This window comes from Cetorhinus maximus, unplaced genomic scaffold (genome assembly GCF_964194155.1).
Source record: "Cetorhinus maximus unplaced genomic scaffold, sCetMax3.hap1.1 HAP1_SCAFFOLD_834, whole genome shotgun sequence".
Taxonomy (NCBI): Eukaryota; Metazoa; Chordata; class Chondrichthyes; order Lamniformes; family Cetorhinidae; genus Cetorhinus; species Cetorhinus maximus.
Window position 1 is genome coordinate 90,870 of NW_027596776.1, and position 69,953 is coordinate 160,822.

General features: G+C 49.2%; 1 protein-coding gene across 1 annotated transcript; it reads right to left on the reverse strand.

Moving 5' to 3' along the window:
* Positions 1 to 5,194: 5,194 nt before the first annotated feature.
* Positions 5,195 to 58,792, reverse strand: LOC144674858 (CD209 antigen-like protein 2). The gene is made up of 8 exons (XM_078536028.1): positions 58,653 to 58,792; positions 57,728 to 57,799; positions 56,848 to 56,925; positions 55,668 to 55,787; positions 11,594 to 11,713; positions 8,616 to 8,758; positions 7,516 to 7,622; positions 5,195 to 6,144 (listed from the first exon to the last, which is right to left on the reverse strand). Exons 1-8 carry the CDS (start codon positions 58,717 to 58,719, stop codon positions 5,970 to 5,972), a joined length of 882 nt encoding a protein of 293 aa, XP_078392154.1. The 5' UTR covers positions 58,720 to 58,792; the 3' UTR covers positions 5,195 to 5,969.
* Positions 58,793 to 69,953: the final 11,161 nt, after the last annotated feature.

Here is a 69,953-nt window from a genome sequence, read left to right on the forward strand (position 1 = left end):
TTTTTGAAGGTAGCGTCATCAGAACAGATGCGACGGAGGCGAAGGAACTGAGAGAATGGGATGGAGTCTTTACAGGAAGCGGGGTGTGAGGAGCTGTAGTCGAGGTAGCTGTGGGAGTCGGTAGGCTTGTAATGGATATTGGTGGACAGTCTATCATCAGAAATTGAGACAGAGAGGTCAAGGAAGGGAAGAGAAGTGTCAGAGATGGACCATGTGAAGATGATGGAGGGGTGGAGATTGGAAGCAAAATTAATAAATTTTTCCAGGTCCCGACGAGAGCATGAAGCAGCACCGAAGTAATCATCGATGTACCGGAGAAAGAGTTGTGGGAGGGGGCCGGAGTAGGACTGGAACAAGGAATGTTCCACATACCCCATAAAGAGACAGGCATAGCTGGGGCCCATGCGGGTACCCATAGCCACACCTTTTATTTGGAGGAAGTGAGAGAAGTTAAAGGAGAAATTGTTCAGTGTGAGAACAAGTTCAGCCAGACGGAGGAGAGTAGTGGTGGATGGGGATTGTTGGGGCCTCTGTTCAAGGAAGAAGCTAAGGGCCCTCAGACCATCCTGGTGGGGGATGGAGGTGTAGAGGGATTGGACATCCATGGTGAAGAGGAAGCGGTTGGGGCCAGGGAACTGGAAATTGTTGATGTGACGTAAGGTGTCAGAGGAATCACGGATGTAGGTGGGAAGGGACTGGACAAGGGGAGAGAGAAGGGAGTCAAGATAACGAGAAATGAGTTCCGTGGGGCAGGAACAGGCTGACACGATCGGTCTGCCAGGACAGTTCTGTTTGTGGATTTTGGGTAGGAGGTAGAAGCGGGCCGTCCGAGGTTGGGCGACTATCAAGTTGGAAGCTGTGGGAGGAAGATCTCCAGAGGAGATGAGGTCAGTGACAGTCCTGGAAACAATGGCTTGATGTTCTGTGGTGGGGTCATGGACCCCACCACAGAACATCAAGCCATTGTTTCCAGGACTATCACTGACCTCATCTCCTCTGGAGATCTTCCTCCCACAGCTTCCAACTTGATAGTCGCCCAACCTCGGACGGCCCGCTTCTACCTCCTACCCAAAATCCACAAACAGAACTGTCCTGGCAGACCGATCGTGTCAGCCTGTTCCTGCCCCACGGAACTCATTTCTCGTTATCTTGACTCCCTTCTCTCTCCCCTTGTCCAGTCCCTTCCCACCTACATCCGTGATTCCTCTGACACCTTACGTCACATCAACAATTTCCAGTTCCCTGGCCCCAACCGCTTCCTCTTCACCATGGATGTCCAATCCCTCTACACCTCCATCCCCCACCAGGATGGTCTGAGGGCCCTTAGCTTCTTCCTTGAACAGAGGCCCCAACAATCCCCATCCACCACTACTCTCCTCCGTCTGGCTGAACTTGTTCTCACACTGAACAATTTCTCCTTTAACTCCTCTCACTTCCTCCAAATAAAAGGTGTGGCTATGGGTACCCGCATGGGCCCCAGCTATGCCTGTCTCTTTATGGGGTATGTGGAACATTCCTTGTTCCAGTCCTACTCCGGCCCCCTCCCACAACTCTTTCTCCGGTACATCGATGATTACTTCGGTGCTGCTTCATGCTCTCGTCGGGACCTGGAAAAATTTATTAATTTTGCTTCCAATCTCCACCCCTCCATCATCTTCACATGGTCCATCTCTGACACTTCTCTTCCCTTCCTTGACCTCTCTGTCTCAATTTCTGATGATAGACTGTCCACCAATATCCATTACAAGCCTACCGACTCCCACAGCTACCTCGACTACAGCTCCTCACACCCCGCTTCCTGTAAAGACTCCATCCCATTCTCTCAGTTCCTTCGCCTCCGTCGCATCTGTTCTGATGACGCTACCTTCAAAAACAGCTCCTCGGACATGTCCTCCTTCTTCCTTAACCGAGGTTTTCCATCCACGGTCGTTGACAGGGCCCTCAACCGTGTCCGGCCCATATCCCGCGCATCCTCCCTCACGCCTTCTCCTCCTTCCCAGAAACATGATAGGGTCCCCCTTGTCCTCACTTATCACCCCACCAGCCTCCGCATTCAAAGGATCATCCTCCGCCATTTCCGCCAACTCCAGCATGATGCCACCACCAAACACATCTTCCCTTCACCCCCCTTGACAGCATTCCGTAGGGATCGTTCCCTCCGGGACACCCTGGTCCACTCCTCCATCACCCCCTACTCCTCAACCCCCACTTATGGCACCTCCCCATGCCCACGCAGAAGATGCAACACCTGCCCCTTCACTTCCTCTCTCCTCACCGTCCAAGGGCCCAAACACTCCTTTCAAGTGAAGCAGCATTTCACTTGCATTTCCCCTAACTTAGTCTACTGCATTCGTTGCTCCCAATGCGGTCTCCTCTACATTGGAGAGACCAAACGCAAACTGGGCGACCGTTTTGCGGAACACCTGCGGTCTGTCCGCAAGAAAGACCCAAACCTCCCTGTCGCTTGCCATTTTAACACTCCACCCTGTTCTCTTGCCCACATGTCTGTCCTTGGCTTGCTGCATTGTTCCAGTGAAGCCCAACGCAAACTGGAGGAACAGCACCTCATCTTCCGACTAGGCACTTTACAGCCTTCTGGGCTGAATATTGAATTCAACAACTTTAGATCTTAAACTCCCCCTCCCCCCATCCCCACCCCGTTTCTTTCCCTCCCCCACCCGCCCTTTTTTTTCAATAATTTATATAGATTCTTCTTTCCCCACCTATTTCCATTATTTTTAAATCTAAAACTAAAACCTTCAGTCTTTCCACCCCACCCCCACTAGAGCTGTACTTTGAATATCCTGTCTTGCATTCTTAATTAGCACTTTTCTCAGACAAAGACCACCACCTTCAACACCTCTTTGACCCTTTTGTCTCTGACATCTTTTGATTATCTGCTCACACCACACCCTCAATGTGTCTCTTCCCCCCCACCCACCTTAAACCAATTTATATTTCTCCCTTGTTGAAACTATGCTTCAGTTCTGCTGAAGGGCCATGAGGGCTCGAAACGTTGACTGATTTCTTCTCCGCCGATGCTGCCAGACTTGCTGAGTTTTTCCAGGTAATTCTGTTTTTAACTTGTATTATGTATTGAAACAGAAGGTTTGAGTAATTTTTATAAAAAAGATTCTTGGTGGTCTGTAATACTAGGTTGGTTCTCCGGTTGGGGAAGTTGGTTGCTATACGTTTTAATTGGGTTGGCCTGATAATCTACATCCCAGAGTACTTAAGGATGTGGCCCTAGAAATAGCGGCTGCATTGGTGGTCATCTTCCGAGATTCAATAGACTCTGGAACAGTTCCTACAGATTGGAGGATAGCTAATGTAACCCCACTATTTAAAAAGGGAGTCAGAGAGAAAACAGGGAATTATAGACCAGTCAGCCTGACATCGGTAGTGGGGAAAATTCTAGAGTCCATTATAAAAGACTTAATAGCTGAGCACGTGGAAAACAGTGGCAGAATCGGACAGAGTCAGCATGGATTTATGAAAGGTAAATCATGCTTGACAAATCTACTGGAATTTTTCGAGGATGTAACTAGCAGAGTTGATGAGGGGGAGCCAGTGGATGTGGTTCATTTGGACTTTCAGAAGGCTTTCGACAAAGTCCCACAGAAGAGATTGGGGTGTAAAATTAAAGCACGTAGGATTAGGGGTAGTGTATTGAGATGGATAGAAAACTGGTTGGCAGACGGGAAACAAAGAGAAGGAAGAAACGGGTCTTTTTCCGAATGGCAGGCAGTGACTAGTGGGGTACCGCAGGGATCGGTGCTGGGATCCCAGTTATTCACATTATATATTAATGATTTAGATGAGGGAATTAATGTAATATCTCCAGGTTTGCAGATGACACAAAGCTGGGTGAGCTGTGAGGAGGATTCAGAGATCCTTCAGTGTGATTTGGACAAGCTGAGTGAGTGGGCAAATGCTTGGCAGATGCAGTATAATGTGGGTAAATGTGAGGTTATCCATTTTGGTAGCAAAAACAGGAAGGCAGATTATTATCTGAATGGCTATAAATTGAGAGAGGGGAATGTGCAACGAGACCTGGGTGTCCTTGTACACCAGTCGCTGAAGGTAAGCATGCAGGTGCAGCAGGCGGTAAAGAAGGCAAGTGGTACGTTGGCCTTCATAGCCAGAGGATTTGAGTACAGGAACAGGGATGTCTTGCTACAATTGTGCAGGGCCTTGGTGAGACCGCACCTGTAATATTGTGGTCAGTTTTGGTCTCCTTATCTGAGGAAGGATGTACTTGCTATAGAGGGAGTGCAGCGATGGTTTACCCGACTGATTCCTGGGATGGCGGGACTGACATATGTTGATAGATTGATTCGATTAGGATTATATTCGCTGGAGTTCAGAAGAATGATGGAGGGAATCTCATAGAAACCTATAAAATTCTAACAGGACTAGACGGGGTAGATGCAGGAAGGATGTTCCCAATGGTGGGGGAGTCCAGAACCAGGGGTCACAGTCTGATGATATGGGGTCAACCATTTAGGACTGAGATGAGGAGAAATTTCTTCATCCAGAGAGTGGTGAGCCTGTGGAATTCATTACCACAGAAAGTAGTTGAGACCAAAACATTGTATGTTTTCAAGGAGGAGTTAGATATAGCTCTTGGGGCGAAAGGGATCAAAGGGTATGGGGAGAAAGCGGGAGCAGGCTATTGAGTTGGATGATCAGCCATGATCATAATGAATGGCGGAACAGGCTCGAAGGGCCGAATGGCCTACTCTTGCTCTGAGTTTCTATGTTTCTATGAAAGGGATAGCAACATCGTGGATAGATCGGGAGAAACTGTCTCGTTGGGGGGAGGAGCGAGGACGAGAGGGACACAGATTTCAGTTAATCGGTAAAAGAAGCAATTGTGTTTTCCTGCTCATCAGGACACCGAACATGCCTAAGGGATTGGTTACAGCAAAAGTACGTAGGTTAGTGTATGAAGGAATTGAAAAGTTGGGAGCAGTATTACAAAGTTGGAGATCTTGTACACATGTCTGAGTTGGTAGGTTCCTCAGAACAAACTGTTCTGGACAGGAGAGACAGGCAAACTGTACTTCTGTCTCTCACCAGCTGTCCATACGCAGAAGGTGTTTTGAATTCTTTGTGAAGTGTGTTGTGGTGTGTTTTCCCAAACCCTCAGTGTGTCTGATCCACTTTACTAATCACTCACAGCAAACTCACATTATGATCAACTCGGGTTAGTTTATTTACATTTAAAACCCGGGGCAGGAATGTTCACAATGTCAACCTCCACATTCACACCCACACACACTCACACACACACACACATTCACGCTCACACACTCACATAAAAACAGCTCACACTCTCACATTCAAACACTCACACACATAGACGTTTACAAACACATACACACACACGCACACACACGTACACAAATGCAGAGACACAGTAATGGAGGATAGAAAAAGGAAACTTTTACAACTATGGATAGTAACAGTACAAGAACCAGGGAGATTGAAATGAGTTGACGTGATTTACAGAGTTCAAGAAGAAAAAGTCCAAAGGGTATTTCAGATGTGACCGAGTTTAATCCTGAGTCCAGTGGGAGCTTACTGCACGCAAATTGAAAGCCTTGTTTCTGACAAGACAACTATGAAAGCACTGTAAGGAGTTGCTTCATTGGCTGCAAAAGCAGGCTGGTGATCATCTGAATTAGTGAAAGTTGCTAGAGAAATGCAGGACTTCTGTCCTGTTCCATGTCGCCGGACTCCTGCCTGGATTTATAATGGCGTTTTCCAATGTCAACCGTCACACTGTCATTCCCGCCTCCCACCACTGGTGGCGTTGTAGGGGGCTCCTCCTGGGGGAGAAGGGGAACAGATGAACTTTCACCTTTTGGACGTGGCCTCCGGCAGTCGGGGATTGTGGGGAAGGGAGGAGGGGCTGGGGATCTTTGGACAATCCTGACATTCTCGTTCTGTGTCCCAGTCTCTCTTCAGGAACAATATTTCTCAATGTCAGCTGCCTCGACGCAGGGCAGTGCCCTTTTCTCACAGATGAAAGGGAACTGATCGGTACAACTGTAATCATTCCAGCCGTTCATTCTGATAATGGCGCAGTTTTCATTACCACTCCAATTATTCGGTTCACCCTGATACCATTGAGTAAAACTAGGAATTGGGGAAATAAAAAATACCAATAAAAATCCGACACATTCCTGCACAGAATCAACAAGATTCCAACAGCCCTGTACAAATCCCAAACTAATCCCACTGTCCCGGCTCTCTCCCCATAGCCCTGTACAAATCCCCAACTAATCCCACTCTCCCGCTCTCTCCCCATTGCCCTGTATCAATCCCAAACTAATCCCACTGTCCCACTCTCTCCCCATAGCCCTGTATCAATCCCCAAACTAATACCACTGTCCCGCTCTCTCCCCATAGCCCTGTATCAATCCCAAACTAATCCCACTGTCCCGCTCTCTCCCCATAGCCCTGTATCAATCCCCAAACTAATCCCACTGCCCCACTCTCTCCCCATAGCCCTGTATCAATCCCCAAACTAATCCCACTGCCCCGCTCTCTCCCCATAGCCCTGTATCAATCCCCAAACTAATCCCACTGCCCCACTCTCTCCCCATAGCCCTGTACAAATCCCAAACTAATCCCACTGTCCCGGCTCTCTCCCCATAGCCCTGTACAAATCCCCAACTAATCCCACTGTCCCGCTCTCTCCCCATTGCCCTGTATCAATCCCAAACTAATCCCACTGTCCCACTCTCTCCCCATAGCCCTGTATCAATCCCCAAAGTAATACCACTGTCCCACTCTCTCCCCATAGCCCTGTATCAATCCCAAACTAATCCCACTGTCCCACTCTCCCCATAGCCCTGTATCAATCCCAAACTAATCCCACTGTCCCGCTCTCTCCCCATAGCCCTGTATCAATCCCCAAACTAATCCCACTGCCCCACTCTCTCCCCATAGCCCTGTATCAATCCCCAAACTAAACCCACTCTCCCGCTCTCTCCCCATAGCCCTGTATCAATCCCAAACTAACCCCACTGCCCCGCTCTCCCCATAGCCCTGTATCTATCCCAAACTAATCCCACTGCCTCACTCTCTCCCCATAGCCCTGTATCAATCCCCAACTAATCCCACTGTCCCACTCTCTCCCCATGGCCCTGTATCAATCCCAAACTAATCCCACTGTCCCGCTCTCTCCCCATATCCCTGTATCAATCCCAAACTAATCCCACTGTCCCGCTCGCTCCCCATAGCCCTGTATCAATCCCAAACTAATCCCACTGTCCCGCTCTCTCCCCATAGCCCTGTATCAATCCCAAACTAATCCCACTGCCCCACTCTCTCCCCATAGCCCTGTATCAATCCCAATCTAATCCCACTGTCCCGCTCTCTCCCCATAGCCCTGTATCAATCCCAAACTAATCCCACTGTCCCGCTCTCTCCCCATAACCCTGTATCAATCCCAAACTAATCCCACTGTCCTGCTCTTTCTCTCCATGCGAAGCTGGGACTCACCTCACTGGGGTCCCATCCACCCATTTCCAGTTTCCTTCACTCTCTCGATCTGTTAGTCCGATCCAGTAATCCCCAGGATTATTCTCGATAGATTTCTTTATGAAATTCTGCAGCAGATACAATGATGGAATGTGTTCAGTTAGTATGACTGCCTTAACTCACATAAACACGCACACTCAACTGATCCCCAAAATACACCAAACCCTTCCTCAGGAAATTCTCCCTCATTCCCTCTGATTCAATATCGGGAAGACTGAAGCTGTTGTTTTCCGTCTCTGTTCCAAACTCCATTCCCGAGTTACCGACTCCATCCTGGGAACTATCTGAGTCTGAACCAGACTGTTCACAACCCTGGGGTTGTGTTTAACCTGGAGATGGGATTCCCACCTCATATCCACATCGTCACCAAGACGGCCTCTTCCCAACTCCGTAACATCGCCCAGAACCACCCCGGGCTCAGCTCATCGACTGCTGAAACCCTCGTCCATGTAGTGTAGAGGGAGCTTTACTCTGTATCTAACCCCGTGCTGTACCTGTCCTGGGAGTGTTTGATGGGGACGGTGTAGAGGGAGCTTTACTCTGTATCTAACCCCGTGCTGTACCTGTCCTGGGAGTGTTTGCTGGGGACGGTGTAGAGGGAGCTTTACTCTGTATCTAACCCCGTGCTGTACCTGTCCTGGGAGTGTTTGATGGGGACAGTGTAGAGGGAGCTTTATTCTGTATCTAACCCCGTGCTGTACCTGTCCTGGGAGTGTTTGAGGGGGACCGTGTAGAGGGAGCTTCACTCTGTATCTAACCCCGTGCTGTACCTGTCCTGGGAGTGTTTGATGGGGACAGTGTAGAGGGAGCTTTACTCTGTATCTACCCCCGTGCTTTACCTATCCTGGGAGTGTTTGATGGGGACGGTGTAGAGGGAGCTTTACTCTGTATCTACCCCCGTGCTGTTCCTGTCCTGGGAGTGTTTGATGGGGACGGTGTAGAGGGAGCTTTACTCTGTATCTAACCCCGTGCTGTACCTGTCCTGGGAGTGTTTGATGGGGACAGTGTAGAGCGATATTCTCTCTCCATCTCATTCTGACAGATGCTTCTGTTATTCTCACCTGTTCCTGTTCTGTATTTATGATGATGAAGTGTGAATTTTGGGATTCACATTGTTGTTTTGCCGAGTCCCATTCCTTGCTCTTCGTTGAGAATCTATAGCAATGATGATTATGATCTTTCCAGCCGTTCGGACAGGGAAACTCTGCAAAATTATACAGACTTAATTCAGGGAAATATATCGGGGCATAAGGAACAGGAGGAGGCCATTCAGCCCCTCTCGAGCCTGTTACACAGGAACAGGAGGAGGCCATTCAGCGCCTCTCGAGCCTGTTACACAGGAACAGGAGGAGGCCATTCAGCCCCTCTCGAGCATTTTACACCATTCTATTGGATCTGCTCTGTACCTTAACCCCCTCGGTTCCGTGTCCCTCCATCCCCAACAACAATCCCTCAATCTCAGTTTTGACGTTTCCCTTTGACCTCCGGCCCCCACAGTTTATTGCGGGGGTGGGGGGAGAGTTCCTGATTTCCGCTCCCCTTTCTGTGAAGAGGTGTTTCCTGATGTCCCCCCTGAATGTCCTGGCTCGAATTTTAACCTCCTTCCCGCTTGTTCTCGACTCCCCCTCCCCGGCTCCCCCACAACCCACCGGATCAGAGGAAATAGTTTCTCCCCATCGACCCAATCGAATCTCTTTATTGCTTTCAACGCCTCGGGTGCAGTCGCCGTGGTTTCACCTGTAGGCCTCAGGCTTCAAGTTTGGATCGACCGCCTGCACCTTATCCAATCCCCTCAATCTGTCAGACAGACCCCCCCCGATCGATTTATCCCCTCGCCTGTCCCAAACTCCGGGAGGCAGAGGCCGGGATAGTGCGGCCTTCACCCGCTTGGAGATTGAGGCCTTGACTGAAGGATGGGGAGGGTGGGGGTGGGGAGAAAGGGGGTGGGGGTGTGGAGACAGGGGGTGGGAGTGGGGAGACTGGGGGTGGGGGTGGGGGCGGGGAGACTGGGGGTGGGGGTGGGGGCGGGGACACTGGGGGTGGGGGTGGGGGCGGGGAGACTGGGGGTGGGGGTGGGGGTGGGGGCGGTGAGACTGGGGTTCGTGGTGGGGGCGGGGAGACTGGGGTTCGTGGTGGGGGCGGGGAGACTGGGGTGGGGGCGGGGAGACTGGGGGTGGGGGCGGGGAGACTGGGGGTGGGGGCGGGGAGACTGGGGGTGGGGGCGGGGAGACTGGGGTTGGGAGTGGGGAGACTGGGGTTGGGGAGGGGACACTAGGGCAGGGGGCGTGAGACGGGGTGGGGGCGGGTAGACGGGGTGGGGGAGGGGAGACGGGGTGGGGGCGGGGAGACGGGGTGGGGGCAGGGAGATTGGGGTTGGGGGTGAGGAGACAGGGGGTGGGGATGGGGGAGGGGGCGGGGAGACTGGGGTAGGGGGTGGGGGCGGGGAGACGGGTGGGGGTGGGGATGTGGAGACGGGGTGAGGGTGGGGAGACAGGGGGTGGGGGCGGGGAGACTGGGGGTGGGGCGGGGAGACGGGGTGGGGGCGGGGAGACGGGGTGGGGGTGGGGGAGTGAAGACAGGGGGTGGGGGCGGGGAGACAGGGGGTGGGGGCGGGAGACAGGGGGTGGGGGTGGGGGAGTGGAGACAGGGTGGGGGTGGGGGTGTGGAGACAGGGGGTGGGGGAGTGGAGACAGGGGGTGGGGAGACAGGGGGTGGGGGTGGGGAGACAGGGGGTGGGGGCGATCCCAATGGGACAGAGTGTGGGAGGATGGGAGAGTGGGGGAGGGGGTGGGGTTGTGGAGACAGGGGGTGGGGGTGGGGAGACAGGGAGTGGGGGTGGGGAGACAGGGGGTGGGGGTAAGCCCAATGGGACAGAGCATGGGAGGATGGGAGAGTGGGGGAGGGGGTGGGGTTGGGGAGACAGGGGGTGGGGGCGGGGAGACAGGGGGTGGGGTTGGGGGTGGGGAGACAGGGGGTGGGGGCGGGGAGACAGGGGGTGGGGGTGGGGAGACAGGGGGTGGGGGCGATCCCAATGGGACAGAGTGTGGGAGGATGGGAGAGTGGGGGAGGGGGTGGGGTTGGGGAGACAGGGGGTGGGGTTGGGGAGACAGGGGGTGGGGTTGGGGGTGGGGAGACAGGGAGTGGGGGTGGGGAGACAGGGGGTGGGGGTAAGCCCAATGGGACAGAGCATGGGAGGATGGGAGAGTGGGGGAGGGGGTGGGGTTGGGGAGACAGGGGGTGGGGGCGGGGAGACAGGGGGTGGGGTTGGGGAGACAGGGGGTGGGGTTGGGGAGACAGGGAGTGGGGGTGGGGAGACAGGGGGTGGGGGTAAGCCCAATGGGACAGAGCATGGGAGGATGGGAGAGTGGGGGAGGGGGTGGGGTTGGGGAGACAGGGGGTGGGGGCGGGGAGACAGGGGGTGGGGGTGGGGAGACAGGGGGTGGGGGCGATCCCAATGGGACATAGTGTGGGATGATGGGAGAGTGGGGGATGGGTGGGGTTGGGGAGACAGGGGGTGGGGGTGGGGAGACAGGGGGTGGGGGTGGGGAGACAGAGGGTGGGGGTAAGCCCAATGGGACAGAGCATGGGAAGATGGGAGAGTGGGGGAGGGGGTGGGTTTGGGAAGACAGGGGGTGGGGGCGATCCCAATGGGACAAATTGTGGGATGGTGGGAGAGTGGGGGAGGGGGTGGGGTTGGAGAGACAGGGGGTGGGGGTGGGGAGACAGGGGGTGGGGAGACAGGGGATGGGGGCGGGGAGACAGGGGGTAGGGGTGGGGAGACAGGGGATGGGGGCAATCCCAATGGGACAGAATGTGGGAGGATGGGAGAGTGGGGGATGGGGTGGGGTTGGGGAGACAGGGGGTGGGGGTGGGGAGACAGGGGGTGGGGGTAAGCCCAATGGGACAGAGCATGGGAGGATGGGAGAGTGGGGGAGGGGGTGGGGTTGGGGAGACAGGGGGTGGGGGCGATCCCAATGGGACAAATTGTGGGATGATGGGAGAGTGGGGGAGGGGGTGGGGGCCGTCAGCACCAACTCACCCGAGCGATTCCGGAGGATGTTGCAGAAAGATCTTCGGTCCCGGAGCATCTGTTCAATGGTCTCGGACATATTCCGGATCTTTCCATTCAGCCCCGTCTTGTTCTTGTTCATCTGTACGACTGAGAGAATCACAGGGTCAAAGAACCACAGGGTCTGAAGTGCACAGAAGGAGGCCATTTGGTCCATCGTGTCCGCACCGGTTCTCCGAATGAGCGTTAGGACCCAGTGCCATTGCCCTGCCTTTTCCCCCCTGTACCCCTGCACATTGTATCTGTTCAAATAACCATCTAATGCCCCCTTGAATGCCTCGATTGAACCTGACTCCCCCACATGACCAGGCAGCGCATCCCAGAGCCGAACCCAGTGTTACAGTGAGGGGTGTGGGATATATCAGAGTGTTACAGTGAGGGGTGTGGGATATATCAGAGTGTTACAGTGAGGGGTGTGGGATATATCAGAATGTTACAGTGAGGGGTGTGGGATATATCAGAGTGTTACAGTGAGGGGTGTGGGATATATCAGAGTGTTACAGTGAGGGGTGTGGGATATATCAGAGTGTTACAGTGAGGGGTGTGGGATATATCAGAGTGTTACAGTGAGGGGTGTGGGATATATCAGAGTGTTACAGTGAGGGGTGTGGGATATATCAGAGTGTTACAGTGAGGGGTGTGGGATATATCAGAATGTTACAGTGAGGGGTGTGGGATATATCAGAGTGTTACAGTGAGGGGTGTGGGATATATCAGGGTGTTACAGTGAGGGGTGTGGGATCTATCAGAGTGTTAGAGTGAGGGTTGTGGGACATATCACATTGTTACTTTGAGGGTTATTGGATATAACTGTGTGTTAAAGTGAGGGTTGTGGGATATATCATAGTGTTACAGTGAGGGGTGTGGGATATATCAGAGCGTTACAGTGAGGGGTCTGCGAAATATCAGAATGTTACAGTGAGTGGTGTGGGATATATCAGAGCGTTACAGTGAGTGGTGTGGGATATATCAGAGCGTTACAGTGAGGGGTGTGGGATATATCAGAGGTTTACAGTGAGGGGTGTGGGATATATCAGAGTGTTACAGTGAGGGGTGTGGGATATATCAGAGCGTTACAATGAGGTATGTGGGATATATCAGTGTTACTGTGAGGGGTGTGGATATATCAGAGTGTTACAATGAGGGGTGTGGGATATATCAGTGTTACAGTGAGGGGTGTGGGATAAATCAGAGTGTTGCAATGAGGAGTGTGGGATCTATCAGTGTGTTAGAATGAGGGGTGTGGGATCTATCAGAGTGTTACAGTGAGGTGTGTGGGATATATCAGAGTGTTACGGTGAGGGGTGTGGGATCTATCAGAGTGTTACAGTGAGGTGTGTGGGATATATCAGAGTGTTACGGTGAGGGGTGTGGGATCTATCAGAGTGTTGGAGTGAGGGTTGTGGGACATATCACATTGTTACATTGAGGGTTATGGGATATATCTGTGTGTTAAAGTGAGTGGTGTGGGATATATCAGAGTGTTACAGTGAGGGGTGTGGGACATATCAGAGTGTTACAGTGAGGGGTGTGGGATATATCAGAGTGTTACAGTGAGGGGTGTGCGATATATCAGAGTGTTACATTAAGGTGTGTGGGATATATCAGAGTGTTACAGTGAGGAGTGTGGGATCTATCAGGGTGTCAGAGTGAGGGGAGTGGGATGGATCAGGGTGTTACAGTGAGGAGTGTGGGATGGATCAGGGTGTTATAGTGAGGGGTGTGGGATATATCAGGGTGTTACAGTGAGTGTGTGGGATCGATCAGAGTGTTAGAGTGAGGGGTGTGGGATATATCAGAGTGTTACAGTGCGGTGTGTGGGATGTATCAGGGTGTTACAGTGAGGGGTGTGGGATATATCAGAGAATTACAGTGAGGGGTGTGGGATGTATCAGGGTGTTACAGTGAGGGGTGTGGGATATATCAGAGTGTGACAGTGAGGGGTGTGGGATATGTGAGTGTGTTACCGTGAAGGGTGTGGGATATATCATAGTGTTACAGTGAGGTTTGTGGTATATATCGTAGTGTTACAATGAGGGGTGTGGGATATATCAGAGCGTTACAGTGAGGGGTATGGGATAGATCAGAGTGTTACAGTGAGGGGTGTGGGATATATCATAGTGTTATAGTGAGGGGTGTGGGATATGTGAGAGTGTTACAGTGAGGGGTGTGGGATATATCAGATTGTTACAGTGAGGGGTGTGAATATATCAGTGTTATGGTGAGGGGAGTGTATTTATCAGAGTGTTACAGTGAGGGGTGTGGGATATATCATAGTGTTAAAATGAGGGGTGTGGGATATATCTGTGTGTCACAGTGGGGGGTGTGGGATATGTCACAGTGTTACAGTGAGTGCTGTGGGATCTATCAGAGTGTTACAGTGAGGGGTGTGGGATATATCACAGTGTTACAGTGAGGGGTGTGGGATATATCAGAGTGTTACAGTGAGGGGTGTAGGATATCTCATAGTGTTACAGTGAGGGGTGTGGGATATGTGAGAGTGTTACAGAGACGGGTGTGGGATATATAAGAGTGCTACAGTGAGGGGTGTGGGATATATGAGAGCATTTCAGTTAGGGGTGTGGGATATATCAGAGCATTACAGTGAGGGGTGTGGGATATATCAGTGCGTTACAGTGAAGGGTGTAGGACATATCAGAGCGTTACAGTGAGGGGTGTGCAATATATCAGAGTGTTACAGTGAGGGGTGTGGGATATATCAGAGTGTTATCGTGAAGTGTGTAGGATGTATCAGTGTTACAATGAGGGGTGTGGGATATATCAGAGCGTTACAGTGAGGGGTGTGGGATATATCAGAGCGTTACAGTGAGGGGTGTGGGATATATCAGAGTGTTACAGTGAGGGATGTGGGACATATCAGAGTGTTACAGTGAAGGGTGTGGGATCTATCAGAGTGTTACAGTGAGGGGTGTGGGATATATCCGATTGTTACAGTGAGGGTTGTGGGATCTATCATAGTGTTACAGTGAGGGGTGTGGGATATGTGAGAGTGTTACAGTGCGGGGTGTGGGGTATATCAGAGTGTTACAGTGCGGGGTGTTGGGTATATCAGAGTGTTACAGTGCAGGGTATGGGGTATATCAGAGTGTTACAGTGCGGGGTGTGGGGTATATCAGAGTGTTATAGTGAGGGGTGTGGGGTATATCAGAGTGTTATAGTGAGGGGTGTGGGATATATCTGAGTGTTACAGTGAGGGGTGTGGGATATATCTGAGTGTTCCAGTGAGGGGCGTGGGATATATCAGAATGTTACAGTGAGGGGAGTGGGATATATAAGAGTGCTACAGTGAGGGGTGTGGGATATATGAGAGCATTTCAGTTAGGGGTGTGGGATATATCAGAGCATTACAGTGAGGGGTGTGGGATATATCAGTGCGTTACAGTGAAGGGTGTAGGACATATCAGAGCGTTACAGTGAGGGGTGTGCAATATATCAGAGTGTTACAGTGAGGGGTGTGGGATATATCAGAGTGTTATCGTGAAGTGTGTAGGATGTATCAGTGTTACAATGAGGGGTGTGGGATATATCAGAGCGTTACAGTGAGGGGTGTGGGATATATCAGAGCGTTACAGTGAGGGGTGTGGGATATATCAGAGTGTTACAGTGAGGGATGTGGGATATATCCGATTGTTACAGTGAGGGTTGTGGGATCTATCATAGTGTTACAGTGAGGGGTGTGGGATATGTGAGAGTGTTACAGTGCGGGTTGTGGGGTATATCAGAGTGTTACAGTGCGGGGTGTTGGGTATATCAGAGTGTTACAGTGCAGGGTATGGGGTATATCAGAGTGTTACAGTGCGGGGTGTGGGGTATATCAGAGTGTTACAGTGAGGGGTGTGGGGTATATCAGAGTGTTATAGTGAGGGGTGTGGGGTATATCAGAGTGTTACAGTGAGGGGTGTGGGATATATCAGAGTGTTACAGTGAGGGGTGTGGGATATAGCAGAGTGTTACATTAAGGTGTGTGGGATATATCAGAGTGTTACAGTGAGGAGTGTGGGATCTATCAGGGTGTCAGAGTGAGGGGAGTGGGATGGATCAGGGTGTTACAGTGAGGGGTGTGGGATGGATCAGGGTGTTATAGTGAGGGGTGTGGGATATATCAGGGTGTTACAGTGAGTGTGTGGGATCGATCAGAGTGTTAGAGTGAGGGGTGTGGGATATATCAGAGTGTTACAGTGAGGGGTGTGGGATATATCAGGGTGTTACAGTGAGGGGTGTGGGATATATCAGAGAATTACAGTGAGGGGTGTGGGATGTATCAGGGTGTTACAGTGAGGGGTGTGGGATATATCAGAGTGTTACAGTGAGGGGTGTGGGATATGTGAGTGTGTTACAGTGAGGGGTGTGGGATATATCATAGTGTTACAGTGAGGTTTGTGGTATATATCGTAGTGTTACAATGAGGGGTGTGGGATATATCAGAGCGTTACAGTGAGGGGTATGGGATAGATCAGAGTGTTACAGTGAGGGGTGAAGGATATATCATAGTGTTATAGTGAGGGGTGTGGGATATGTGAGAGTGTTACAGTGAGGGGTGTGGGATATATCAGAGTGTTACAGTGAGGGGTGTTGGGTATATCAGAGTGTTACAGTGCAGGGTATGGGGTATATCAGAGTGTTACAGTGCGGGGTGTGGGGTATGTCAGAGTGTTGCAGTGAGGGGTGTGGGGTATATCAGAGTGTTATAGTGAGGGGTGTGGGGTATATCAGAGTGTTACAGTGAGGGGTGTGGGAAATATCAGAGTGTTACAGTGAGGGGTGTGGGATATATCAGAGCATTACATTGAGGGGTGTGGGATATATCAGAGTGTTGTAGTGAGGTGTGTGGGGTATATCAGAGTGTTACAGTGAGGAGTGTGGGATCTATCAGAGTGTTAGAGTGAGGGGTGTGGGATATATCAGAGTGTTACAGTGAGGGGTGTGTGATATGTGAGATTGGTACATTGAGGGGTGTGGGATATATCAGAGTGTTACAGTGAGGGTTTTGGGATATATCATAGTGTTACAGTGAGGGGTGTGGGATATATCATAGCGTTACAGTGAGGGGTGTGGGATATATCAGAGGTTTACAGTGAGGGGTGTGGGATATATCAGAGCGTTATAGTGAGGGGTGTGGGACATATCAGAGCGTTACAATGAGGTATGTGGGATATATCAGTGTTACAGTGAGGGGTGTGGATATATCAGAGTGTTACAATGAGGGGTGTGGGATATATCAGTGTTACAGTGAGGGGTGTGGGATATATCAGAGCGTTACATTGAGGGGTGTGGGATGGATCAGGGTGTTACAGTGAGAGGAGTGGGATACATCAGAATGTTGTAGTGTGTGGTGTGGGATATATCAGAGTGTTTCATTAAGGTGTGTGGGATAAATCAGAGTGTTGCAGTGAGGAGTGTGGGATCCATCAGTGTGTTAGAATGAGGGGTGTGCGATCTGTCAGAGTGTTACAGTGAGGTGTGTGGGATATATCAGAGTGTTACGGTGAGGGGTGAGGGATCTATCAGAGTGCTGGAGTGAGGGATGTGGGACATATCACATTGTTACATTGAGGGTTATGGGATATATCAGGGTATTATAGGGAGGTGTGTGGGATATATCAGATTGTTACAGTGAGGGGTGTGCGATATATCAGAGTGTTACAGTGAGGGGTGTGGGATATATCGGAGGTTTACAGTGATGGGTGTGGGATATATCAGTGTTACAGTGAGGGGTGTGGATATATCAGTGTTACAGTGAGGGGTGTGGATATATCAGAGTGTTACAATGAGGGGTGTGGGATATATCAGTGTTACATTGAGGGGTGTGGGATGGATCAGGGTGTTACAGTGAGAGGAGTGGGATACATCAGAATGTTATCGTGTGTGGTGTGGGATATATCAGAGTGTTACATTAAGGTGTGTGGGATATATCAGAGTGTTACAGTGAGGAGTATGGGATCTATCAGAGTGTTACAGTGAGGAGTGTGGGATCTATCGGGGTGTCAGAGTGAGGGGAGTGGGATGGATCAGGGTGTTACAGTGAGGGGTGTGGGATATATCGGAGTGTTACGGTGAGGGGTGTAGGCTCTATCATAGTGTTACAGTGAATGGTGTGGGATCTATCAGAGTGTTACTGTGAGGGGTGTGGGATATATCAGTGTTACAGTGAGGGGTGTAGGATATCTCATAATGTTACAGTGAGGGATGTGGGATATGTGAGAGTCTTACAGTGAGGGGTGTGGGATATATCAGAGTGTTACAGTCAGGGATGTAGGATATCTCACACTGTTACAGTGAGGGATGTGGGATATGTGAGAGTCTTACAGTGAGGGGTGTGGGATATATCATAGTGTTAAAGTGAGGGGTGTGGGATATATCAAAGTGATACTGTGAGGGGTGTGGGATATATCAGAGGATTACAGTGAAGGGTGTGGGATATATCATAGTGTTAAAGTGAGGGGTGTGGGATATATCAGAGTGTTACTGTGAGGGGTGTGGGATATATCTGTGTGTTACAGTGAGGGTTGTGGGATATATCATAGTGTTAAAGTGAGAGGTGTGGGATATATCAGAGTGTTACAGTGAGGGGTCTGGAATATGTGAGAGTGTTACAGTGAGGGGTGTGGGATATATCATAGTGTTACAGTGAGGTTTGTGGTATATATCATAGTGTTACAGTGAGGGGTGTGGGATATATCAGAGCGTTACAGTGAGGGATGTGGGATATATCAGTGTTGCAGTGAGCGTTGTAGCATATATCATAGCGTTACATTGAGGGGTGTGGGATGTATCAGGGTGTTACAGTGAGGGATGTGTGGTATATCGGAGTGTTACAGTGAGGGGTGTGGGATCAAACAGAGTGTTACAGTGAGCGGTGTGAGATATATCAGAGTGTTACAGTGAGGGGTGTGGGATATATCAGAGTTTTACAGTGAGGGATGTGGGATATATCATGGTGTTACAGTGAGGGGTGTAGGATATATCAGAGTGTTACAGTGAGGTGCCTGGGATATATCAGTGTTACAATGAGGGCTGTGGGATATATCAGAGGGTTACAGTGAGGGGTATGGGACATATCAGAGTGTTACAGTGAGGGGTGTGGGACATATCAGAGTGTTACAGTGAGGGGTGTGGGATATATCAGAGTGTTACAGTGAGGGGTGTGGGATATATCGGAATGTTACAGTGAGATGTGTGGGATATATCAGAGTGTTACAGTGAGGTGTGTGGGATATATCAGAGTGTTACAGTGTGTGGTGTGGGATATATCCGAGTGTTACATTGAGGGGTGTGGGATAAATCAGTGTTACAGTGAGGGATGTGTGGTATATCAGAGTGTTACGGTGAGGGGTGTGGGATATGTCAGAGTGTTACAGTGAAGGTTGTGGGATCTATCATAGTGTTACAATGAGGGGTGTGGGATATGTGAGAGTGTTACAGTGAGGGGTGTGGGATATATCAGCGTGTTACAGTGCGGGTTTGTGGGGTATATCAGAGTGTTACAGTGAGGGGTGTGGGATATATCAGAGTGTTACAGTCAGGGGTGTGGGATCTATCAGAGTGGTAGATTGAGGTGAGTGGGCTGGATCAGGGTGTTATAGTGAGGGATGTGGGATGGATCAGGGTGTTACAGTGAGGGGTGTGGGATGGATCAGGGTGTTACATTGAGTGGTGTGGGATCTATCAGAGTGTTACAGTGAGGGGTGTGGGGTATATCAGAGTGTTACAGTGAGGGGCGTGGGGTATATCAGAGTGTTACAGTGAGGGGTGTGGGATAGATCAGAGTGTTACAGTGAGTGGTGTGTGATATGTGAGATTGGTACATTTATGGGGTGCGATATATCAGAGTTTTACAGTGGGTGGTGTGAGGTATATCAGAGTGTTAGAGTGAGGGGTGTGGGATATATCAGAGTGTTACAGTGGGGGGTGTGGGATATATCAGAGCGTTACAGTGAAGGGTGTAGGACATATCAGTGATTTACAGTGAGGGGTGTGCGATATATCAGAGTGTTACAGTGAGGGGTGTGGGATATATCAGTGTTGCAGTGAGCGGTGTGGGATATATCATAGCGTTACATTGAGGGGTATGGGATGTATCAGGGTGTTACAGTGAAGGATGTGTGGTATGTCAGAGTGTTACAGTGATGGGCCTGGGATATATCAGAGTGTTACAGTGAGGGGTGTGGGATATATCAGAGTGTTACAGTGAGGTGTGTGGGATATATCAAAGTGTTACTGTGAGGTTGGTGGTATATATCATAGTGTTACAGTGAGGGGTGTGGGTTCTATCAGAGTGTTAGAGTGAGGGTTGTGGGATATATCAGAGTGTTACAGTGAGGGGTGTGGGATATATCAGGTTGTCAGAGTGAGGGGAGATGAATGGATCCGGGTGTTACAGTGAAGGGTGTGGGATGGATCAGGGTGTTAGATTGAGGGGTGTGGGATGTATCAGTGTGTTACAGTGAGGGTTGTGGGATATATCATAGTGTTACAGTGACGGGTGTTGGATATATCAGAGTGTTACAGTGAGGAGTGAGGGATCTATCATAGTGTTACAGTGAGGGGTGTGGCATATGTGAGAGTGTTACAGTGAGGGGCGTGGGATATATCAGAGCGTTACAGTTTGGGGTGTTGGATATATCAGAGCATTACAGTGAGGGGTGTGGGATATATCAGAGCGTTACAGTGAAGTGTGTAGGACATATCAGAGCGTTACAGTGAGGGGTGTGCGATATATCAGAGTGTTACAGTGAGGGGTGTGGGATATATCAGAGTGTTACAGTGAGGGATGTAGGATATCTCATAGTGTTACAGTGAGGGATGTGGGATATGTGAGAGTCTTACAGTGAGGGGTGTGGGATATGTGAGAGTGTTACAGTGAAGGGTGTCGGATATATCATAGTGTTAAAGTGAGGGGTGTGGCATATATCAGAGGGATACAGTGAGGGGTGTGGGATATATCAGAGGATTACAGTGAAGGGTTTGGGATATATCATAGTATTAAAGTGAGGGGTGTGGGATATATCAGAGTGTTACAGTGAGGGGTGTGGGATATATCAGAGTGTTACTGTGAGGGGTGTGGGATATATCTGTGTGTTACAGTGAGGGTTGTGGGATATATCATAGTGTTAAAGTGAGGGGTCTGGGATGTGTGAGAGTGTTACAGTGAGGGGTGTGGGATATATCATAGTGTTACAGTGAGGTTTGTCGTATATATCATAGTGTTACAGTGAGGGGTGTGGGATATATCAGAGCGTTACAGTGAGGGGTGTGGGATATATCAGTGTTGCAGTGAGTGGTGTGCAATATATCAGAGTGTTACAGTGAGGGGTGTGGGATATATCAGTGTTACAGTGAGGGGTGTGGGATATATCAGAGTGTTATAGTGAGGCGTGTGGGATATATCAGTGTTACAATGAGGGCTGTGGGACATATCAGAGTGTTACAGTGAGGGGTGTGGGACATATCAGAGTGTTACAGTGAGGGGTGTGGGACATATCAGAGTGTTACAGTGAGGGGTGTGGGATATGACAGAGTGTTACAGTGAAGGTTGTGGGATCTAGCATAGTGTTACAGTGAGGGGTGTGGGATATGTGAGAGTATTACAGTGAGGGGTGTGGGATATATCAGAGTGTTACAGTGCGGTTTTGTGGGGTATATCGGAGTGTTACAGTGAGGGGTGTGGGATATATCAGAGTGTTACAGTGAGGGGTGTGGGATCTATCAGAGTGGTAGATTGAGGTGAGTGGGATGGATCAGGGTGCTACAGTGAGGGGTGTGGGATGGATCAGGGTGTTACATTGAGTGGCGTGGGACCTATCAGAGTGTTACAGTGAGGGCTGTGGTGTATATCAGAGTGTTACAGTGAGGGGCGTGGGGTATATCAGAGTGTTACAGTGAGGGGTGTGGGATAGATCAGAGTGTTACAGTGAGTGGTGTGGGGTATATCAGAGCATTACAGTGGGGGGTGTGGGATATATCAGAGCGTTACATTGAAGGGTGTAGGACATATCAGAGCGTTACAGTGAGGGGCGTGCGATATATCAGAGTGTTACAGTGAGGGGTGTGGGATATATCAGAGTGTTATAGTGAGGGGTGTGGGATATATCAGTGTTTCAATGAGGGGTGTGGGATATATCAGAGTGTTACAGTGAGGGGTGTAGGATGGATCAGGGTGTTACAGTGAGTGGTGTCGGATCTATCTGAGTGTTACAATGAGTGGTGTGGGATCTATCAGAGTGTTACAGTGAGGGGTGTGGGATAGATCAGAGTGTTACAGTGAGGGGAGTGGGATTTATCAGAGTGTTGCAGTGAGTGGTGTGTGATATGTGAGATTGGTACATTGAGGAGTGTGCGATATATCAGACATTTACAGTAGGAGGTGTGAGGTATATCAGAGTGTTACAGTGAGGGTTGTGGGATCTATCAAAGTGTTAGAGTGAGGGGTGTGGGATAAATCAGTGTTACAATGAGGGATGTGTGGTATATCAGTGTTACAGTGAGGTGCGTGGGATATATCAGAGTGTTACAGTGAGGGGCCTGGGGTCCATCAGAGTTTTAGATTGAGGTGAGTGGGATGGATCAGGGTGTTACAGTGAGGGGTATAGGATGGATCAGGGTGTTACAGTGAGTGGTGTGGGATCTATCAGAGTGTTACATTGAAGGGTTTGGGATCTATCAGAGAGTTACAATGAGGGGTGTGAGATATATCAGAGTCTTACAGTGAGCGGTGTGGGATATGTGAGAGTGTTACAGTGAGGGGTGTGGGATATATCATAGTGTTAAAGTGAGGGTTGTGGGATGTTTCAGAGTGTTACTGTGAGGGATGTGGGATATATCTGTATGTTACAGTGAGGGTGTGCGATATATCATAGCGTTAAAGTGAGGGGTGTGGGATATATCAGAGTGTTGCAGTGAGGGGTGGGGATATGTGGGAGTGTTACAGTGAGGTGTGTGGGATATATCAGGGTGTTACAGTGAGGGGAGTGGAATGGATCGGGGTGTTACAGTGAGGGGTTTTGGATGGATCAGGGTGTTACAGTGATGGGTGTGGGATATATCAGGGTGTTACAGTGAGGGGAGTGGGATAGATCAGGGTGTTACAGTGAGGTGTGTGGGATGGATCGGGGTGTTACAGTGAAGGTGTGTGGGGTATATCATTGTGTTACAGTGAGGGGTGTGGGATATATCAGAATGTTACAGTGAAGTGTGTGGGGTATATCAGAGTGTTACAGTGAGGGGTGTGGCATATGTGAGAGTGTTACAGTGAGGGGTGTGGGATATATCAGAGTGTTACAGTGAGGGGTGTGGGGTACAGCAGAGTGTTACAGTGACGGGTGTGGGATATATCAGAGTGTTACAGTGAGGGGTGTGGGGTATATCAGAATGTTACAGTGAAGTGTGTGGGGTATATCAGAGTGTTACAGTGAGGGGTGTGGCATATGTGAGAGTGTTACAGTGAGGGGTGTGGGATATATCAGATTGTTAAAGTGAAGTGTGTGGGGTATAACAGAGTGTTACAGTGAGGGGTGTGGGGTACAGCAGAGTGTTACAGTGACGAGTGTGGGATATATCAGAGGATTACAGTGAAGGGTTTGGGATATATCATAGTATTAAAGTGAGGGGTGTGGGATATATCAGAGTGTTACTGTGAGGGGTGTGGGATATATCTGTGTGTTACAGTGAGGGTTGTGGGATATATCATAGTGTTAAAGTGAGGGGTCTGGGATATGTGAGAGTGTTACAGTGAGTGGTGTGGGATATATCATAGTGTTACAGTGAGGTTTGTGGTATATATCATAGTGTTACAGTGAGGGGTGTGGGATATATCAGAGCGTTACAGTGAGGGGTGTGGGATATATCAGTGTTGAAGTGAGCGGTGTGTGATATATCAAAGCGTTACATTGAGGGGTATGGGATGTATCAGGGTGTTACAGTGAAGAATGTGTGGTATATCAGAGTGTTACAGTGATGGGCCTGGGACATATCAGAGAGTTACAGTGAGGGGTGTGGGATATATCAGAGTGTTACAGTGAGGTGTGTGGGATATATCAAAGTGTTACTGTGAGGTTGGTGGTGTATATCATAGTGTTACAGTGAGGGGTGTGGGATCTATCAGAGTGTTAGAGTGAGGGTTGTGGGATATATCAGGGTGTCAGAGTGAGGGGAGAGGAATGGATCAGGGTGTTACAGTGAAGGGTGTGGGATGGATCAGGTTGTTAGAGTGAGGGGTGTGGGATGTATCAGTGTGTTACAGTGAGGGTTGTGGGATATATCATAGTGTTACAGTGATGGGTGTTGAATATATCAGAGTGTTACAGTGAGGAGTGTGGGATCTATCATAATGTTACAGTGAGGGGTGTGGCATATGTGAGAGTGTTACAGTGAGGGGCGTGGGATATATCAGAGCGTTACAGTTAGGGGTGTTGGATATATCAGAGCATTACAGTGAGGGGTGTGGGATATATCAGAGCGTTACAGTGAAGTGTGTAGGACATATCAGAGCGTTACAGTGAGGGGTGTGCGATATATCAGAGTGTTACAGTGAGGGGTGTGGGATATATCAGAGTGTTACAGTGAGGGATGTAGGATATCTCATAGTGTTACAGTGAGGGATGTGGGATATGTGAGAGTCTTACAGTGAGGGGTGTGGGATATGTGAGAGTGTTACAGTGAAGGGTGTGGCATATATCATAGTGTTAAAGTGAGGGGTGTGGCATATATCAGAGTGATACAGTGAGGGGTGTGGGATATATCAGAGGATTACAGTGAAGGGTTTGGGATATATCATAGTATTAAAGTGAGGGGTGTGGGATATATCAGAGTGTTACAGTGAGGGGTGTGGGATATATCAGAGTGTTACAGTGAGGGGTGTGGGATATATCAGAGTGTTAATGTGATGGGTGTGGGATATATCAGAGTGTTACTGTGAGGGGTGTGGGATATATCTGTGTGTTACAGTGAGGGTTGTGGGATATATCATAGTGTTAAAGTGAGGGGTCTGGGATGTGTGAGAGTGTTACAGTGAGGGGTGTGGGATATATCATAGTGTTACAGTGAGGTTTGTGGTATATATCATAGTGTTACAGTGAGGGGTGTGGGATACATCAGAGCGTTACAGTGAGGGGTGTGGGATATATCAGAGTGTTACAGTGAGGGGTGTGGGATATATCAGAATGTTATAGTGAGGCGTGTGGGATATATCAGTGTTACAATGAAGGCTGTGGGACATATCAGAGTGTTACAGTGAGGGGTGTGGGATATATCAGAGTGTTACAGTGAGGGGTGTGGGACATATCAGAGTGTTACAGTGAGGGGTGTGGGATGTATCAGAGTGTTTCAGTGAGGGGTGTGGGATATATCGGAGTGTTACAGTGAGATGTGTGGGATATATCAGAGTGTTACAGTGAGGGTTGTGGGATATGACAGAGTGTTACAGTGAAGGTTGTGGGATCTATCATAGTGTTACAGTGAGGGGTGTGGGATATGTGAGAGTATTACAGTGAGGGGTGTGGGATATATCAGAGTGTTACAGTGCGGTTTTGTGGGGTATATCGGAGTGTTACAGTGAGGGGTGTGGGATATATCAGAGTGTTACAGTGAGGGGTGTGGGATCTATCAGAGTGGTAGATTGAGGTGAGTGGGATGGATCAGGGTGCTACAGTGAGGGGTGTGGGATGGATCAGGGTGTTACATTGAGTGGCGTGGGATCTATCAGAGTGTTACAGTGAGGGCTGTGGAGCATATCAGAGTGTTACAGTGAGGGGCGTGGGGTATATCAGAGTGTTACAGTGAGGGGTGTGTGATAGATCAGAGTGTTACAGTGAGTGGTGTGGGGTATATCAGAGCATTACAGTGGGGGGTGTGGGATATATCAGAGCGTTCCATTGAAGGGTGTAGGACATATCAGAGCGTTACAGTGAGGGGCGTGGGATATATCAGAGCGTTACAGTGAAGGGTGTAGGACATATCAGTGCGTTACAGTGAGGGGTGTGCGATATATCAGAGTGTTACAGTGAGGGGTGTGGGATATATCAGAGTGTTATAGTGAGGGGTGTGGGATATATCAGTGTTTCAATGAGGGGTGTGGGATATATCAGAGTGTTACAGTGAGGGGTGTAGGATGGATCAGGGTGTTACAGTGAGTTGTGTGGGATCTATCAGAGTGTTACATTGAGTGGTGTGGGATCTATCAGAGTGTTACAGTGAGGGGTGTGGGATATATCAGAGTGTTACAGTGAGGGTTGTTGGATAGATCAGAGTGTTACAGTGAGGGGAGTGGGATATATCAGAGTGTTGCAGTGAGGGGTGTGTGATATGTGAGATTGGTACATTGAGGAGTGTGCGATATATCAGACTTTTACAGTAGGAGGTGTGAGGTATATCAGAGCGTTACAGTGAGGGTTGTGGGATCTATCAGAGTGTTAGAGTGAGGGGTGTGGGACATATCAGAGTGTTACAGCGAGGGGTGTGGGATAAATCAGTGTTACAATGAGGGATGTGTGGTACATCAGTGTTACAGTGAGGTGCGTGGGATATATCAGAGTGTTACAGTGAGGGGCCTGGGGTCTATCAGAGTTTCAGATTGAGGTGAGTGGGATGGATCAGGGTGTTACAGTGAGGGGTATGGGATGGATCAGGGTGTTACAGTGAGTGGTGTGGGATCTATCAGAGTGTTACATTGAGGGGTTTGGGATCTATCAGAGAGTTACAATGAGGGGTGTGAGATATATCAGAGTCTTACAGTGAGCGGTGTGGGATATGTGAGAGTGTTACAGTGAGGGGTGTGGGATATATCATAGTGTTAAAGTGAGGGTTGTGGGATGTTTCAGAGTGTTACAGTGAGGGATGTAGGATATATCTGTATGTTACAGTGAGGGTGTGGGATATATCATAGCATTAAATTGAGGGGTGTGGGATATATCAGAGTGTTGCAGTGAGGGGTGGGGATATGTGGGAGTGTTACAGTGAGGTGTGTGGGATATATCAGGGTGTTACAGTGAGGGGGGAGGGATGGATCAGGGTGTTACAGTGAGGGGTGTTGGATGGATCAGGGTGTTACAGTGAGGGGTGTGGGATATATCAGGGTGTTACAGTGAGGGGAGTGGGATGGATCAGGGTGTTACTGTGAGGTGTGTGGGATGGATCAGGGTGTTACAGTGAAGGGTGTGGGGTATATCATTGTGTTACAGTGAGGGGTGTGCGTTATATCAGGGTGTTACAGTGAGGTGTGTGGGGTATATCAGAGTGTTACAGTGAGGGGTGTGGGATATATCAGAGTGTTACAGTGAGGGGTGTGGCATATGTGAGAGTGTTACAGTGAGGGGTGTGGGATATATCAGAATGTTACAGTGAGGGGTGTGGGATGTATCAGAATGTTACAGTGAAGTGTGTGGGGTATATCAGAGTGTTACAGTGAGGGGTGTGGGGTATATCAGAGTGTTACAGTGAGGACTGTGGGATCTATCATAGTGTTACAGTGAGGGGTGTGGGATATATCAGAGTGTTACAGTGAGGGGTGTGGGGTATATCAGAATGTTACAGTGAAGTTTGTGGGGTATATCAGAGTGTTACAGTGAAGTGTGTAGGACATATCAGAGCGTTACAGTGAGGGGTGTGCGATATATCAGAGTGTTACAGTGAGGGGTGTGGGATATATCTGAGTGTTCCAGTGAGGGATGTAGGATATCTCATAGTGTTACAGTGAGGGATGTGGGATATGTGAGAGTCTTACAGTGAGGGGTGTGGGATATGTGAGAGTGTTACAGTGAAGGGTGTGGCATATATCATAGTGTTAAAGTGAGGGGTGTGGCATATATCAGAGTGATACAGTGAGGGGTGTGGGATATATCAGAGGATTACAGTGAAGGGTTTGGGATATATCATAGTATTAAAGTGAGGGGTGTGGGATATATCAGAGTGTTACAGTGAGGGGTGTGGGATATATCAGAGTGTTATAGTGAGGCGTGTGGATATATCAGTGTTACAATGAGGGCTGTGGGACATATCAGAGTGTTACAGTGAGGGGTGTGGGACATATCAGAGTGTTACAGTGAGGGGTGTGGGACATATCAGAGTGTTACAGTGAGGGTTGTGGGATATGACAGAGTGTTACAGTGAAGGTTGTGGGATCTATCATAGTGTTACAGTGAGGGGTGTGGGATATGTGAGAGTATTACAGTGAGGGGTGTGGGATATATCAGAGTGTTACAGTGCGGTTTTGTGGGGTATATCGGAGTGTTACAGTGAGGGGTGTGGGATATATCAGAGTGTTACAGTGAGGGGTGTGGGATCTATCAGAGTGGTAGATTGAGGTGAGTGGGGTGGATCAGGGTGCTACAGTGAGGGGTGTGGGATGGATCAGGGTGTTACATTGAGTGGCGTGGGATCTATCAGAGTGTTGCAGTGAGGGCTGTGGTGTATATCAGAGTGTTACAGTGAGGGGCGTGCGGTATATCAGAGTGTTACAGTGAGGGGTGTGGGATAGATCAGAGTGTTACAGTGAGGGGTGTGGGATATATCAGAGCATTACAGTGGGGGGTGTGGGATATATCAGAGCGTTACATTGAAGGGCGTAGGACATATCAGAGCGTTACAGTGAGGGGTGTGAGATATATCAGGGTGTTACAGTGAGGGGAGTGGGATGGATCAGGGTGTTACTGTGAGGTGTGTGGGATGGATCAGGGTGTTACAGTGAAGTTTGTGGGGTATATCAGAGTGTTACAGTGAGGGGTGTGGCATATGTGAGAGTGATACAGTGAGGGGTGTGGGATATATCAGAGCGTTACATTGAAGGGCGTACGACATATCAGAGCGTTACAGTGAGGGGTGTGAGATATATCAGGGTGTTACAGTGAGGGGAGTGGGATGGATCAGGGTGTTACTGTGAGGTGTGTGGGATGGATCAGGGTGTTACAGTGAAGTTTGTGGGGTATATCAGAGTGTTACAGTGAGGGGTGTGGCATATGTGAGAGTGATACAGTGAGGGGTGTGGGATATATCAGAATGTTACAGTGAAGTGTGTGGGGTATATCAGAGTGTTACAGGGAGGGGTGTGGGGTACAGCAGAGTGTTACAGTGACGGGTGTGGGATATATCAGAGTGTTACAGTGAGGACTGTGGGATCTATCATAGTGTTACAGTGAGGGGTGTGGGATATATCAGAGTGTTACAGTGAGGGGTGTGGGGTATATTTGTGTGTTACAGTGAAGTGTGTGGGGTATATCAGAGTGTTACAGTGATGGGTGTGGAGTATATCAGAATGTTACAGTGAAGTGTGTGGGGTATATCACAGTGTTACAGTGAGGGGTGTGGGATACATCAGAGTGTTACAGTGACGGGTGTGGGATATATCAGAGTGTTACAGTGAGGACTGTGGGATCTATCATAGTGTTACAGTGAGGGGTGTGGGATATATCAGAGTGTTACAGTGAGGGCTGTGGGGTATATCAGAATGTTACAGTGAGGGGTGTGGGATATATCAGAGTGTTACAGTGAGGGGTGTGGGATATATCAGAGTGTTACAGTGAGGGGTGTGGGGTATATCAGAATGTTACAGTGAGGGGTGTGGGATATATCAGATTGTTACAGTGAGGTTTGTGGGATATATCAGAGTGTTACAGTGAGGGGTGTGGCTTATATCAGAGTGTTACAGTGAGGGGTGTGGGATACATCAGTGTGTTAGAGTGAGGGGTGTGGGCTATATCAGAGTGTTATAGTGAGGGGTGTGTGATATATCAGAGTTGTACACTGAGGGTTGCAGCATATACCTGTGCGTTACAGTTAGGGTTGTGGGATGTATAATAGTGTTACAGTGAGGGGTGTGCGATATGTGAGAGTGTTACAGTGAGGGGTGTGGGGTATATCAGAGTGTTACAATGAGGGGTGTGGGATATATCAGTGTTACAGTGAGGGGTGTGGGACATATCAGAGCGTTACAGTGAGGGGTGTGGGATCTAACAGAGTGTTAGAGTGAAGGGTGTGGGATCTATTAGAGTGTTACAGTGAGGGGTGTGGGGTATATCAGAGCGTCACAGTAAGGGGTGTGGGATATATCAGTGTGTTACAGTGCGGGTTGTGGGATGTATCAGGGTGTTACAGTGAGGGGTGTGGGATGTATCAGGGTGTTACAGTGCGGGTTGTGGGATGTATCAGGGTGTTACAGTGAGGGGTGTGGGATATATCATAGTGTTACAGTGAGCGTTGTGGGATATGTGAGAGTGTTACAGTGAGGGGTGTGGGATATATCTGTGTGTTACAGTGAGGGGTGTGGGATATATCAGAGTGTTACAGTGAGGGGTGTGGAATATATGAGATTGTTACAGTGAGGGGTGTGAATTTATCAGTGTTATAGTGAGGGGTGTCAGATATATCTGTGTTTTACAGTGAGGGGTGTGGGATATATCTGTGTTTTACATTGAGGGGTGTGGGATATATCATAGTGTTACAGTGAGGGGTGTGGGATCTATCAGAGTTTTACAGTGAGTGGTGTGGGATATATCAGAGTGTTACAGTGAGGGGTGTGAGATATGTCAGAGTGTTACAGTGAGGGGTATGGGATATATCATAGTGTTACAGTGAGGGATGTGGGATATGTGAGAGAGTTACAGTGAGGGGTGTGAGATATATCATAGTGTTAAAGTGAGGGGTGTGGGATAAGTGAGAGTGTTACAGTGAGGGGTGTGGGATATATCATAGTGTTAAAGTGAGCGGTGTGGGATATATCTGTGTGTTACCGTGAGGGGTGTGGGATATATCAGTGTGGTACAGTGAGGGGTGTGGGATATATCAGAGTGTTACAGTGAGGGGTGTGGGATATGTGAGAGTCTTACAGTGAGGGGTGTGGGATATGTGAGAGTGTTACAGTGAAGGGTGTGGGATATATCATAGTGTTAAAGTGAGGGGTGTGGGATATATCAGAGTGATACTGTGAGGGGTGTGGGATATATTAAAGGATTACAGTGAAGGGTGTGGGATATATCATAGTATTAAAGTGAGGGATGTGGGATATATCAGAGTGTTACTGTGAGGGGTGTAGGATATATCTGTGTGTTACAGTGAGGGTTGTGGGATATATCATAGTGTTAAAGTGAGTGGTCTGGGATATGTGAGAGTGTTACAGTGAGGGGTGTGGGATATATCATAGTGTTACAGTGAGGTTTGTGGTATATATCATAGTGTTACAGTGAGGGGTGTGGGATATATCAGAGCGTTACAGTGAGGGGTGTGGGATATATCAGTGTTGCAGTGAGCGGTGTGGGATATATCATAGCGTTACATTGAGGGGTGTGGGATGTATCAGGGTGTTACAGTGAGGGATGTGTGGTATATCAGAGTGTTACAGTGAGGGGTGTGGGATCTATCAGAGTGTTACAGTGAGGGGCGTGGGATATATCAGAGTGTTACAGTGATGGGCCTTGGATATATCAGAGTGTTACAGTGAGGGGTGTGAGATGGATCAGGGTGTTATAGTGAGGGGTGTGTGATATATCAGGTTGTTACAGTGAGTGGTGTGGGATCTATCAGAGTGTTAGAGTGAGGGATGTGGGATATATCAGAGTGTTACAGTGCGGGGTGTGGGATGTATCAGTGTTTTACAGTGAGGGGTGTGTGATGTATCATAGTGTTACAGCGATGGGTGTGGGATATATCAGAGTGTTACAGTGAGGAGTGTGGGATCTATCATAGTGTTACAGTGAGGGGTGTGGCATATGTGAGAGTGTTACAGTGAGGGGTGTGGGATATATCTGAGTGTTACTGTGAGGGGCGTGGGATATATCAGAGCGTTACAGTTAGGGGTGTTGGATATATCAGAGCATCACAGTGAGGGGTGTGGGATATATCAGGGTGTTACAGTGAGGGGTGTGCGATATATCAGAGTGTTACAGTGAGGTGTGTGGGATATATCAGAGTGATTTAGTGAGGCGTGTGGGATATATCAGTGTTACAATGAGGGCTGTGGGATATATCACAGGGTTGCAGTGAGCGGTATGGGACATATCAGAGTGTTACAGTGAGGGTGTGGGACATATCAGAGTGTTACAGTGAGGGGTGTGGGTCATATCAGAGTGTTACAGTGAGGGGTGTGGGATATATCGGAGTGTTACAGTGAGATGTGTGGGATCTATCAGAGTGTTACAGTGTGTGGTGTGGGATATATCCGAGTGTTACATTGAGGGGTGTGGGATAAATCAGTGTTACAGCGAGGGATGTGTGGTATATCAGAGTGTTACGGTGAGGGGTGTGGGATATGTCAGAGTGTTATTGTGAAGGTTGTGGTATCTATCATAGTGTTACAGTGAGGGGTGTGGGATATGTGAGAGTGTTACAGTGAGGGGTGTGGGATATATCAGAGTGTTACAGTGCGGGTTTGAGGGGTATATCAGAGTGTTACAGTGAGGGGTGTGGGATATATCAGAGTGTTACAGTGAGGGGTGTGGGATCTATCAGAGTGGTAGATTGAGATGAGTGGGATGGATCAGGGTGTTACAGTGAGGGATGTGGGATGGATCAGGGTGTTACAGTGAGGGGTGTGGGTTGGATCAGGGTGTTACATTGAGTGGTGTGGGATCTATCAGAGTGTTACAGTGAGGGGCGTGGGATATATCAGAGCGTTACAGTGAGGGGTGTGGGATATATCAGAGCGTTACAGTGAAGGGTTTAGGACATATCAGTGCTTTACTGTGTGGGGTGTGCGATATATCAGAGTGTCACAGTGAGGGGTGTGGGATATATCAGAGTGTTATAGTGAGGGGTGTGGGATATATCAGTGTTTCAATGAGGGCTGTGGGATATATCAGAGTGTTACAGAGAGGGGTATAGGATGGATCAGGGTGTTACAGTGAGTGGTGTGGGATCTATCTGAGTGTTACAGTGAGGGGTGTGGGATATATCAGAGTGTTACAGTGAGGGGTGTGGGATATATCAGAGTGTTACAGTGAGGGGTGTGGGATAGATCAGAGTGTTACAGTGAGGGGAGTGTGATATATCAGAGTGTTACAGTGAGGGGTGTGTGATATGTGAGATTGGTACCTTGAGGGGTGTGCGATATATCAGAGTTTTACAGTAGCGGGTGTGAGGTATATCAGAGTGTTACAGTGAGGGTTGTGGGATCTATCAGAGTGTTAGAGTGAGGGGTGTGGGACATATCAGAGTGTTACAGCGAGGGGTGTGGGATCTATCAGAGTGTTACAGTGTGTGGTGTGAGTTATATCAGTGTGTTACAGTGAGGTGTGTGGGATATATCAGAGTGATACAGTGTGGGGTGTGGGATCTATCAGAGTTTTAGATTGAGGTGAGTGGGATATATCATGGTGTTACAGTGAGGGGTATGGGCTGGATCAGGGTGTTACGGTGAGTGGTGTGGGATCTATCATAGTGTTACATTGAGGGGTTTGGGATCTATCAGAGAGTTACAATGAGGGGTGTGAGATATATCAGAGTCTTACAGTGAGCGGTGTTGGATATGTGAGAGTGTTACAGTGAGGGGTGTGGGATATATCATAGTGTTAAAGTGAGGGTTGTGGGATATATCAGAGTGTTACAGTGAGGGATGTGGTATATATCTGTATGTTACAGTGAGGGTGTGGGATATATTATAGTGTTTAAGTGAGGGGTGTGGGATATATCAGAGTGTTGCAGTGAGGGGTGTGGGATATGTGGGAGTGTTACAGTGAGGTGTGTGGGATATATCAGGGTGTTACAGTGAGGGGAGTGGGATGGATCAGGGTGTTACAGTGAGGGGTGTTGGATGGATCAGGGTGTTACAGTGAGGGGTGTGGGATATATCAGGGTGTTACAGTGAGGGGGGTGGGATGGATCAGGGTGTTACAGTGAGGGGTGTTGGAAGGATCAGGGTGTTACAGTGAGGGGTGTGGGATATATCAGGTTGTTACAGTGAGGGGAGTGGGATGGATCAGGGTGTTACAGTGAGGTGTGTGGGATGGATCAGGGTTTTACAGTGAAGGGTGTGGGGTATATCAGGGTGTTACAGTGAGGGTTGTGGGGTATATCAGGGTGTTACAGTGAGGTGTGTGGGATATATCAGAGTGTTACAGTGAGGGGTTTGGCATATGTGAGAGTGTTACAGTGAGGGGTGTGGGATATATCAGAATGTTACAGTGAAGTGTGTGGGGTATATCAGTGTGTTACAGTGAGGGGTGTGGGATATATCAGAGTGTTACAGTGAGGGGTGTGGGAAATATCTGAGTCTTACAGTGTGGGGTGTGGTATATAGCAGGGTGTTTCATTGAGGGGTGTGGGATATATCTGTGTGTTACTGTGAGGGATGTGGGATATGTGAGACTGTTACAGTGAGGGCTGTGGGATATATCACATTTTTACAGTGAGGGATGTGAGATATATCATAGTGTTACAGTTAGGTTTGTGGTATATATCATAGTCTTACAATGAGGGGTGAGGGATATATTAGAGCGTTACAGTGAGGGGTGTGGGATACATCAGAGTGTTACAGTGAGGGGTGTGGGACATATCAGAGTGTTACAGTGAGGGGTGTGGGACATATCAGAGTGTTACAGTGAGGGGTGTGGGATGTATCAGAGTGTTTCAGTGAGGGGTGTGGGATATATCGGAGTGTTACAGTGAGATGTGTGGGATATATCAGAGTGTTACAGTGAGGGTTGTGGGATATGACAGAGTGTTACAGTGAAGGTTGTGGGATCTATCATAGTGTTACAGTGAGGGGTGTGGGATATGTGAGAGTATTACAGTGAGGGGTGTGGGATATATCAGAGTGTTACAGTGCGGTTTTGTGGGGTATATCGGAGTGTTACAGTGAGGGGTGTGGGATATATCAGAGTGTTACAGTGAGGGGTGTGGGATCTATCAGAGTGGTAGATTGAGGTGAGTGGGATGGATCAGGGTGCTACAGTGAGGGGTGTGGGATGGATCAGGGTGTTACATTGAGTGGCGTGGGATCTATCAGAGTGTTACAGTGAGGGCTGTGGAGCATATCAGAGTGTTACAGTGAGGGGCGTGGGGTATATCAGAGTGTTACAGTGAGGGGTGTGTGATAGATCAGAGTGTTACAGTGAGTGGTGTGGGGTATATCAGAGCATTACAGTGGGGGGTGTGGGATATATCAGAGCGTTCCATTGAAGGGTGTAGGACATATCAGAGCGTTACAGTGAGGGGCGTGGGATATATCAGAGCGTTACAGTGAAGGGTGTAGGACATATCAGTGCGTTACAGTGAGGGGTGTGCGATATATCAGAGTGTTACAGTGAGGGGTGTGGGATATATCAGAGTGTTATAGTGAGGGGTGTGGGATATATCAGTGTTTCAATGAGGGGTGTGGGATATATCAGAGTGTTACAGTGAGGGGTGTAGAATAGATCAGAGTGTTACAGTGAGGGGAGTGGGATATATCAGAGTGTTGCAGTGAGGGGTGTGTGATATGTGAGATTGGTACATTGAGGAGTGTGCGATATATCAGACTTTTACAGTAGGAGGTGTGAGGTATATCAGAGCGTTACAGTGAGGGTTGTGGGATCTATCAGAGTGTTAGAGTGAGGGGTGTGGGACATATCAGAGTGTTACAGCGAGGGGTGTGGGATCTATCAGAGTGTTACAGTGTGTGGTGTGGGATATATCAGTGTGTTACATTGAGGGGTGTGGGATAAATCAGTGTTACAATGAGGGATGTGTGGTACATCAGTGTTACAGTGAGGTGCGTGGGATATATCAGAGTGTTACAGTGAGGGGCCTGGGGTCTATCAGAGTTTCAGATTGAGGTGAGTGGGATGGATCAGGGTGTTACAGTGAGGGGTATGGGATGGATCAGGGTGTTACAGTGAGTGGTGTGGGATCTATCAGAGTGTTACATTGAGGGGTTTGGGATCTATCAGAGAGTTACAATGAGGGGTGTGAGATATATCAGAGTCTTACAGTGAGCGGTGTGGGATATGTGAGAGTGTTACAGTGAGGGGTGTGGGATATATCATAGTGTTAAAGTGAGGGTTGTGGGATGTTTCAGAGTGTTACAGTGAGGGATGTAGGATATATCTGTATGTTACAGTGAGGGTGTGGGATATATCATAGCATTAAATTGAGGGGTGTGGGATATATCAGAGTGTTGCAGTGAGGGGTGGGGATATGTGGGAGTGTTACAGTGAGGTGTGTGGGATATATCAGGGTGTTACAGTGAGGGGGGAGGGATGGATCAGGGTGTTACAGTGAGGGGTGTTGGATGGATCAGGGTGTTACAGTGAGGGGTGTGGGATATATCAGGGTGTTACAGTGAGGGGAGTGGGATGGATCAGGGTGTTACTGTGAGGTGTGTGGGATGGATCAGGGTGTTACAGTGAAGGGTGTGGGGTATATCATTGTGTTACAGTGAGGGGTGTGCGTTATATCAGGGTGTTACAGTGAGGTGTGTGGGGTATATCAGAGTGTTACAGTGAGGGGTGTGGGATATATCAGAGTGTTACAGTGAGGGGTGTGGCATATGTGAGAGTGTTACAGTGAGGGGTGTGGGATATATCAGAATGTTACAGTGAAGTGTGTGGGATGTATCAGAATGTTACAGTGAAGTGTGTGGGGTATATCAGAGTGTTACAGTGAGGGGTGTGGGGTATATCAGAGTGTTACAGTGAGGACTGTGGGATCTATCATAGTGTTACAGTGAGGGGTGTGGGATATATCAGAGTGTTACAGTGAGGGGTGTGGGGTATATCAGAATGTTACAGTGAAGTTTGTGGGGTATATCAGAGTGTTACAGTGAAGTGTGTAGGACATATCAGAGCGTTACAGTGAGGGGTGTGCGATATATCAGAGTGTTACAGTGAGGGGTGTGGGATATATCTGAGTGTTCCAGTGAGGGATGTAGGATATCTCATAGTGTTACAGTGAGGGATGTGGGATATGTGAGAGTCTTACAGTGAGGGGTGTGGGATATGTGAGAGTGTTACAGTGAAGGGTGTGGCATATATCATAGTGTTAAAGTGAGGGGTGTGGCATATATCAGAGTGATACAGTGAGGGGTGTGGGATATATCAGAGGATTACAGTGAAGGGTTTGGGATATATCATAGTATTAAAGTGAGGGGTGTGGGATATATCAGAGTGTTACAGTGAGGGGTGTGGGATATATCAGAGTGTTACAGTGAGGGGTGTGGGATATATCAGAGTGTTACAGTGAGGGGTGTGGGATATATCAGAGTGTTACTGTGAGGGGTGTGGGATATATCTGTGTGTTACAGTGAGGGTTGTGGGATATATCATAGTGTTAAAGTGAGGGGTCTGGGATGTGTGAGAGTGTTACAGTGAGGGGTGTGGGATATATCATAGTGTTACAGTGAGGTTTCTGGTATATATCATAGTGTTACAGTGAGGGGTGTGGGATACATCAGAGCGTTACAGTGAGGGGTGTGGGATATATCAGAGTGTTACAGTGAGGGGTGTGGGATATATCAGAGTGTTATAGTGAGGCGTGTGGATATATCAGTGTTACAATGAGGGCTGTGGGACATATCAGAGTGTTACAGTGAGGGGTGTGGGACATATCAGAGTGTTACAGTGAGGGGTGTGGGACATATCAGAGTGTTACAGTGAGGGTTGTGGGATATGACAGAGTGTTACAGTGAAGGTTGTGGGATCTATCATAGTGTTACAGTGAGGGGTGTGGGATATGTGAGAGTATTACAGTGAGGGGTGTGGGATATATCAGAGTGTTACAGTGCGGTTTTGTGGGGTATATCGGAGTGTTACAGTGAGGGGTGTGGGATATATCAGAGTGTTACAGTGAGGGGTGTGGGATCTATCAGAGTGGTAGATTGAGGTGAGTGGGGTGGATCAGGGTGCTACAGTGAGGGGTGTGGGATGGATCAGGGTGTTACATTGAGTGGCGTGGGATCTATCAGAGTGTTGCAGTGAGGGCTGTGGTGTATATCAGAGTGTTACAGTGAGGGGCGTGCGGTATATCAGAGTGTTACAGTGAGGGGTGTGGGATAGATCAGAGTGTTACAGTGAGGGGTGTGGGATATATCAGAGCATTACAGTGGGGGGTGTGGGATATATCAGAGCGTTACATTGAAGGGCGTAGGACATATCAGAGCGTTACAGTGAGGGGTGTGAGATATATCAGGGTGTTACAGTGAGGGGAGTGGGATGGATCAGGGTGTTACTGTGAGGTGTGTGGGATGGATCAGGGTGTTACAGTGAAGTTTGTGGGGTATATCAGAGTGTTACAGTGAGGGGTGTGGCATATGTGAGAGTGATACAGTGAGGGGTGTGGGATATATCAGAGCGTTACATTGAAGGGCGTACGACATATCAGAGCGTTACAGTGAGGGGTGTGAGATATATCAGGGTGTTACAGTGAGGGGAGTGGGATGGATCAGGGTGTTACTGTGAGGTGTGTGGGATGGATCAGGGTGTTACAGTGAAGTTTGTGGGGTATATCAGAGTGTTACAGTGAGGGGTGTGGCATATGTGAGAGTGATACAGTGAGGGGTGTGGGATATATCAGAATGTTACAGTGAAGTGTGTGGGGTATATCAGAGTGTTACAGGGAGGGGTGTGGGGTACAGCAGAGTGTTACAGTGACGGGTGTGGGATATATCAGAGTGTTACAGTGAGGACTGTGGGATCTATCATAGTGTTACAGTGAGGGGTGTGGGATATATCAGAGTGTTACAGTGAGGGGTGTGGGGTATATCTGTGTGTTACAGTGAAGTGTGTGGGGTATATCAGAGTGTTACAGTGAGGGGTGTGGAGTATATCAGAATGTTACAGTGAAGTGTGTGGGGTATATCACAGTGTTACAGTGAGGGGTGTGGGATACATCAGAGTGTTACAGTGACGGGTGTGGGATATATCAGAGTGTTACAGTGAGGACTGTGGGATCTATCATAGTGTTACAGTGAGGGGTGTGGGATATATCAGAGTGTTACAGTGAGGGGTGTGGGGTATATCACAATGTTACAGTGAGGCGTGTGGGATATATCAGAGTGTTACAGTGAGGGGTGTGGGATATATCAGAGTGTTACAGTGAGGGGTGTGGGGTATATCAGAATGTTACAGTGAGGGGTGTGGGATATATCAGATTGTTACAGTGAGGTTTGTGGGATATATCAGAGTGTTACAGTGAGGGGTGTGGCTTATATCAGAGTGTTACAGTGAGGGGTGTGGGATACATCAGTGTGTTAGAGTGAGGGGTGTGGGCTATATCAGAGTGTTATAGTGAGGGGTGTGTGATATATCAGAGTTGTACACTGAGGGTTGCAGCATATACCTGTGCGTTACAGTTAGGGTTGTGGGATGTATAATAGTGTTACAGTGAGGGGTGTGCGATATGTGAGAGTGTTACAGTGAGGGGTGTGGGGTATATCAGAGTGTTACAATGAGGGGTGTGGGATATATCAGTGTTACAGTGAGGGGTGTGGGACATATCAGAGCGTTACAGTGAGGGGTGTGGGGTATATCAGAGTGTTACAGTGAGGGGTGTGGGGTATATCAGAGTGTTACAGTGAGGGGTGTGGGATATATCAGAGTGTTACAGTGAGGGGTGTGGGATCTAACAGAGTGTTAGAGTGAAGGGTGTGGGATCTATCAGAGTGTTACAGTGAGGGGTGTGGGGTATATCAGAGCGTTACAGTAAGGGGTGTGGGATATATCAGTGTGTTACAGTGCGGGTTGTGGGATGTATCAGGGTGTTACAGTGAGGGGTGTGGGATGTATCAGGGTGTTACAGTGCGGGTTGTGGGATGTATCAGGGTGTTACAGTGAGGGGTGTGGGATATATCATAGTGTTACAGTGAGCGTTGTGGGATATGTGAGAGTGTTACAGTGAGGGGTGTGGGATATATCTGTGTGTTACAGTGAGGGGTGTGGGATATATCAGAGTGTTACAGTGAGGGGTGTGGAATATATGAGATTGTTACAGTGAGGGGTGTGAATTTATCAGTGTTATAGTGAGGGGTGTCAGATATATCTGTGTTTTACAGTGAGTGGTGTGGGATATATCTGTGTTTTACATTGAGGGGTGTGGGATATATCATAGTGTTACAGTGAGGGGTGTGGGATCTATCAGAGTTTTACAGTGAGTGGTGTGGGATATATCAGAGTGTTACAGTGAGGGGTGTGAGATATGTCAGAGTGTTACAGTGAGGGGTATGGGATATATCATAGTGTTACAGTGAGGGATGTGGGATATGTGAGAGAGTTACAGTGAGGGGTGTGAGATATATCATAGTGTTAAAGTGAGGGGTGTGGGATATTTCATAGTGTTAAAGTGAGGGGTGTGGGATATATCATAGTGTTAAAGTGAGGGGTGTGGGATAAGTGAGAGTGTTACAGTGAGGGGTGTGGGATATATCATAGTGTTAAAGTGAGCGGTGTGGGATATATCTGTGTGTTACCGTGAGGGGTGTGGGATATATCAGTGTGGTACAGTGAGGGGTGTGGGATATATCAGAGTGTTACAGTGAGGGGTGTGGGATATGTGAGAGTGTTACAGTGAAGGGTGTGGGATATATCATAGTGTTAAAGTGAGGGGTGTGGGATATATCAGAGTGATACTGTGAGGGGTGTGGGATATATTAAAGGATTACAGTGAAGGGTGTGGGATATATCATAGTATTAAAGTGAGGGATGTGGGATATATCAGAGTGTTACTGTGAGGGGTGTAGGATATATCTGTGTGTTACAGTGAGGGTTGTGGGATATATCATAGTGTTAAAGTGAGTGGTCTGGGATATGTGAGAGTGTTACAGTGAGGGGTGTGGGATATATCATAGTGTTACAGTGAGGTTTGTGGTATATATCATAGTGTTACAGTGAGGGGTGTGGGATATATCAGAGCGTTACAGTGAGGGGTGTGGGATATATCAGTGTTGCAGTGAGCGGTGTGGGATATATCATAGCGTTACATTGAGGGGTGTGGGATGTATCAGGGTGTTACAGTGAGGGATGTGTGGTATATCAGAGTGTTACAGTGAGGGGTGTGGGATCTATCAGAGTGTTACAGTGAGGGGCGTGGGATATATCAGAGTGTTACAGTGATGGGCCTTGGATATATCAGAGTGTTACAGTGAGGGGTGTGAGATGGATCAGGGTGTTATAGTGAGGGGTGTGTGATATATCAGGTTGTTACAGTGAGTGGTGTGGGATCTATCAGAGTGTTAGAGTGAGGGATGTGGGATATATCAGAGTGTTACAGTGCGGGGTGTGGGATGTATCAGTGTTTTACAGTGAGGGGTGTGGGATGTATCATAGTGTTACAGCGATGGGTGTGGGATATATCAGAGTGTTACAGTGAGGAGTGTGGGATCTATCATAGTGTTACAGTGAGGGGTGTGGCATATGTGAGAGTGTTACAGTGAGGGGTGTGGGATATATCTGAGTGTTACTGTGAGGGGCGTGGGATATATCAGAGCATCACAGTGAGGGGTGTGGGATATATCAGGGTGTTACAGTGAGGGGTGTGCGATATATCAGAGTGTTACAGTGAGGTGTGTGGGATATATCAGAGTGATTTAGTGAGGCGTGTGGGATATATCAGTGTTACAATGAGGGCTGTGGGATATATCACAGGGTTGCAGTGAGCGGTATGGGACATATCAGAGTGTTACAGTGAGGGTGTGGGACATATCAGAGTGTTACAGTGAGGGGTGTGGGTCATATCAGAGTGTTACAGTGAGGGGTGTGGGATATATCGGAGTGTTACAGTGAGATGTGTGGGATCTATCAGAGTGTTACAGTGTGTGGTGTGGGATATATCCGAGTGTTACATTGAGGGGTGTGGGATAAATCAGTGTTACAGTGAGGGATGTGTGGTATATCAGAGTGTTACGGTGAGGGGTGTGGGATATGTCAGAGTGTTATTGTGAAGGTTGTGGTATCTATCATAGTGTTACAGTGAGGGGTGTGGGATATGTGAGAGTGTTACAGTGAGGGGTGTGGGATATATCAGAGTGTTACAGTGCGGGTTTGTGGGGTATATCAGAGTGTTACAGTGAGGGGTGTGGGATATATCAGAGTGTTACAGTGAGGGGTGTGGGATCTATCAGAGTGGTAGATTGAGATGAGTGGGATGGATCAGGGTGTTACAGTGAGGGATGTGGGATGGATCAGGGTGTTACAGTGAGGGGTGTGGGTTGGATCAGGGTGTTACATTGAGTGGTGTGGGATCTATCAGAGTGTTACAGTGAGGGGCGTGGGATATATCAGAGCGTTACAGTGAGGGGTGTGGGATATATCAGAGCGTTACAGTGAAGGGTTTAGGACATATCAGTGCTTTACTGTGTGGGGTGTGCGATATATCAGAGTGTCACAGTGAGGGGTGTGGGATATATCAGAGTGTTATAGTGAGGGGTGTGGGATATATCAGTGTTTCAATGAGGGCTGTGGGATATATCAGAGTGTTACAGAGAGGGGTATAGGATGGATCAGGGTGTTACAGTGAGTGGTGTGGGATCTATCTGAGTGTTACAGTGAGGGGTGTGGGATATATCAGAGTGTTACAGTGAGGGGTGTGGGATATATCAGAGTGTTACAGTGAGGGGTGTGGGATAGATCAGAGTGTTACAGTGAGGGGAGTGTGATATATCAGAGTGTTACAGTGAGGGGTGTGTGATATGTGAGATTGGTACCTTGAGGGGTGTGCGATATATCAGAGTTTTACAGTAGCGGGTGTGAGGTATATCAGAGTGTTACAGTGAGGGTTGTGGGATCTATCAGAGTGTTAGAGTGAGGGGTGTGGGACATATCAGAGTGTTACAGCGAGGGGTGTGGGATCTATCAGAGTGTTACAGTGTGTGGTGTGAGTTATATCAGTGTGTTACAGTGAGGTGTGTGGGATATATCAGAGTGATACAGTGTGGGGTGTGGGATCTATCAGAGTTTTAGATTGAGGTGAGTGGGATATATCATGGTGTTACAGTGAGGGGTATGGGCTGGATCAGGGTGTTACGGTGAGTGGTGTGGGATCTATCATAGTGTTACATTGAGGGGTTTGGGATCTATCAGAGAGTTACAATGAGGGGTGTGAGATATATCAGAGTCTTACAGTGAGCGGTGTTGGATATGTGAGAGTGTTACAGTGAGGGGTGTCGGATATATCATAGTGTTAAAGTGAGGGTTGTGGGATATATCAGAGTGTTACAGTGAGGGATGTGGTATATATCTGTATGTTACAGTGAGGGTGTGGGATATATTATAGTGTTTAAGTGAGGGGTGTGGGATATATCAGAGTGTTGCAGTGAGGGGTGTGGGATATGTGGGAGTGTTACAGTGAGGTGTGTGGGATATATCAGGGTGTTACAGTGAGGGGAGTGGGATGGATCAGGGTGTTACAGTGAGGGGTGTTGGATGGATCAGGGTGTTACAGTGAGGGGTGTGGGATATATCAGGGTGTTACAGTGAGGGGGGTGGGATGGATCAGGGTGTTACAGTGAGGGGTGTTGGAAGGATCAGGGTGTTACAGTGAGGGGTGTGGGATATATCAGGTTGTTACAGTGAGGGGAGTGGGATGGATCAGGGTGTTACAGTGAGGTGTGTGGGATGGATCAGGGTTTTACAGTGAAGGGTGTGGGGTATATCAGGGTGTTACAGTGAGGGTTGTGGGGTATATCAGGGTGTTACAGTGAGGTGTGTGGGATATATCAGAGTGTTACAGTGAGGGGTTTGGCATATGTGAGAGTGTTACAGTGAGGGGTGTGGGATATATCAGAATGTTACAGTGAAGTGTGTGGGGTATATCAGTGTGTTACAGTGAGGGGTGTGGGATATATCAGAGTGTTACAGTGAGGGGTGTGGGAAATATCTGAGTCTTACAGTGTGGGGTGTGGTATATAGCAGGGTGTTTCATTGAGGGGTGTGGGATATATCTGTGTGTTACTGTGAGGGATGTGGGATATGTGAGACTGTTACAGTGAGGGCTGTGGGATATATCACATTTTTACAGTGAGGGATGTGAGATATATCATAGTGTTACAGTTAGGTTTGTGGTATATATCATAGTCTTACAATGAGGGGTGAGGGATATATTAGAGCGTTACAGTGAGGGGTGTGGGATACATCAGAGTGTTCCAGTGAGGGGTGTGTGATATGTGAGATTGGTACATTGAGGGGTGTGGGATATATCAGAGTGTTGCAGTGAGGTGTGTGGGGTATATCAGAGTGTTACAGTGACTGGCGTGGGGTATATCAGACTGTTACAGTGAGGGGTGTGGGATAGATCAGAGTGTTACAGTGAGTGGTGTGTGATATGTGAGATTGGTACATTGAGGGGTGTGCGATATATCAGAGTTGTACAGTGAGGGGTGTGAGGTATATCAGAGTGTTAGAGTGAGGGGTGTGGGATCTATCAAAGTGTTAGAGTGAGGGGTGTGGGACATTTCATAGTGTTACTTTGAGGGGTGTGGGATATATGAGAGTGTTACAGTGAGGGGTGTGGGATATATCAGTGTGTTACAGTGAGGGGTGTGGGATATATCTGAGTGTTAGAGTGAGGGGTGTGGGATATATCTGAGTGTTACAGTTAGGGGTCTGGGATATATCAGCATGTTACAGTGAGGGCTGTGGGATATATCACATTTTTACAGCGAGGGGTGTGAGATATATCAGAGTGTTACAGTGAGAGGTGTGGGATATATCAGCGTGTTACAGTGAGAGCTGTGGGATATATTACATTTTTACAGTGAGGGATGTGAGATATATCATAGTGTTACAGTTAAGTTTGTGGTATATATCATAGTCTTACAATGAGGGGTGAGGAATATATTAGAGCGTTACAGTGAGGGGTGTGGGATAGATCAGAGTATTACAGTGAGGGGTGTGGGATATATCAGTGTGTTACAGTTAGGGGTGTGGGATATATCAGAGTGTTACAGTGCGGGGTGTGGGACATATCGGAGGGTTACAGTGAGGGGTGTGGGGTATATCAGAGTGTTAGAATGCTGGGTGTGGGATATATCAGTGTTACAGTGAGCCCTGTGGGATATGTGAGAGTGTTACAATGATGGGTGTGAGATATATCAGAATGTTACAGTGAGGGGTGTGGAATATATCAGAGTGTTACAGTGAGGGGTGTGGGCTATATCATAGTGTTAGAGTGAGGGGAGTGGGATATATCAGAGTGTTCCAGTGAGGGATGTGTGATATGTGAGATTGGTACATTGAGGGGTGTGGGATATATCAGGGTGTTAGACTGATAGGAGTGGGATGGATCTGGGTGTTACAGTGAGTGTTGTGGGATGGATCAGGTAGTTACAGTGAAGCGTGTGGGATATATCAGGGTGTTACAGTGAGTGGTTTGGGATATATCAGAGTGTTACAGTGAGGGATGTGGGATATATCAGACTGTTACAGTGAGGGGTGTGTGATATGTGAGATTGGTACAGTGAGGGGTGTGGGATATATCAGAGTTTTACAGTGAGGGGTGTGGGATATATCAGAGTGTTACAGTGAGGGGTGTGGGATATATCAGAGTGTTACAGTGAGGGGTGTGGGATCTATCAGAGTGTTACAGTGAGGTGTATGGGATATATCAAAGTGTTACAGTGAGGGGTGTGGGATATATCAGGGTGTTACAGTGAGGGGTGTGGGATATATCAGTGTGATACATTGAGGGGTGTGGCACATATCAGTGTGTTACAGTGAGGGGTGTGTTATATACCAGTGTGTTACAGTGAGGGGTGTGGGATATACCAGAGTGTTACAGTTAGGGGTGTGGGATATATCAGAGTGTTACAGTGAGGGGTATGAGATCTATCAGAGTGTTACAGTGAGTGGTGTGGGATCTATCAGAGTGTTACAGTGAGGGGTGTGGGATATATCAGAGTGTTACAGTGAGGGGTGTGGGATATATCAGAGTGTTACAGTGAGGGGTGTGGGATATATCAGAGTGTTACAGTGAGGGGTGTGGGATATATCAGGGTGTTACAGTGAGGGGTGTGGGATATATCAGGGTGTTACAGTGAGGGGTGTGGGATATATCAGGGTGTTACAGTGAGGGGTGTGGGATATATCAGAGTGTTACAGTGAGGGGTGTGGGATATATCAGGGTGTTATAGGGAGGGGTATGGGATGTAACCGAGTGTTATAGCGAGGGGTGTGGGATATATCAGAGTGTTACAGTGAGCGGTGTGGGATATATCAGGGTGTTACAGTGAGGGGTGTGGGATATATCAGGGTGTTACAGTGAGGGGTGTGGGATATATCAGGGTGTTACAGTGAGGGGTGTGGGATATATCAGGGTGTTACAGTGAGGGGTGTGGGATATATCATAGTGTTACAGTGAGGGGTGTGGGATGTATCAGGGTGTTACAATCTGGGGTGTGGGATATATCAGTGTGTTACAGTGAGGGGTGTGGGATATATCAGGCTGTTCCAGTGCGGGGTGTGGGATATATCGGAGGGTTACAGTGAGGGGTGTGGGATATATCAGGGTGTTACAGTGAGGGGTATGGTATATATCAGAGTGTTACGGTGAGGGATGTGGGATATATCAGGGTGTTACAGTGAGGGGAGTGGGATGGATCAGGGTGTTACAGTGAGGGGAGTGGGATGGATCAGGGTGTTACAGTGAGGGGTGCGGGTTATATCAGAGTGTTACAGTGAGTGGTGCAGGATATATCAGAGTGTTACTGTGAGGGGTGCGGGATATATCAGAGTGTTACAGTGAGGGGTGCGGGATATATCAGAGTGTTACAGTGAGGGCTGCGGGATATATCAGAGTGTTACAGTGAGGGGTTTGGGGTATATCAGAGTGTTACAGTGAGGGGTTTGGGGTATATCAGAGTTTTACAGTGAGGGGTGTGGGATATATTTAGAGTGTTACAGTGAGGGGTGTGGGATTTATCAGAGTGTTACAGTGAGGGGAGTGGGATATATCAGAGTGTTACAGTGAGGGGTGTGGCGTATATCAGGGTGTTACAGTGAGGGATGTGGGATATATCAGAGTGTTACAGTGAGGCGTGCGGGATATATCAGAGTGTTACAGTGAGGCGTGTGGGATGTATCAGGGTGTTACAGTGAGGGGTGTGGGATGGATCAGAGGGTTACATTGAGGGGTGCGGGATATATCCGAGTGTTACAGTGAGAGGTGCGGGATATATCAGAGTGATACAGTGAGGGGTGTGGGATGTATCTGAGTGTTACAGTGACGGGTGTAAATATACCAGTGTTATAGTGAGTGGTGTGTATTTATCAGAGTGTTACAGTGACGGTGTGGGATCTATCAGAGTGTTACAGTGAGTGGTGTGGGATATATCAGGGCGTTACAGTTAGGTCTGTGGGATATGTGAGACTGTTACAGTGAGGGGTGTGGGATATATCAGGGTGTTACATTGAGGGGTGTGGGATAAATCAGAGTGTTACAGTGAGGGATGTTTTGAATATATCAGAGTGTTACAGTGAGGGGTGTGCGATATATCAGAGTGTTACGGTTAGGCGTGTGGGATATATCAGAGTTTTACAGTGAGGTGTGTGGGATATATCAGAGTGTTACAGTGAGGAGTGTGGGATATATCAGGGTGTTAGAGTGAGGGGAGTGGGATGGATCAGGGTGTTACAGTGAGGGGTGTGGGTTATATCAGGGTGTTACAGTGAGTCGTGTGGGATATATCAGAGTGCTACAGTGCGGGGTGACGGATGTATATGGTGTTACAGTGAGGGGTGTGGGATGTATCAGGGTGTTACAGTGAGGGGTGTTGGATATGTCATAGTGTTACAGTGAGGGGTGTGGGATATGTGACAGTGTTACAGTGAGGGCTATGGGATATATCAGAGTGTTACAGTGACGGGTGTAAATATACCAGTGTTATAGTGAGTGGTGTTTATTTATCAGAGTGTTACAGTGACGGTGTGGGATCTATCGGAGTGTTACAGTGAGGGGTGTGGGATATAACAGAGTGTTACAGTGAGGGGTGTGGGATATATCAGGGTGTTACAGGGAGGGGTGTGGAATATATCAGAGTGTTACAGTGAGGGGTGTGGGCTATATCATAGTGTTACAGTGAGGGATGTGGGATATTTGAGAGTGTAATAGTGAGGGGTGTGGATATATCAGAGTGTTACAATGCGGGGTGTGGGATATATCAGTGTTACAGTGAGCGCTGTGGGATATGTGTGAGTGTTACAATGAGGGGTGTGAGATAAATCAGAATGTTACGGTGAGGGGTGTGGAATATATCAGAGTGTTCCAGTGAGGGATGTGTGATATGTGAGATTGGTACATTGAGGGGTGCGGGATATATCAGGGTGTTAGATTGATAGGAGTGGGATGGATCAGGGTGTTACAGTGAGTGTTGTGGGATGGATCAGGTAGTTACAGTGAAGCGTGTGGGATATATCAGGGTGTTATAGTGAGTGGTTTGGGATATATCAGAGTGTTACAGAGAGGGGTGTGGGATATATCAGAGTTATAAAGTGAGGAGTGTGGGATATATCAGAGTGTTACAGTGAGGGGATTGGGATATATCAGGGTGTTACAGTGAGGGGTGTGGGATATATCAGGGTGTTACAGTGAGGGGTGTGGTATCTATCAGAGTGTTACAGTGAGGGGTGTGGGATCTATCAGAGTGTTACAGTGAGGAGTGTGGGATATATCAAAGTGTTACAGTGAGGGGTGTGGGATATATCAGGGTGTTACAGTGAGGGGTGTGGGATATATCAGTGTGTTACATTGAGGGGTGTGGCATATATCAGTGTGTTACAGTGAGGGGTGTGTGATATATCAGTGTGTTACAGTGAGGGGTGTGGGATATATCAGAGTGTTACAGTTAGGGGTGTTGGATATATCAGAGTGTTACAGTGAGTGGTGTGGGATCTATCAGAGTGTTACATTGAGGGGTGTGGGATATAACAGGGTGTTACAGTGAGGGATGTAGATATATCAGAGTGTTACATTGAGGGGTGCGGGATATATCAGAGTGTTACAGTGAGGGGTGTTGGATATATCAGGGTGTTACAGTGAGGGGTGTGTGATATATCAGAGTGTTACAGTGCGGGGTGTGGGATATGTCGGAGGGTTACAGTGAGGGGTGTGGGATATATCAGAGTGTTACAGTGAGGGGTGTGTGATATATCTGAGTGTTACAGTGAGGGGTGTGGGATATATCAGAGTGTTATAGTGAGGGGTGTGGGATGTATCAGGGTGTTACAGTGAGGGGTGTGGGATATATCAGGGTGTTACAGTGAGGGGTGTGGGATATATCAGAGTGTTACAGTGAGGGGTGTGGGATATATCAGAGTGTTACAGTGAGGGGTGCGGGATATATCAGAGTGTTACAGTGAGGGGTGTGGGGTATATCAGAGTGTTACAGTGAGGGGTGTGGGATATATCAGGGTGTTACAGTGAGGGGTGTGGGGTATATCAGAGTGTTACATTGAGAGGTTTGGGATATATCAGAGTGTTACAGTGAGGGGTGTGGGGTATATCAGAGTGTTACAGCGAGGGGTGTGGGATATATCAGAGTGTTACAGTGAGGGGTGCGGGATATATCAGAGTGTTACAGTGAGGGGTGTGGGATATATCAGAGTGTTACAGTGAGGGGTGTGGGATATATCAGATTGTTACAGTGAGGGGTGTGGGATGTATCAGAATGTTACAGTGAGGGGTGTGGGATATATCAGAGTGTTTCAGTGAGGGGTGTGGGATATATCAGAGTGTTACAGTGAGGGGTGTGGGCTATACCAGAGTGTTACAGTGAGGGGTGTGGTATGTATCAGGGTGTTACAGTGAGGGGTGTGGGGTATATCAGAGTGTTACAGTGAGGGGTGCGGGATATATCAGGGTGTTACGGTGAGAGATGTGGTATATATCAGGGTGTTACAGTCAGGGGAGTGGGATGGATCAGAGTGTTATAGTGAGGGGTTTGGGATATATCAGAGTGTTACAGTGAGGGGTTTGGGATATATCAGAGTGTTACAGTGAGGGGTGTGGGATATATCAGAGTGTTACAGTGAGGGGTGTGGGATATATCAGAGTGTTACAGTGAGGGGTGTGGGATATATCAGAGTGTTACAGTGAGGGGTGTGGGATATATCAGAGTGTTACAGTGAGGGGTGCGGGATATATCAGAGTGTTACAGTGAGGGGTATGGGTTATATCAGAGTGTTACAGTGAGGGGTGTGGGATATATCAGGGTGTTACAGTGAGGGGTGGGGGATATATCAGAGTGTTACAGTAAGGGGTGTGGGATATATCAGAGTGTTACAGTGAGGGGTGTGGGATATATCAGGGTGTTTCAGTGAGGGGTGTGGGATATATCAGGGTGTTACAGTGGGGGGTGTGGGATATATCAGGGTGTTACAGTGAGGGGTGTGATATATATCAGGGTGTTACAGTGAGGGGTGTGGGGTATATCAGAGTGTTACAGTGAGGGGTGTGGGGTATATCAGAGTGTTACAGTGAGGGGTGTGGGATATATCAGAGTGTTACAGTGAGGGGAGTGGGATATATCAGAGTGTTACAGTGAGGGGTGTGGCGTATATCAGGGTGTTACAGTGAGGGATGTGGGATATATCAGAGTGTTACAGTGAGGCGTGCGGGATATATCAGAGTGTTACAGTGAGGCGTGTGGGATGTATCAGGGTGTTACAGTGAGGGGTGTGGGATGGATCAGAGGGTTACATTGAGGGGTGCGGGATATATCCGAGTGTTACAGTGAGAGGTGCGGGATATATCAGAGTGATACAGTGAGGGGTGTGGGATGTATCTGAGTGTTACAGTGACGGGTGTAAATATACCAGTGTTATAGTGAGTGGTGTGTATTTATCAGAGTGTTACAGTGACGGTGTGGGATCTATCAGAGTGTTACAGTGAGTGGTGTGGGATATATCAGGGCGTTACAGTTAGGTCTGTGGGATATGTGAGACTGTTACAGTGAGGGGTGTGGGATATATCAGGGTGTTACATTGAGGGGTGTGGGATAAATCAGAGTGTTACAGTGAGGGATGTTTTGAATATATCAGAGTGTTACAGTGAGGGGTGTGCGATATATCAGAGTGTTACGGTTAGGCGTGTGGGATATATCAGAGTTTTACAGTGAGGTGTGTGGGATATATCAGAGTGTTACAGTGAGGAGTGTGGGATATATCAGGGTGTTAGAGTGAGGGGAGTGGGATGGATCAGGGTGTTACAGTGAGGGGTGTGGGTTATATCAGGGTGTTACAGTGAGTCGTGTGGGATATATCAGAGTGCTACAGTGCGGGGTGACGGATGTATATGGTGTTACAGTGAGGGGTGTGGGATGTATCAGGGTGTTACAGTGAGGGGTGTTGGATATGTCATAGTGTTACAGTGAGGGGTGTGGGATATGTGACAGTGTTACAGTGAGGGCTATGGGATATATCAGAGTGTTACAGTGACGGGTGTAAATATACCAGTGTTATAGTGAGTGGTGTTTATTTATCAGAGTGTTACAGTGACGGTGTGGGATCTATCGGAGTGTTACAGTGAGGGGTGTGGGATATAACAGAGTGTTACAGTGAGGGGTGTGGGATATATCAGGGTGTTACAGGGAGGGGTGTGGAATATATCAGAGTGTTACAGTGAGGGGTGTGGGCTATATCATAGTGTTACAGTGAGGGATGTGGGATATTTGAGAGTGTAATAGTGAGGGGTGTGGATATATCAGAGTGTTACAATGCGGGGTGTGGGATATATCAGTGTTACAGTGAGCGCTGTGGGATATGTGTGAGTGTTACAATGAGGGGTGTGAGATAAATCAGAATGTTACGGTGAGGGGTGTGGAATATATCAGAGTGTTCCAGTGAGGGATGTGTGATATGTGAGATTGGTACATTGAGGGGTGCGGGATATATCAGGGTGTTAGATTGATAGGAGTGGGATGGATCAGGGTGTTACAGTGAGTGTTGTGGGATGGATCAGGTAGTTACAGTGAAGCGTGTGGGATATATCAGGGTGTTATAGTGAGTGGTTTGGGATATATCAGAGTGTTACAGAGAGGGGTGTGGGATATATCAGAGTTATAAAGTGAGGAGTGTGGGATATATCAGAGTGTTACAGTGAGGGGATTGGGATATATCAGGGTGTTACAGTGAGGGGTGTGGGATATATCAGGGTGTTACAGTGAGGGGTGTGGTATCTATCAGAGTGTTACAGTGAGGGGTGTGGGATCTATCAGAGTGTTACAGTGAGGAGTGTGGGATATATCAAAGTGTTACAGTGAGGGGTGTGGGATATATCAGGGTGTTACAGTGAGGGGTGTGGGATATATCAGTGTGTTACATTGAGGGGTGTGGCATATATCAGTGTGTTACAGTGAGGGGTGTGTGATATATCAGTGTGTTACAGTGAGGGGTGTGGGATATATCAGAGTGTTACAGTTAGGGGTGTTGGATATATCAGAGTGTTACAGTGAGTGGTGTGGGATCTATCAGAGTGTTACATTGAGGGGTGTGGGATATAACAGGGTGTTACAGTGAGGGATGTAGATATATCAGAGTGTTACATTGAGGGGTGCGGGATATATCAGAGTGTTACAGTGAGGGGTGTTGGATATATCAGGGTGTTACAGTGAGGGGTGTGTGATATATCAGAGTGTTACAGTGCGGGGTGTGGGATATGTCGGAGGGTTACAGTGAGGGGTGTGGGATATATCAGAGTGTTACAGTGAGGGGTGTGTGATATATCTGAGTGTTACAGTGAGGGGTGTGGGATATATCAGAGTGTTATAGTGAGGGGTGTGGGATGTATCAGGGTGTTACAGTGAGGGGTGTGGGATATATCAGGGTGTTACAGTGAGGGGTGTGGGATATATCAGAGTGTTACAGTGAGGGGTGTGGGATATATCAGAGTGTTACAGTGAGGGGTGCGGGATATATCAGAGTGTTACAGTGAGGGGTGTGGGGTATATCAGAGTGTTACAGTGAGGGGTGTGGGATATATCAGGGTGTTACAGTGAGGGGTGTGGGGTATATCAGAGTGTTACATTGAGAGGTTTGGGATATATCAGAGTGTTACAGTGAGGGGTGTGGGGTATATCAGAGTGTTACAGCGAGGGGTGTGGGATATATCAGAGTGTTACAGTGAGGGGTGCGGGATATATCAGAGTGTTACAGTGAGGGGTGTGGGATATATCAGAGTGTTACAGTGAGGGGTGTGGGATATATCAGATTGTTACAGTGAGGGGTGTGGGATGTATCAGAATGTTACAGTGAGGGGTGTGGGATATATCAGAGTGTTTCAGTGAGGGGTGTGGGATATATCAGAGTGTTACAGTGAGGGGTGTGGGCTATACCAGAGTGTTACAGTGAGGGGTGTGGTATGTATCAGGGTGTTACAGTGAGGGGTGTGGGGTATATCAGAGTGTTACAGTGAGGGGTGCGGGATATATCAGGGTGTTACGGTGAGAGATGTGGTATATATCAGGGTGTTACAGTCAGGGGAGTGGGATGGATCAGAGTGTTATAGTGAGGGGTTTGGGATATATCAGAGTGTTACAGTGAGGGGTTTGGGATATATCAGAGTGTTACAGTGAGGGGTGTGGGATATATCAGAGTGTTACAGTGAGGGGTGTGGGATATATCAGAGTGTTACAGTGAGGGGTGTGGGATATATCAGAGTGTTACAGTGAGGGGTGTGGGATATATCAGAGTGTTACAGTGAGGGGTGCGGGATATATCAGAGTGTTACAGTGAGGGGTATGGGTTATATCAGAGTGTTACAGTGAGGGGTGTGGGATATATCAGGGTGTTACAGTGAGGGGTGGGGGATATATCAGAGTGTTACAGTAAGGGGTGTGGGATATATCAGAGTGTTACAGTGAGGGGTGTGGGATATATCAGGGTGTTTCAGTGAGGGGTGTGGGATATATCAGGGTGTTACAGTGGGGGGTGTGGGATATATCAGGGTGTTACAGTGAGGGGTGTGATATATATCAGGGTGTTACAGTGAGGGGTGTGGGGTATATCAGAGTGTTACAGTGAGGGGTGTGGGGTATATCAGAGTGTTACAGTGAGGGGTGTGGGATATATCAGAGTGTTACGGTGAGGGGTGTGGGATATATCAGAGTGTTACAGTGAGGGGTGTGTGATATATCTGAGTGTTACAGTGAGGGGTGTGGGATATATCAGAGTGTTACAGTGAGGGGTGTGGGATGTATCAGGATGTTACAGTGAGGGGTGTGGGATATATCAGGGTGTTACAGTGAGGGGTGTGGGATATATCAGAGTGTTACAGTGAGGGGTGTGGGATTTATCAGATTGTTACAGTGAGGGGCGTGTGATATATCAGGGTGTTACAGTGAGGGGTGTGGGATATATCAGAGTGTTACAGTGAGGGGTGTGGGATGTATCAGGGTGTTACAGTGAGGGGTGTGGTATATATCAGGGTGTTACAGTGAGGGGTGCGGGATATATCAGAGTGTTACAGTGCGGGGTGTGGGATATATCGGAGGGTTACAGTGAGGGGTGTAGGATATATCAGGGTGTTACAGTGAGGGGTATGGGATATATCGGAGTGTTACGGTCAGAGATGTGGGATATATCAGGGTGTTACAGTGAGGGGAGTGGGATGGATCATGGTGTTACAGTGAGCGGTGTGGGATGGATCAGAGTGTTACAGTGAGGGGTGTGGGATATATCAGAGTGTTACAGTGAGGGGTTTGGGATATATCAGAGTCTTACAGTGAGGGGTGCGGGATATATCAGAGTGTTACAGTGAGGGGTATGGGATATATCAGAGTGTTACAGTGAGTGGTGCTGGATATATCAGAGTGTTACAGTGAGGGGTGTGGGATATATCAGAGTGTTACAGTGAGTGGTGTGGGGTATATCAGAGTGTTACAGTGAGGGCTGCGCTATATATCAGAGTGTTACAGTGAGGGGTGTGGGGTATATCAGAGTGTTACAGTGAGTGGTGTGGGGTATATCAGAGTGTTACAGTGAGGGCTGCGCGATATATCAGAGTGTTACAGTGAGGGGTGTGGGGTATATCAGAGTGTTACAGTGAGGTGTGTGCGATATATCAGAGTGTTACAGTGAGGGCTGCGCGATATATCAGAGTGTTACAGTGAGGGGTGTGGGGTATATCAGAGTGTTACAGCGAGGGGTGTGGGATATATCAGAGTGTTACAGTGAGGGGTGTGGGATATATCAGAGTGTTACAGTGAGGGGTGTGGGGTATATCAGAGTGTTACAGTGAGGGGTGTGGGATATATCAGAGTGTTACAGTGAGGGGTGTGGGATATATCAGGGTGTTACAGTGAGGGGTGTGGGATATATTATTGTTTTACAGTGAGGGGTGTGGGATATATCAGAGTGTTACAGTGAGGGGTGTGGGATATATCAGAGTGTTACAGTGAGGGGTGTGGGATATTAAAGTGTGTTACAGTGAGGGGTGTGGGATATTAAAGTGTGTTACAGTGAGGGGTGTGGGATATATCAGAGTGTTACAGTGAGGGGTGTGGGATATTAAAGTGTGTTACAGTGAGGGATGTGGGATATTAAAGTTTGTTACAGTGAGGGGTGTGGGATATATCAGAGTGTTACAGTGAGGGGTGTGGGATATTAAAGTGTGTTACAGTGAGGGGTGTGGGATATATCAGAGTGTTACAGTGAGGGGTGTGGGATATATCAGCGTGTTACAGTGAGGGGTGCGGTGTATATCAGAGTGTTACAGTGAGGGGTGTGGGATATATCAGAGTGTTACAGTGAGGGGTGTGGGATATATCAGCGTGTTACAGTGAGGGGTGTGGGATATATCAGAGTGTTACAGTGAGGGGTGTGGGATATATCAGGGTGTTACAGTGAGGGGTGTGGGATATATTATTGTTTTACAGTGAGGGGTGTGGGATATATCAGAGTGTTACAGTGAGGGGTGTGGGATATATCAGAGTGTTACAGTGAGGGGTGTGGGATATATCAGGGTGTTACAGTGGTGGGTGTGGGATATATCAGGGTTGTACAGTGAGGGGTGTGATATATATCAGGGTGTTACAGTGAGGGGTGTGGGATATATCAGAGTGTTACAGTGAGGGGTGTGGGATATATCAGAGTGTTACAGTGAGGGGTGTGGGATATATCAGAGTGTTACAGTGAGATGTTCCTCCCCGTACCGTGGACTGAGAGACCTGTAATAATTGCGAAGTTGCAGATTAAGGCAATGAGGCCGACCACGATGAGACATCTGTATTTTTTTGATCTTCTTCCTCCAGCTGTTTCCTGCCCAGTTTTACCTGGAATAGAGAAGTAAAGATTGACCCATGTTGAGCAGCCTATGTAACTTCACGGAACAGACAATGGTGACGTATCTACCTCCCTTATCGAGAGAAACAACAACCACGTTACTCGTTTATATCCCTCGTTTCACATCCCAGCGCACGGTACAGGAGGGTTATCAAAGAGAATCGAACACCGAGTCACACAGGGAGATATTAGGGACAGGAAACCAAAAGCTCAGACAGAGAGATCGGTACAAGGAGCATCTAAAATGAGGAGATAGAGAGAGAGAGAGACTGAGAGAAAGAGGTGGATAGGTTTAGGAAGGGAATTCCAGAGCACCAGACCCCAGGCAGCTGAAGGCCCGGCTGCTAATGGCGGAGCGATGGGAATCGGGGAACGCCTGAGAGGCCGGAATTGGAGCAGTGCAGAGATAACGGAGGGTGGCAGGAGGTTTCAGAGATAGGGAGGGGTGTAGGGGGCTGGAGGAGGTTTCAGAGATAGGGAGGGGTGTAGGGGGCTGGAGGAGGTTACAGAGATAGGGAGGGTTGTAGGGGCTGGAGGAGGTTACAGAGATAGGGAGGGGTGTAGGGGCTGGAGGAAGTTACAGAGATATGGAGGGTTGTAGTGGAGTGGAGGAGGTTACAGGGATAGGGAGGGTTGTAGGGGCTGGAGGAGGTTACAGAGATAGGGAGGGTTGTAGGGGCTGGAGGAGGTTACAGAGATAGGGAGGGGTGTAGGGGTGGAGGAGGTTACAGAGATAGGGAGGGTTGTAGGGACTGGGGGAGGTTACAGAGATAGGGAGGGGTGTAGGGGCTGGAGGAGGTTACAGAGATAGGGAAGGTTGTAGGGGCTGGAGGAGGTTACAGAGATAGGGAGGGGTGTAGGTGCTGGAGGAGGTTACAGAGATAGGGAGGGGTGTAGGTGCTGGAGGAGGTTACAGAGATAGGGAGGTTTGTAGGGTTTGGAGGAGGTTACAGAGATAGCGAGGTGAATCCCCTCCCCCTTCACCACGTCCCTCCCCTCGACTACCCTGAACCATTGTGACCTCTGACCCCACAATCCAGGATAACTGACCTTTATCCAAGGTCACCTCTGGGCCTTGGTTCTGCTGCGGAGTGAAGTTGACTTGGGCGTAACTTGGTTCCTGTTCACCTACCAGAGACGGAGAGAGGGAGTGAGAAGGGATGAAGAACGTGAGGACAGTTTGGTCAGTATGTGTGATGTAGGTGGGAAGCAGAGGACAACGACAGAGCAACAACACGCACAGCGACATGACACCCAGCTCTGGAGCACACCAAGACGTAACTAGAACTTAGCCAGGTGCATCTCAAATGTTTGCTTTACCAGCTACAGGCAGTAGACACACAGCTGCCACTTAGCAAAGACTTAACTCCCCCCTACAACATGTGTAACACATAATGAGCAGGCATGGAAACCGAGGAACAACAGGCACGTAGCGACGGTGCGATCGTCACGTGGCTAAGGCCCAACAGAAACGCAGCTAAGATGCAACGAATGTGCAATGGACGTGCAAGCGAAGTGTAATTGAGACGTAACACACACGCCACTAAGGTGCAAATGACACACTGCAGAAGCACAACGAGGACAGGACTCATGCTTAACTGTGACATAACTACGATGTAACCAACACGAAACTGAGATGTGAGTGGCAGGGAAGAGACGTGTCGCTCAGTTTTGACAGTCGGAGGGTATTCAGTTTCTAAACAGAGATTAGCAGACCCATAATTAAGGTCTAACAAATACATAACTAAGCTGTAACAAGCAGAGAGGACATGGATCAGGTACGATTTTGACTCGGGCGTAACAAGATGAAACTGGAAGAATCAATGTCGACCTAATGCATCATGTACAACGCAATTGAGAAACGACTAAAGTGCAGCAGGTTTGACACAAATCAGTATCTTACGACTGACATACGATATCCATAACTAACCTGTTGTACGGACCTTAGTTGTCCCAGAGGCAGGAGGAAGATTCAGCTCCGCATACAAGATCTCCGGATCGTCTGGAAAACGGAAACAAAAACTATACACTGGATGAGAGTTAGATACAGAGTAAAGCTCCCTCTACACCGTCCTCATCAAACACTCCCAGGACAGGTACAGCACGGGGTTAGATACAGAGTAAAGCTCCCTCTACACCGTCCACATGAAATACACCCAGGACAGGTACAGCACAGGGTTAGATACAGAGTAAAGCTCCCTCTACACCGTCCTCATCAAACACTCCCAGGACAGGTACAGCACAGGGTTAGATACAGAGTAAAGCTCCCTCTACACTGTCCCCATCAAACACTCCCAGGACAGGTACAGCACGGGGTTAGATACAGAGTAAAGCTCCCTCCACACTGTCCCCATCAAACACTCCCAGGACAGGTACAGCATGGGGTTAGATACAGAGTATAGATTCCCCTGTCTCTCTCTCTCTCCCCCTGGGTTTTGTCTCTCCATCTCTCTGTCTCTCCTTCATTCTGTCTCTCTCTGTCTGTCTGACTTTATCTACCTCTCTTCTGATTTCGTTTCTCTATCCCCCTTTCCTCCTTTTCTCTCTTGGTCTTTTTTTCATGCTCTTTTTGTCTCTCCTTCAGTCTACATCTCACTTTTTCTCTCTCTCTTGCTCTCTCTCCATGTTTCACATTTCCCCTCTCCCTGTGCCTCATTCTCACTCTATCTCTATCTTTCACACTCACTCTCTCTCCCTTCCCCACTGCTCTACCTTCCTCTTTCTCTATCTCTCTTTCTCTTGCCTTCCCTCTCTCCCCCTGTCTGTCTCACTTGCCCTCTCCCTCAGTCCCTCTCTCTGTCCCCCACTCGCTCTCTCTCTCTCTCTCTCTCCCTCTATTGAACAGTTTAACCTACGTTCACTGGGCTCTGTCGTGTTGTTTTTCACGAGTCTCATATTCATGTATTTGGTATCCTGCTCCATGGTTTGTGTCTGAGGGGGTCTCTCTCCTCCGTTCCTGTCCTGTCTGCTTCTCTCTCTCTCTCAGATGTGTCTCAGTCTTTCCTCAGACTCGATGTCAGGGCGTAAACTTCCTCAAAACTGTTTCTGCCTCTTGGTTCCATTTCACAATGACACTTCCCCTGAGATCAGAATGAGAGGCTGGTTGTACTGACTCCAGGGGCAGCAGTCCCTCTCTCTCAATCTCTCTCACCATCTCTCTCTCTGTCTCCCTCTCTCTCAATCTCTCTCACCATCTCTCTCTCTGTCTCCCTCTCTCTCAATCTCTCTCACCATCTCTCTCTCTGTCTCCCTCTCTCTCAATCTCTCTCACCATCTCTCTCTGTCTCCCTCTCTCTCAATCTCTCTCACCATCTCCCTCTTTGTCTCTCTCTCAATCTCTCTCACCATCTCTCTCTCTGTCTCCCTCTCTCTCAATCTCTTTCACCATCTCTCTCTCTGTCTCCCTCTCTCTCAATCTCTCTCACCATCTCTCTCACCATCTCTCTCTCTGTCTCTCAATCTCTCTCACCATCTCCCTCTTTGTCTCTCTCTCAATCTCTCTCACCATCTCTCTCTCTGTCTCCCTCTCTCTCAATCTCTTTCACCATCTCTCTCTCTGTCTCCCTCTCTCAATCTCTTTCACCATCTCTCTCACCATCTCTCTCTGTCTCAATCTCTCTCAATCTCTCTCACCATCTCTCTCACCATCTCCCTCTTTGTCTCTCTCTCAATCTCTCTCGCCATCTCTCTCTCTGTCTCTCACCATCACTCTCCCTGTCTCTCACCATCACTCTCCCTGTCTCTCAATCTCTCTCGCCATCTCCCTCTCTGTTTCTCTCTCTCTCTCAATCTCTCTCCCCATTTCACTCCCTGTCGCTCTGCATTGTCGGAGGGTCAGTACTGAGGGAGCTCCGCACTGTCGGAGGGTCAGTGCTGAGGGAGCTCTGCACTGTCGGAGGGTCAGTACTGAGGGAACGCAGCACTGTCCGAGTGTCAGTACTGAGGGAGCGCCGCACTGTCGGAGGGTCAGTACTGAGGGAGCGCCGCACTGTCGGAGGGTCAGTGCTGAGGGAGCTCCGCACTGTCGGAGGGTCAGTGCTGAGGGAGCTCTGCACTGTCGGAGGGTCAGTACTGAGGGAACGCAGCACTGTCCGAGTGTCAGTACTGAGGGAGAGCCGCACTGTCGGAGGGTCAGTACTGAGGGAGCGCCGCACTGTCGGAGGGTCAGTGCTGAGAGAGCGCCGCACTGTCGGAGGGTCAGTGCTGAGGGAGCGCCGCACTGTCGGAGGGTCAGTGCTGAGGGAGCGCCGCACTGTCGGAGGGTCAGTACTGAGGGAGCGCCGCACTGTCGGAGGGTCAGTGCTGAGAGAGCGCCGCACTGTCGGAGGGTCAGTACTGAGGGAGGACAGCACTTCTGGAGGTTTAATTTCCACATTGTGGGTTTACTGTTGTATGTGTGACCTTTAATCTCTCATCATTAACCGTGACAAGGGTAAGGACGTGAGTTTCCACCATGTCTGATTGAGGGCTGAAATTACAGAGAGGGTATCTCCTCTCTCAGACCTACATCCTTACTGTGTCTCGTTGGTGTATGGGAGTCAGAGAGAGAGAAAGAGAGAGGGAGAGAGGATGGGATGGAGAGAGAGCAGCAGGGATAGGAGGTGGGTGAGGGAGAGAGGGAGAGAGAGAGAGAAAGAGAGGGAGAGTGTTGAATAAAAAGATGGAGAGAAAGCAGCAGAAACAGAGAATGCAACAGACAAAGATAGTGATAGGAGAAGAGAGAGAGAAAGTGAGAGAGGCAGCGCCAGAGAGAGAGCAGGAAATAGAGAGGGAGAGAGAAAGTGAGAGTCAGAGAGTCTGACAGAGAGACAGAAATAGAGATACACACAGAGAGACGGAGAGAGGGGCAGCGCCAGAGAGAGATCAAGAGGCAGAGAGAGAGAGCGCGAGGCGGAGAGAGAGAGAGCGTGAGACAGACAGAGGGAGAGAGGCAGAGACAGACGGAGGGAGAGAGGCAGAGACAGATGGAGGGAGAGGGGCAGAGACAGATGGAGGGAGAGGGGCAGAGACAGACGGAGGGAGAGGGGCAGAGACAGAAGAAGAGAGAGGGGCAGAGACAGAGGGGGAGAGAGGGGCAGAGACAGAGGGGGAGAGAGGGGCAGAGACAGAGGGGGAGAGAGGGGCAGAGACAGAGGGGGAGAGAGGGGCAGAGACAGAGGGGGAGAGAGGGGCAGAGACAGGGAGAGAGAGAGGGGCAGAGACAGAGGGAGAGAGAGGGACAGAGACAGAGGGAGAAAGAGGGACAGAGACAGAGGGAGAGAGAGGGACAGAGACAGAGGGAGAGAGAGGGACAGAGACAGAGGGAGAGAGAGGGACAGAGACAGAGGGAGAGAGAGGGACAGAGAGAGAGACAGAGGGAGAGAGAGGGGCAGAGAGACAGAGGGAGAGAGAGAGAGAGAGAGAGACAGGGAGAGAGGGAGACAGAGAGACAGAGAGACAGGGAGACAGGGAGACAGAGAGAGACACAGAGACAGAGAGAGAGACAGGGAGACAGAGAGCAAGACAGAGAGAGAGAGAGACAGAGAGAGAGAGAGACAGACAGAGAGAGAGAGAGACAGACAGAGAGAGAGAGAGGGATACAGAGAGAGAGAGAGAGAGGGAGACAGAGAGAGAGAGAGAGGGAGACAGAGAGAGACAGAGAGACAGGGAGAGAGGGACTCAGAGAGACAGAGAGACAGGGAGACAGAGAGAGACACAGAGACAGAGAGAGAGACAGGGAGACAGAGAGAGAGAGACAGAGAGAGAAGAGAGAGAGAGACAGAGAGAGGGAGACAGAGAGACAGAGAGAGAGAGACAGGGAGAGAGAGAGGGAGAGACAGGGAGAGACAGAGAGAGAGAGACAGAGAGAGAGAGACAGGGAGACAGAGAGAGAGAGACAGGGAGAGAGAGAGAGACAGGGAGACAGGGAGAGAGAGAGGGAGAGACAGGGAGAGACAGAGACAGGGAGAGAGAGAGAGACAGAGAGAGGGGACACTGCTGCTGCCTGTTTGCTGTTGTGACCCTACTGGTGAGTCTGTGAGCTTTAACTGAGACCCCAGAGCCACAGGTTGTAGCAGCAGCTGGTCAAGGTCAAGGCTACTGACCGGAACACTGCCTCGGAGCAAGGTCCTCCTTAACTGGGAAGGCAATCACATGGGGAGGGGAGGGTGATGGTAAGGGGTGTATTAAAGGAGCCACGTCATCCATTCAGAGAGGGAGAGACAGAAAGAGAGAGACAGAGACAGGGTGAGAGACAGAGAGAGAGAGAGACAGAGCAGCAGAGAGAGAGAGAGAGAGAGAGGCAGAGCGGCAGAGAGAGAGACAGAGAGAGAGAGGGACAGAGAGAGCAACAGAGAGAGAGCAACAGAGAGAGAGAGACAGAGCGACAGAGGGGGAGAGAGGCAGAGGGGGAGAGACAGGGGGAGAGGGAGAGAGCGACAGAGCGACAGAGAGAGAGAGACAGAGAGAGAGACAGAGAGAGAGAGAGAGACAGAGAGAGGTGCTGGTGGGGACACGTCTGTTCTAGAGCAGCTGGACTCTGAGCTTGGAGGGAATGGAGGTGCCGAGCAGGACAACCATTAACTTTTACTCTCTCTCCATCCTGTGTCAGGCCAGTAATTCCTCAGTGTCACCAATGGAATGTTCCCTCCCTCTCTCTCTCCAACTGAACATTCCCTCCTTCCGTCTCTCTCCAACTGAACATTCCCTCCTCCTCTCTCTCTCCAACTGAACATTCCCTCCTTCCCTCTCTCTCTCTAACTGAACATTCCTTCCTTCCCTCTCTCTCTCTAACTGAGCATTCCCTCCTTCCCTCTCTCTCTCTAACTGAGCATTCCCTCCTTCCCTCTCTCTCTCTAACTGAACATTCCCTCCTTCCCTCCCTCTAACTGAACATTCCCTCCTTCCCTCTCTCTAACTGAACATTCCCTCCGTCCGTCTCTCTCCAACTGAACATTCCCTCCTTCCCTCTCTCTAACTGAACATTCCCTCCTCCTCTCTCTCTCCAACTGAACATTCCCTCCTTCCTCTCTCTCTAACTGAACATTCCCTCCTTCCCTCTCTCTTTCTAACTGAACATTCCCTCCTTCCCTCTCTCTCTCTCCAACTGAACATTCCCTCCTTCCCTCTCTCTCTCTCCAACTGAACATTCCCTCCTTCCCTCTCTCTCTCTAACTGAACATTCCCTCCTTCCCTCTCTCTCTCTAACTGAACATTCCCTCCTTCCCTCTCTCTCTCTAAATGAACATTCCCTCCTTCCCTCTCTCTCTCTAACTGAACACTCCCTCCTTCCCTCTCTCTCTAACTGAACATTCCCTCCTTCCCTCTCTCTCTAACTGAACATTCGCTCCTTCCCTCTCTCTCTAACTGAACATTCCCTCCTCCTCCTCTCTCTAACTGAACATTCCCTCCTTCCCTCTCTCTCTAACTGAACATTCGCTCCTTCCCTCTCTCTCTAACTGAACATTCGCTCCTTCCCTCTCTCTCTAACTGAACATTCCCTCCTCCCCTCTCTCTCTCTAACTGAACATTCCCTCCCTCCCTCTCTCTCTCTCTAACTGAACATTCACACCTTCCCTCCCTCTCTAACTGAACATTCCATCCTTCCCTCTCTCTCTCTAACTGAACATTCCCTCTCTCTCTAACTGAACATTCCCTCCTTCCCTCTCTCTCTAACTGAACATTCCCCCCTCCTCCTCTCTCTCTCTAACTGAACATTCCCTCCTTCCCTCTCTCTCTAACTGAACATTCCCCCCTCCTTCCCTCTCTCTCTAACTGAACATTCCCTCCTTCCCTCTCTCTCTAACTGAACATTCCCTCCTCTCTCTCTAACTGAGCATTCCCTCCTTCCCTCTCTCTCTAACTGAGCATTCCCTCCTTCCCTCTCTCTCTAACTGAACATTCCCTCCTTCCCTCTCTCTCTAACTGAACATTCCCTCCTTCCCTCTCTCTCTAACTGAACATTCCCTCCTTCCCTCTCTCTAACTGAGCATTCCCTCCTTCCCTCTCTCTCTAACTGAACATTCCCTCCTTCCCTCTCTCTCTAACTGAACATTCCCTCCTTCCCTCTCTCTCTAAGTGAACATTTCCTCCTTCCCTCTCTCTCTCTAACTGAACATTCCCTCCTTCCCTCTCTCTCTAACTGAACATTCCCTCCTCCTCTCTCTCTCTAACTGAGCATTCCCTCCTTCCCTCTCTCTCTCTAACTGAACATTCCCTCCTTCCCTCTCTCTCTAACTGAACCTTCCCTCCTCCTCTCTCTCTCTAACTGAGCATTCCCTCCTTCCCTCTCTCTCTCTAACTGAACATTCCCTCCTTCCCTCTCTCTCTAACTGAGCATTCCCTCCTTCCCTCTCTCTCTAACTGAACATTCTCTCCTCTCTCTAAATGAACATTCCCTCCTCTCTCTACCTGAACATTCCCTCCTCTCTCTTTAACTACACGTTCCCTCCTTACCTCGCTCTATCCAGTCTTGGCTGAGCTCTCCTCCTATCTCAGCCCTGTCCCCTACACTCTGTCCATCCTTTTTCAGGTCAGATCACAGTCTCCCTGCTCAGAAGAGTACACTTTGTCTCCATCCCTCTCGACAGATTCATCTCTCCATCCCCCACACACATTCTAATGTTAAACTGTCCCCTTCCACCTCTCTCAGTCTTTCTCTCTCTGTCTGTCTGTCTCTCTCTCTCTGTACCTCTCTATGTCACTCTCTTATTCTCTGTCACACTCTCTCTGTCTCCCTCTCTCTGTCTGTCTGTCTCTCTCTGTACCTCTCTGTGTCACTTTCTTATTCTCTGTCACACTCTCTCTGTATCACTCTCTGTCTGTCTGTCTCTCTCTGTACCTCTCTATGTCACTCTCTTATTCTCTGTCACACTCTGTCTCCCTCTCTCTGTCTGTCTGTCTCTCTCTGTACCTCTCTGTGTCACTTTCCTATTCTCTGTCACACTCTCTCTGTATCACTCTCTGTCTGTCTCTCTCCGTACCTCTCTGTGTCACTTTCTTATTCTCTGTCACACTCTTTCTGTCTCTCACTCTCTGTCTGTCTGTCTATCTCTCTCTGTACCTCTCTATGTCACTCTCTTATTCTCTGTTACACTCTCTCTGTCTCTCTCTCTCACTCTCTGTCTGTCTCTCTCTCTGTGTACCTCTCTATGTCACTCTCTTATTCTCTGTCACACTCTCTCTGTCTCTCTCTCTGTCTGTCTGTCTGTCTCTCTCTGTACCTCTCTATGTCACTCTCTTATTCTCTGTCACACTCTCTCTGTCTGTCTGTCTGTCTGTCTCTCTCTGTACCTCTCCATGTCACTCTCTTATTCTCTGTCACACTCTCTCTGTGTGTCTCTCTCTCTCTGTCTGTGTCTGTCTCTCTCTCTGTGTCACTCTCTTATTCTTTGTCGTACTCTCTCTGTCTCTCTCTCTGTCTTCATTCTCTCTGACTCTGTCTCTCTCTCTCTATACCTTTCTGTGTGTCACTCTCTCATTCTCTCTGACGCTGTCTGTCTCTCTCTCTGTCTTTCTCCGACTCTCTCTCTCTCTCATTCCCTCTCACACTCTCTCTGTGTGATTTTTTTTGTCAGGTCCATAACTGCTAACGTCACTCTCCCTCTCTCTCCCGGAGCAGATGGTGGGGGTTCGTAGCGATAATGATGAGTGTGCCTCCAGTGAACAGTGAGTGTGACCTCCATTTTCTACGCACAATGAAAGTTCATTGCGTAATAAACAGGAGACAGAGGCTATTCAGCCCATCATGCCACAGCTAACTCATTGAAAGCGCTGCACAATCGGCCCATTGCTCAGAGATAGAAAGCACTTTGCCTGCAGGCCAGAAAAACATTCCTTTCAAATCTCTACATTTTACAAGCCTGCAATTTAATACCCATCCCTCACATTCTTGCACTGTCAGAGGGTCAGTACTGAGGGAGCGCCGCACTGTCGGAGGGTCAGTACTGAGGGAGAGCCGCACCGTCGGAGGGTCAGTGCTGAGGGAGCGCCGCACTGTCAGAGGGTCAGTACTGAGGGAGAGCCGCACTGTCGGAGGGTCAGTGCTGAGGGAGCGCCGCACTGTCGGAGGGTCAGTGCTGAGGGAGCGCCGCACTGTCGGAGGGTCAGTGCTGAGGGAGCGCCGCACTGTCAGAGGGTCAGTACTGAGGGAGCGCCGCACTGTCAGAGGGTCAGTGCTAAGGAAGTGCCGCATGGTTGGAGGGTCAGTACTGAGGGAGAGCCGCACTGTCGGAGGGTCAGTACTGAGGGAGAGCCGCACTGTCGGAGGGTCAGTACTGAGGGAGCGCCGCACTGTCGGAGGGTCAGTACTGAGGGAGCGCTGCACTGTCGGAGGGTCAGTACTGAGGGAGCGCCGCACTGTCGGAGGGTCAGAACTGAGGGAGCGCCGCACTGTCGGAGGGTTAGTGCTGAGGGAGCGCCACACTGTCGGAGGGTCAGTACTGAGGGAGTGCCGCACTGTCGGAAGGTCAGTACTGAGGGAGAGCCGCACTGTCGGAGGGTCAGTACTGAGGGAGAGCCGCACTGTCGGAGGGTTAGTGCTGAGGGAGAGCCGCACTGTCCGAGGGTCAGTACTGAGGGAGAGCCGCACTGTCGGAGGGTCAGTGCTGAGGGAGCGCCGCACTGTCGGAGGGTCAGTGCTGAGGGAGCGCCGCACTGTCGATGGGTCAGTACTGAGGGAGCACCGCACTGTCGGAGGGTCAGTGCTGAGGGAGCGCCGCACTGTCGGAGGGTTAGTGCTGAGGGACAGCCGCACTGTCGGAGGGTCAGTACTGTGGGAGAGCCGCACTGTCGGAGGGTCAGTGCTGAGGGAGAGCCGCACTGTCGGAGGGTCAGTACTGTGGGAGAGCCGCACTGTCGGAGGGTCAGTACTGTGGGAGAGCCGCACTGTCGGAGGGTTAGTGCTGAGGGAGAGCCGCACTGTCGGAGGGTCAGTACTGTGGGAGAGCCGCACTGTCGGAGGGTTAGTGCTGAGGGAGAGCCGCACTGTCGGAGGGTTAGTGCTGAGGGGAGCCGCACTGTCGGAGTGTCAGTACTGAGGGAGTGCCGCACTGTCGGAGGGTCAGTACTGAGGGAGTGCCGCACTGTCGGAGGGTCAGTACTGAGGGAGAGCCGCACTGTCGGAGTGTTAGTGCTGAGGGAGAGCCGCACTGTCGGAGGGTTAGTGCTGAGGGAGAGCCGCACTGTCAGAGGGTCAGTACTGAGGGAGAGCCGCACTGTTGGAGGGTCAGTGCTGAGGGAGAGTCGCACTGTCGGAGGGTCAGTGCTGAGGGAGCGCCGCACTGTCGGAGGGTCAGTACTGAGGGAGCGCCGCACTGTTGGAGGGTCAGTACTGAGGGAGCGCCGCACTGTTGGAGGGTCAGTACTGAGGGAGCGCCGCACTGTTGGAGGGTCAGTACTGAGGGAGAGCCTCACTGTCGGAGTGTTAGTGCTGAGGGAGAGTCGCACTGTCGGAGGGTTAGTGCTGAGGGAGAGCCGCACTGTCGGAGGGTCAGTACTGAGGGAGCGCCGCACTGTTGGAGGGTCAGTACTGAGGGAGAGCCGCACTGTCGGAGTGTTAGTGCTGAGGGAGAGTCGCACTGTCGGAGGGTTAGTGCTGAGGGAGAGCCGCACTGTCAGAGGGTCAGTACTGAGGGAGAGCCGCACTGTCGGAGGGTCAGTACTGAGAGAGCGCCGCACTGTCAGAGGGTCAGTGCTGAGGGAGAGCCGCACTGTCGGAGTGTTAGTGCTGAGGGAGAGTCGCACTGTCGGAGGGTTAGTGCTGAGGGAGAGCCGCACTGTCAGAGGGTCAGTACTGAGGGAGAGCCGCACTGTCGGAGGGTCAGTACTGAGAGAGCGCCGCACTGTCAGAGGGTCAGTGCTGAGGGAGAGCCGCACTGTCGGAGGGTCAGTACTGAGGGAGAGCCGCACTGTCAGAGGGTCAGTACTGAGGGAGCGCCGCACTGTCGGAGGGTCAGTGCTGAGGGAGAGCCGCACTGTCGGAGGGTCAGTGCTGAGGGAGGGCCGCACTGTCGGAGGGTCAGTACTGAGGGAGAGCCGCACTGTCGGAGGGTCAGTACTGAGGGAGAGCCGCACTGTCGGAGGGTCAGTACTGAGGGAGAGCCGCACTGTCGGAGGGTCAGTACTGAGGGAGAGCACCCCCTCCTCAATTCCTGAATCTTCACTTTGATTTTTAATTAATCGTTCTCCCTTGTTCTGTCCTCAGCTGCTCCAATCTGGATTCCCATCTCACGCGTCTGTGGTACGTCTGGTGAGTATGAACCGGATGGTTGACCATGGTCGCCTTCACTAACTAACTTCAATCTTCACACACAAACTCACACACTGACACACACTCTCACACAAACACATACAGACACTCACACGCATACACTGTCTCACACACACACTGACACACACTCTCACAAACACACACACACACACACACACACAAACACTGTCACACACACACACTGTTACACACACACACAAACTCATACACACTCAGCCACACAAACACATACACACACACTGTCACACATACACACACTCACACTGTCACACACACACACACAAACACATACACACACACACACACTGTCACACACACACTAACACATTCACACACACACTAACACATTCACACAAACACATACACACACTCACACAAACACATACACACACTCACACAAACACATACACACAAACATACACACACTCACACAAACACATACACACACTCACACAAACACATACACACAAACATACACACACTCACACAAACACATACACAAACACATACACACACTCACACACAAACTCATACACACTCACAGTCACACAAACACATACACACACACACACACACACACTGTCACACAAACACATACACACACACACAAACACATACACACACACACAAACACATACACACACTCACACAAACACATACACACACTCACACAAACACATACACACACTCACACACATACACACACTCACACAAAGACTGCCACACAGACACACACTGACACATACTCTCACACACTGACACACACACACTCTTTCATACACACACCCATACACACAGTCAACCACACACACACACACACACAAAGGGATCGTTCCCTCCGGAACACCCTGGTCCACTCCTCCATCACCCTCTACACCTCAACCCCTTCCCACGACACCTTCCCATGCCCCCGCAGAAGGTGCAACACCTGCCCCTTTACTTCACCCTCTCCTCACCGTCCAAGGGCCCAAACACTCCTTCCAAGTGAGGCAGCATTTCACTTGCACTTCCTCAATTTAGTCTACTGCATTCGCTGCTCCCAATGCGGTTTCCTCTACATTGGAGAGACCAAACGCAGACTGGGTGGACCCGCTTTGCAGAACACCTTCAGTCTGTCCGCAAGCATTACCCAGACCTCCCTGTCGCTTGCCATTTTAACACTCCACCCTGCTCTCATACCCACATGTCTGTCCTTGGCCTGCTGCATTGTTCCAGTGAAGCTCAACGCAAACTGGAGGAACAGCACCTCATCTTCCGACTAGGCACTTTACAGCCTTCCGGACTGAATATTGAGTTCAACAATTTCAGATCGTGAACTCTCTCCTCCATCCCCACCCCCTTTCCCATCCCCCCCACTTTTTTCCCAATAATTTATATAGATTTGCTATCTGTACCTTGCTTGTCCTGTTTTCTACTCTTAATGAGCACATTCCTTTAGATAATATCGCCACCTTCAACACCTCTTTGTCCCTATGTCTGTGACATCTTTTGGTTATCTCCACCTATCACTGGCCCCTCTATCCAGCTCTACCTGTCCCACCCCCCCTTAAACCAGCTTATATTTCACCCCTTCTCTATTTATCCTTAGTTCTGATGAAGGGTCATACGGACTCGAAACGTTAACTATGTTCCTCTCCGCCGAAGCTGCCGGACCTGCTGAGTTTTTCCAGGCACTTAATACTGGTCTCCCGGCAGGTTCGAGCAGGACCCACAGCGGCTCTCCCTCCCTCCCTCACACCGGCTCTCCCTCCGTCCCTCACACCGGCTCTCCCTCCCTCCCTCACACCGGCTCTCCCTCCTCCCTCACACCGGCTCTCCCTCCCTCCCTCACACCGGCTCTCCCTCCCTCCCTCACACCGGCTCTCCCTCCCTCCCTCACACCGGCTCTCCCTCTGTCCCTCACACCGGC

Excerpts from the sequence above, each read along its gene's own strand:
- LOC144674858 (XM_078536028.1), bottom strand. The coding sequence starts at position 58,719 with ATGGAGCAGGATACCAAATACATGAATATGAGACTCGTGAAAAACAAC. Across the intron at positions 7,623-8,615 it reads TAAATACAGAACAGGAACAG|AATTTCATAAAGAAATCTAT; the intron begins GTGAGAATAACA and ends TATCTGCTGCAG. Across the intron at positions 6,145-7,515 it reads GTGGATGGGACCCCAGTGAG|TTTTACTCAATGGTATCAGG; the intron begins GTGAGTCCCAGC and ends CCCAATTCCTAG.